At 36.8% G+C, this 72089-nt stretch overlaps 4 protein-coding genes, 2 long non-coding RNA genes and 1 pseudogene across 6 annotated transcripts; 2 read left to right on the forward strand and 5 right to left on the reverse strand.

Moving 5' to 3' along the window:
• Positions 1 to 8044: 8044 nt before the first annotated feature.
• On the forward strand, positions 8045 to 9653 carry LOC140665094 (uncharacterized; annotated as a pseudogene).
• Positions 9654 to 10632: 979 nt separating this feature from the next.
• On the reverse strand, positions 10633 to 12291 carry LOC140664999 (uncharacterized). The gene is made up of 3 exons (XR_012046523.1): positions 11940 to 12291; positions 11615 to 11745; positions 10633 to 11237 (listed from the first exon to the last, which is right to left on the reverse strand). It is a non-coding gene; the product is annotated as an uncharacterized lncRNA (long non-coding RNA).
• A 13549-nt stretch (positions 12292 to 25840) lies between these two features.
• LOC140664998 (uncharacterized) lies at positions 25841 to 33659 on the reverse strand. The gene is made up of 15 exons (XR_012046522.1): positions 33408 to 33659; positions 33092 to 33216; positions 32453 to 32714; positions 31137 to 31311; positions 30940 to 31040; positions 30618 to 30798; positions 30071 to 30522; positions 29670 to 29755; positions 29385 to 29590; positions 28218 to 28291; positions 28088 to 28139; positions 27060 to 27781; positions 26565 to 26784; positions 26081 to 26477; positions 25841 to 25969 (listed from the first exon to the last, which is right to left on the reverse strand). It is a non-coding gene; the product is annotated as an uncharacterized lncRNA (long non-coding RNA).
• A 6261-nt stretch (positions 33660 to 39920) lies between these two features.
• On the forward strand, positions 39921 to 50469 carry LOC140664652 (uncharacterized). Its single transcript, XM_072889962.1, has 4 exons — positions 39921 to 40059; positions 40332 to 40667; positions 40917 to 41200; positions 49108 to 50469. The coding sequence occupies exons 1-4, from the start codon at positions 39921 to 39923 to the stop codon at positions 50215 to 50217; spliced, it is 1869 nt and encodes a 622-aa protein (XP_072746063.1). The 3' UTR covers positions 50218 to 50469.
• A 1634-nt stretch (positions 50470 to 52103) lies between these two features.
• Positions 52104 to 54890, reverse strand: LOC140664876 (uncharacterized). The gene has a single exon (XM_072890462.1). The coding sequence runs from the start codon at positions 54753 to 54755 to the stop codon at positions 52248 to 52250; it is 2508 nt and encodes an 835-aa protein (XP_072746563.1). The 5' UTR covers positions 54756 to 54890; the 3' UTR covers positions 52104 to 52247.
• LOC140664653 (uncharacterized) lies at positions 54871 to 56552 on the reverse strand. The gene has a single exon (XM_072889963.1). It carries the CDS (start codon positions 56011 to 56013, stop codon positions 54871 to 54873), a length of 1143 nt encoding a protein of 380 aa, XP_072746064.1. The 5' UTR covers positions 56014 to 56552.
• Positions 56553 to 71089: 14537 nt separating this feature from the next.
• LOC140664656 (uncharacterized) lies at positions 71090 to 71488 on the reverse strand. Its single transcript, XM_072889966.1, has one exon. It carries the CDS (start codon positions 71486 to 71488, stop codon positions 71090 to 71092), a length of 399 nt encoding a protein of 132 aa, XP_072746067.1.
• Positions 71489 to 72089: the final 601 nt, after the last annotated feature.

Genomic DNA, 72089 nt, shown 5'->3' on the forward strand with positions numbered 1-72089 from the left:
CCATAACACGTATCGTTAAATCAATAATGTTTCGCACGACGATCGGTAGATAAATGATTTGCGCGGGCGTTTCCGATATCTTATATCCCGGTGGTACGCTCGGAGAAAATTCATGTATCGTATGTACGCGCTTACTATTGCTATATGCACCAGCGGTCACACTGCATTCTATACGAATAATGTTTACGTTAATAATATTTATCGGCACATCTGATTCGTACCATTTCCGCGGCTGCAATACGATTCGAGAATCCCAACAACGATCCTATGTTGTTGGGCTTATTAAAATTTATTCTGTATATGCATTTAATTTCACTTTTCAACGTATTATGATTAGCGCGAATCACTATTGGATATTTCTCATCATTGTTATTAACAATGTTGTGGGAATCGTATTGTAAAATTGCATGCGTTAGATATTCATTTATACCATGCAATTCGTACGATCCTTCGGGAATCGTAATTTCCTTGTCGTCGTTGTCAAAGTAAAATTTATTATTCGGAATTCACGTTTGGTATCGTATGATAAGTTTCAAAATCCGTTAAACCAAGTTCATAATCATCATCGTTCAAATCTATGGCTGGAAAGTAGCTTACGGTAAGAACGCTACTCTTACCAGTCAACGTAAGTGTCAGTGACATGTCGAATACTGAGTCACGACAGTAGAGTGTTAGGCTTTAAATTTAATCGTTTGAAGAAATTGTAGACACAATTGTCCGCAAATACTCTGATTATAATTTTGATAAGACGCATGATTGTATTCAATTTTTGTCACATTCTGTCCAAAATATTGCACCAATTCCTCGGGCGGTCGAAGATTTCCAAAACTGTCAAAATACACAACATTATCTCCCCTCTTTGCGTATGCTACCCAATGAGTACCAGGACCCTCAACGTCGTCCAAATTGACAATGCAGCTCTCGTTTCGTCGCACGCCGCTTATCGGTAAATTATTGCGCATGAAAACGCCTCTAAAGAACGGTATGCGCATACGTCTTGCAAGTTGTTTCAATTGTACGTTAGTTGTTACACCTGCAGGCATTTTTAACGTTTTTTTAACGTTTTTTTTTCTTAGCAGCCATTGAGAACCCCTGTCCGCGCTTGTATGGAGCGAGATAAAGTCCACGACCTCCCATAGCACGATTGTGACGTTGCATTTCTTCGAATTGGCGTTGCGCAGCCTTGCTACCGTTTACAGCCTTTGCGATTCCCGCTGCTCCACCAGCCAAAGAACCGACTACTCCCAACAATGGTAAAATCGATAAAATACCACCACACTTCGCTACTGGAAGTATTCGTTTTTTCAACATCTTTTTCTTTTTCGGTGATTTTTTCATCTTCATTCCCATACCAAATTTCGTTTTTGCCTTCATAGCCGTCCAAACAGCCGTAGCAGCCGCTCTTTCACCAAGAGTCGAATCCCTCGCGGTAATACGTTCCCGCGCCTTCACAGCTACGATCCGCAACGTGTCGTTCGCCGAGGTCGTTGCTTCGCGAGTAAGCTATATCGTGGTCGCGACACGCAGCGTCCGAGCGATACTCGAAATTTATTAATTAACATTTCAATATCATAACGAAATGTTTTGACAGAATAACTAGTATCGTCAACATGTTGTTTAATTTATAATAAGACTTTATGTCAATTATTGCCTCGCGAAGCTCTTCGATAATTGACATGATTTCATTGCCGTGAGCATTGTTACCTGCTACGATCTACCAATTCGTTGGGATCGTTCCAATGCACATATTCAATTTTATTCTCACTCAGTGTCATAGTGCGTGGTAGGTTTATACCTTTCCCAATTTTTCTTTTGATAGAAAGTAATGAAGCGATTATATACAATATTTATATTTGTATCCTTTGTTACCTAATACTGGATTACGCACATTACTATCACGTCTATGCGCGTTTATTGCCAGTAATATACTTTTATATTTATGCATATCGTTCTCTGTATATACAGCATCGTCGAGAATTCTCTTAAAAATTAATTCGTAGAGACCCGGCGTCCCCGCACATTTCACTCCATTGATGATTATATTATCATTCTTATCCACTTCGAAATGTTTATCGCCGAGCATCATTCCTTCGTCGGAAAATTTAACACCGTATACGTAATCCATCTCGTTATTTACATCTTGGCCCAAAATTGCTCCGATATATCTTTGTCCGAGCGAACCAAGATGTTCTCACAACATATTCAGACCCTTGAATGTTTGTAATTGACGTTGAACCGACGTCATAACCGCTTCGGGTGTGGTGTCACACTGGACAACATCTTTACGAGGGACAATACTTTTGCGAGGAGACGAGCGGTGTCTAGTGACAATAATCAGGTGTCTGGTTACGCTAAAAAGAAGCTCAGCGCGTTGAATCGTGAATTTTTAAAGTTTTTGGGATTTGTCGTACAAAATAATTGAAAGAATGATTGACATTTTGAACATTGGAAGCGAACTGATCTTTAACGACCGTATAGTAAAGATTGAAACTCATACGTACAATCCATACGCAAATACAACACTTGGATATAGCGATGAGATACGGATACCTATACAGCATCAGGATTTGTACACGTTACCGTGCGAAAGCTTCCTTTACGTATACAATATGATTAATGATCACACGAATATATTTTAATAATAACGACAACGTACTCACTTCACTAAATTATTATATGTTACAGGAACCACTGGAGGACACACTGCCACGCGGGTGTATACGAGAATGTGGATCTACAATATTATTAGGATTATAACATTAGTTAATAGAACTTTTCTTTGACTATAATTTCACGCGCGGAGAGGTTTCGGACTTAAACGATATTAGATAGGCGGCATTAATAATAATCTGATTGTCTGGAGAAGAAAAGATATAACGCTTATATTGTTGATAGAGATAAATTTACTGCGAATGAAAATTAAGATAAAATGTATTTGAAAGTGATAGATAGAATTCGATATGTATTGTGAGCGCCGTGAAAATCGAAAAAGAGAAAGAAAATATAATAGTGACAGTGGAAACAATTAATCATGAATAAAATTATACGACGGTAAATGCAAGAACTGGAAACTAATTAATAATATTTGCGATGTGCTAGTCTCGAAGTCTCTCTGAGTTAATGATTTTGTGTGAATAATACCGAGTAATGAACTAAAAACACTGATTCGAAGATAAAATATTAATTATACTATGTGAAAATTTGTAAGAACGTACGTATGATCGAATGCTATAAAGATAACCGATTATTAAATCGTATGAATAACTGTCTGTACGTAAAGTGAATTTAATGAATACTGAATACTGAATGCATACTGAATGTCTCGAGAACCAAACTGTAAGAACTGTCGGTCTGACTGATCTGAATGAACTGAATGAGCGAAAACTGATTTGAATACTGACTGAAACGAATATCTGAATGAGCGAAAACTGATTTTACTGTCAGGGTGAAAGCCGAATACTGAATTAACTGCTGTAACTGTTGATCTGTCTAAATCGAATATTGATTGAATACTGACTAAACTGCGAGAACTGAATTCTGAGCGCATGGTGCTCCCGTTTATATACCCGTGGTCGCTGAGGGTTCCCAACCTTCTGAATTGTAGTGCGCGCAACATGGTCCGATCCTGGTCACGCTTGTTTGTCACGGGTATCACGCGCCAAGCAATAGTAAGCGGTCACGGTGTTTGTCTGAAATTTTCACGTGATCCGACGGTTCCTGATTGTTCTGGAAGCTTCGGTACTAGCGTTATAATATAATATTTATATCGTTAATTTCTAGATATATCGCAATTATTACTAGCGTAACGATAACTTATCTGATTAATTACTTATCGCCGCATTGTATTATAGCATTGAACTTAAATAATTGTAGAGATATGAGAGCATTTCGCTAATTAACTTAATAATTAACAATTATTTATAATGTCGCATAATGTTATTTGTGGATTAACGAGGTCTAAATTAGTTTACAGACATTAAACTCGCAATTATATAACTATATGTATGTATATCATTATAACTAGTAGTAAAAGTTTATATATATATAATAATGGTATAAATGTACATGTAATATGCCGTAATATATTTAGAATGAATGGATGAGGAGTGTGTAAGTGTGTATAAACGCATAAATTTGTGACAAGTTTATATTGTGAGAGATTGAGTGTGTAATTTAAATAATGTGTATGAATTAGCTATAAGATCCGGAACTATTGTGTTACCGTGTGTGAATGATATGTTGATTATGCATATGTTAATATATGAGTATGCCTGTAATAAGTTTATAATAGGTTTATTGAGAATCGTTTGTGCGTACTATTGCGTCACCGTGTATATAAATTATTTATAGGATGTGTATATTTGCGTGTTACTGGGTGAATAACATGTCTATAATATTCAGATACTGATTAAATATTGTATAGATGATAAGTTTATAACGCGCGTATTTTTGTATCACCGGGTATATTAGGCGACTATTGTTATATAATTTAATGGTGTGTTTATTATGGAGCGTGTATCTATGTAATTATTTCTGGGTATTCATTATGCGTTTATACTTGATTTATGTAATGTATGATGTGTGTATTATTGTACCACCGTGTATATAGGTATGATCATTTTGTTAATTATATATATATATATATATATATATATGCATATGTATATTGTAATTATTATTCATATCGAATAAAATGAAGGAGTTTTAAGAATATTATCGTGTTCAAGTTATTTCGGACAACTTGTATAAGTAAGAGTTAATTAATTAATTGTATATATTTGTGTGTGACTGTCTAACTTTCGTTATCTTCCAGAGCTTTGTTCTTTTTAAATTCTGTATGGGATTTTTATATTGTTTTCACTATAATATATATATATATATCGTGAGTGGTCCATTTTAATTATTATTGGTTTTAATTGATCACATAAATGTTGTCTGAGTCTTGAGGAGTTCTTGTCAGATCATTATAATTTGCCTTTAAAATATGTATGGATCATGATTTTTGCAGCGAGTCGCATATATATATATATATATATATATATATATATATATATGCGTGTGTGTATGCACCTAGTTATATTCATGATTGATACGTGAAATAATTATAAATGGTAGCTGACCGGATTTTTATTGGCAACCAAATTGGATTCATGGTAAGGAATTATTATGCAGATGATGGGTTTGATCGAGTCTTTTATTATTGTTAAAATTTGAATTTACTGAAATCACTGCGCTGCGGTGGAGTTCGAGTGAAATTGACAAGTTATTATATTTGGGTGACAGAATAATTAGATATATACGTTATTGTGGTATTAATTCGGCTTTGGGATATAAAACTGTATTTAATAGTGAAGGCATAATTATATATTAGAGGTGCGGATTAAAATAAATGAATTATTAAAGTTGAAAATATGAGGTGTCCCTGGAGTAGAATAGGTCTATAACAATGTGCGCTTAACTTTTTATTGCGGGGCTGTAGCCTTATAAGTTGCTACTTTTTTTGGTTCTTTATGAGTCGAGGCGCCAGGAAATAATTAATTAAGGTCACTAGGCGGTTTTTTATGTGATGTTTAAACCATTAAAAATTGGGTGCTTCTTGATGTTGCGACAACTTTTGATATATTGAGAAAAGTGACTTAGACTGTGCATAGGAAGTTGCAATTGCGCATACGAGTTACTTGGCTTGCTCAGATTTAATAATTAATGAAAGTTCATATATAGGGTGTCCCAAAAGTACCGATCGGAGTTTATCATATGAAGCTTATGGAATTTAACCAAATGAATCGGTCGGTTGTTAAACACTATTTTATACGAATGTTTCGATAATATGACAATGTTAGTTTATATACCGGGTGTTAACTTATTAAGGTGAACATATGTCGGGAGTTGTATTTCCGCTTATTCGCAGTTATGATCTTTTTCTTTGCGTAATTTTAGCTTGTTATATAGATTTTCTTTATATTTTTGTTATACCGGGTGGTGGTTAATTCTCGATGCGTGTGTCTATGGTGATGTGTACGTGTATGTTTGTGTTTAGTAAGAGTGATGACGGCGAGGTGGAGTGAACATTGACTTATATTATCGCTATTACTTAATTAATGCTATTCTATTGACGCGTACTTAATATTATGTTTCCTTTTTATTTTTCAGGTACTGCAACTAGAGTGACAAAACTAAATGGGTAATTATACTGAAATTAAGCTGTTCGACCGATTTAGTAGGCCGTTTCTCTTCCTTTTTTCAGGTGCTGAGGATGCGGACCAAGAGGTGATATACCGGGTGGCCGGAAAATAGGTAAGAATTTTCGTTGCACAACTAATTAATTATTTTCTTTTATTTTTAAGTAGGTGATAGGGGAGAACCAGTGATGGGGATGAAAGAAGAAAAAGAAACAAAAAAAATGTTCTAGCCGGAAACATAATAAAAAGGTATTTATCGGCTTAATCTATTTTTGCTAATAAGTATATGTATATATATATATATATATATATATATATATATATATGTAAGAAGAAAAAAAAAAATTTTTATAGGCGCTTAACGCTTACTATGTCTACTTAACAGATGGCATATGGCGTCAACGGACGGCGACTGGTGTCAAGCGGAGGCGCTGGACGTGACAGTATAAAGACACAAGGACGACTTTTCACGACTTCGGACTAACGTTTCGGAGAGATGTAACTGTTAAACTGATGGTAAGTGGTAAGCGACTGTTCACTTCGGATGTTATAATACGACTTAACGGTTCGAAGGGTTGTTAGCGACTTGTTGTTTCGGAGGTGTTAAAGCGACTTATTATTTCGGAGGTGTTAAAGCGACTTATTATTTCGGAGGTGTTAAAGCGACTGACTTCGTCCGCAAACTCGACTGAGGCTCCGCGGTCCGTCCCTACTCTGGAGTCACCTCCCTCTAGGCGTCCGGTGGATCCAAGACTTCCCGGGTTGGCTACTTCGTCCGATGGAGATGGATTCTTGATCTTGGTGAGGGAACTCTCCGCCTTCGAAGACGTCAGAAGCGGCGAGCATATTTTATAATATTTTAGCGGTATGTTTATTTTATGAAAAATTTAAATTTTTTGCGGGACGTCACAAGCAATAGTAATTCACAAAATGTGTAAACCTTATAGATATAAGCCGCCTTATATTCTGACGCATTGTCCTAGAATTTTCTCTTATCATTGTTATAATATTCAGTATATCAAAGTTGAAGATAATCGATATTGCGTCACTTGCTTCAGATTAATTCAACAAAATTTTCAAGCGTACGGACTTATACAATTCCACGGCATGTATAGTGGTATATTTCAAGAAGAAAGATGTTATATTTGCGGAAATGATATAATTACCTATACTTCTGTAAAAGAATGTTCCACTTGCTTCATGCATTATTTAGCAATATGTTGCGTACTCAGAGAAAGAGAATTAGATCCAAATAATGTAGAAGAGTTGTTGTATGATTGCGATAATACAGAAGTAAAGATACTATTAATATATGAACCAACAAATGAGATGGAAATCTAAAATAAAATAAAATATAAAATAAAATAAAAATATATATATATATATTATATTCATACACATATACATGTATAAATAATAAATTTTATCTGCTTACTTACAGAAATGATGTATCATTTAGTATTATTATTCACTGCGCAAACCTCCCTCGCTTTTCTCGGTTTTGATTGCGGAAGGCGACATTTAAATATCACATCGGCTTCGTTGTTGGATGTGGGAGAATGCAATCCTCCGCATAAAACATCAAACTCTACGGATACTTATATTCAACTCCTTCAATTATCTGACTATAATCATGCGTATATAATACAATGTAAGGTTGAAATTTCAAGAACTATATATTATTGTGGCATGCATTCACATGTTTCCATCGTGCATAACGGACGTGCTGACTATATACATGAAACCGGACACTCACAGTGCAAACGAATGTTTCGTGATGGTACTCTTTCGCTAGGAGCAAGAGTCTTAATCGACGGCATCCGAATCAACCAAACCGCCTCATACAGCATCACCATGGCTGGAAGCGTAAGCAACGATGGGAAATGCAAAGGCACGCAGTATTCCGACCATTATGGAACATGGGACGACGTTGTCGTGCAAGCTGTCGCCAGAATATCTTTGAAATAAGCCTATGTCGCCGTGAAACTAAATACTGGAAAATAATGCTAAAATCAGGAACCATTTGTACGCTCAGTGAAGGATTTTGCATCGATTCAGAGGATGGATATACCTATTGGGAACCGATGCTTACCTCTTCATGTAATTTTCATCAATACGATGTTCTATATGAAGGACCTGCTATCAAAACCACGGACGATACCAGCGAAGGAAAATCACCTATTGTATACAGCCTGACAACACAAGACATAACTTTTGCTCTGACAAGAACGCGAGAGCAGCCACTGTGCGGATACACACTTCTTCGTACAGAGCATCCCAAACTCTTTATACTGGAAACTAAAAAGGGAGACGCTTTCACCGAAAGAGGAACAATCCCAATTGATAATCTTGATATTTTTGCATATATGAACTCGAAGTTCGTATATGTAGAGAAACATATACGACATCAAATGACATCTCTTTACCAAAATGTCATTCAACAGAAACGCGAGCTGGAAAAAGATGTAATAACTAACACCTTATCATTTGCCATCTTACTGCCTGACGAATTCGCCTATCGATTATTGAAAGGACCAGGATACATGGCTGTCACTGCAGGCGAAGCAATTCATGTAATAAAATGTATTCCCGTTGACGCTATAATCCGGAGAACAAAAAAATGTTATGCCGAACTCCCTGTAACAGTAAGGAACGCTTCACTATTTCTAACGCCAAAATCAAGGATACTCACCAAATTCGGAACTCAAAAAGAAAGTAGCTTTGAACTACCAACACTCTACCGCATAGATGATACATGGATCCAGCTCACCCCAGATCCACAAGTCATACAATTACCTCCACAACGATTACATCCGATGACCTCTTTGAGTTGGAAATACTTCACCCTGGGTCCATTAGCCATTAGTGGAATATATATTGAAAAGGATATAGAAAATTTACGAGATCATATTATGTTTCCTGCAGAGAAACCAGCACTTCTAAATAGCCCGTGGGATGACAGGACAAGCTGTCGTACCCAGAGAAGTCTCTATATACAGTCTGCTAGATGAGGAATCACTCCAGAAAATAGCTTCGAATACTGTCTCAAGAATTTGGGGCGGATTTGTAACCTTCGGATCAGTAACGGCCGGAATTCTTGGAGTATTCCTAATTATACAACTAATTAAACTGACTATTGACACAGCAATCCATGGATACGCCCTTCACACTGTGTACGGATGCAGTCTACACCTGCTAGGCGCCGTATGGAGCTCTCTCACACACCTCTTACTTCACCTAGCACGGAACCCGTGAATCAACGAGAAACAGAGCCAGAAGAAGATCAATCTCCTCTGGAGCCAATGAATCCTCCACCAGTAACACCGACAGCACCCAAAATCGAGTCAACTATCGTTAATGCAACAGCGGTAAATACAACCACCCCTATTCCCATTGTTTACACTGACCTTCGAGAGTGATTGAACGATATCGAACAAATCCCTTCGATAACATCGGGAATTCGTTCTTAAATAAGGGGGGGATGTGACGTCCCGCAAAAAATTTTAATTTTTCATAAAATAAACATACCGCTAGAAATATTATAAAATATGCGATGAGATATACGTATATCTTTCAAATTCAGCTTAATAAAATATTTAATCGAGCACAGTATTATATAGCTATTAAATTAGATACTGCTTGCTTACATAGAAGTATTAACAAAATAATACTGACCCTTATTAGTAAAGAAATCATAAAATTGCAATCATTAGACTACTATATATTGATTTTCTAAATAGAAGTTAAAATTTTCTCTACTAAAATATATAGAAATATATATTACTGTAATATCAGAATCGTTGAAATTCAATAAATAAATTACGCGATCGTAACAGAAATACTTGCAAATTAATTATATTAGTATAGCAAAATTAAATCATACTAACAATCGCTTTATCAATTATAAATCTTACATTTTCATAATTATAATAAAAAGGAAAATAATAAGAAAAAAAAGAAATATTATTTAGTAGAGCATATTTCAAAAGATATACGCACACTAGCATTCAGAGATATATATGTGTACGTAAATTTATATAAGTAATATATTTTCTAAGTTAATTTTATGTATCAACATGTAAATCTACATGGAAGACTTTCTCTTAGTGTAATTGATGAAAAAGTAATAATCTAAAAGCATAACGTATGACAAGTATTACTATATACATATATGTCTATATATATATATATATATATATATATATATATGTAAAAGAGAGTTAGCCTCCTATGCTAAAGTAAAACCATAAAGAATCACGATAGAAAAGAATTATAAATTAATTGCATTAATTAAATCTTCCATATAGATACTATTATAAAAGTAGACATATCAATAAGAAATATGTGATACAACAAGAGAGAAAATTAAAAGAAATATAAAAGCATAAATTAAGAAGTGGAAAAAAAGAAATATTAAGATATAATAATTTTAGGAATGAATATTAACTCTTGCTATAGTTAAATTAATAAGTCTCTCTTGCTGTAAAAAGAATTATAATATAAGAGTGCGAAATTATTTTATAATACAAAGAGCCTTTCATTCGCGTGATGACGCAATGAGCGGCGGCGAGAAAGACTCCGATGAAACCGAATATTATTCTTATCTATTGACGCAAAGACTTAGTGAGACTAAATATTATGCCAACACAGATCCCGAGGAAACCGAATATTATTCTTATCTATCGACACAGAGACTCAGTGAAACCGAATATTATATCTATCTCTCGACGCATCGACTCGACGAAGCTAAATATTATAGCAACGTACTTTTAATATTCACCGCTGAATATCAACTTAAGATTAAGAAGAGCTCGCCGCTTCTGACGTCTTCGAAGGCGGAGAATTCCCTCACCAGGATCCAAAAATCCATCTCCATCCGGACGAAGTAGCCAACCCGGGAAATCTTGGGTCCACCGGATATCTGGAGGGAGGCGACCCTGCAGTGGGGACGGACCGAAGGAAGTCAGTCGATCTTGCGGACGAAGACAGTCGAAATTCAGCAGCCGTATTAAATCATCGCAATAAGAAAGTCGTCTCCGAGTCTTTATTCACTGCGTCCTAAAATCAATTTTAACTTAGTTCGTCAGCTACTTTGTATCGTCAAGGTAGATCTTTAATAATACTTTATTTTCTCGTCTTCGCGACTCGTCTTATATTATAATTTAGAGCTACGACTCACTCTACTTTATAATTTAGAATTACTACTTTATTGTTAATTAATTTCCAATTTCTGGTACAGTGCGGTTGTACCTTTTACTTTTAAATTGTAATCAATCATTACTATACTCGCAATTTCTGTAAAATTTTCAAGCTTTTCAAATACATAGTTGCTTATTTCACGATATTCACAAGTTTATTATTTCAAAATAGTGATCCTTCATCCTCAACCAGTATTTACTATAAGTAATTTAATATTGATTAAATATTTAACGTACGTCTGGATCTTGAGCGTTAACGAGACCCGTGCCTGGGATAGAGCAGAGTGACGTGCCCCTCGTGTTAGTTCGAGCAGAGCTGAGACTTAGTCGATGAGCTGCTTGAATGTCGCTTGATCCAGATTGTCAGCCTATAATGAATAATAATTTCTCAAATTAGAATAAAATTTTGATTATAATTTATAGTAAATGCCTGGTTCCCGTCGCGCCGGTAAACGACATAGACAATTACGTGCCGCTTTACGACGACAGAGACAGATTTTGAATAGTGATAACGGCCTCAGCCAAGTAGGAAAAGACATAAAAGACAATCCAGTTAGCGTACCAGACAATCGAAGAATTGTCGTAGAACTCTTCGACCAACTTCCTACATCTGACTCGGTCGGAGTTCCCATCTCGCGACGAACTTTCGAATTTATTGGCTGGCCCGGACCGTTGGTTGAAATCGAGCTGTGTCCTGCCTCAACCCCTGCTAGTGACATCTCTGAGGGAGATCCACGACGACCAGTGTACGAGAAGAAAGCCCAGGAAAATCAGCAAAGCTAGAAGCATTAATAAAGGTAAGTCATAATTTCAAACACACACGCACACATCACATTATATACATCCTTATTATTGACTTATCATATTCAAAATTGAATATCACTCAAATAATATAACCAACTGCTTTCACTATATTAAAGTATTATCAATATCATTTCATAATATTATTTTCGAATATAAAACACGTAAAATTTTGTTAAATATATATATAAAAAAAATATAATAAATAAAACATAATAATAGTAATATTTTTACAAATACATTTATATTACTGCTCATATAATAAACTGTTCCAACCTTAGCTCCTATATATATATAACCCATAAAACAAAATAAATATATATATATATTTTATAAAATTTTTTTATTAACGATAATAATAATTTCATATAAGACCTTTAAGATAAGTAAAATATTATTCAAATTTTTAAGACAAACGTATAAGTACTTATGAAACAATAAATTTTATTCTCATACTACCCATTTCCCTTTTCCATCGGAGACGGTGATTTTGAAATAAATAATATCGCCGGCCTCCAATGAACCATATTCCAGTGTGAATTCATTTATTTTGGATGACATCTTCCTACTTAATATCAAATCTGCAAAGACATATATTTTATTTAGTACATATATACTTAATCATAAGGATAATAATAATATTAATAATAATAATTGCTTTGTTATAAAATAAGAAATCAATTCAAAGTATTCATGTATCATAAAATCTCCCATACAAATGAAATAATTGATTCCCTTATATTCGTTACTATATAGATATAATTTGTCCAAACTCATAAATTAATTTGCGTCAATTTAATTAACAATTCATATTAAATCAATTTTGTCTTCCCCCAGAACAATAAATTAACATAGTGATCATAAATATTCATTATCTTTTCATATTCATGCTCGATCTAGTAATATTCTTTCTTTTTCCCCCTAGACTCAATTGCGAACATACCTATACATAAATTTTATATATTTATTATAAAATTTATCATTTTCTTATTAGTTGAAAATCTTACTAAATAAAATATCAATTTTACCAATCAAGAAAAAAAACACATAATAAATTCCTACTAATAACAATTAATATAGTTAACCTGTTCTCATATAATTCATTAATACAGGTTACAATAATTACTTAAACAACAAAATTTATATTCCATATGAAACTAATAATCACATACCTTACCTCCTTATCCAAAGATCCATAAATAACCGCCGATTTCTTTGTTAAAATAATAAATATTTCTGACACGTCTTAGGCCATATGTTCCTCCAAAAGCCATAAACTACATAACTTCCTAGAGTTACTACTCTTATACCACTTTGCATTAAAGGATCAAATTTGGTCCACCAATTGATTACGACCTGAGGAACTAGGATATAAAAATTAAAACTCTATGTACACCCATTAACACATATATATATTAACACATATATATATTAACCTTTTGAAAACGACCTTTTAGATTTAAATTTATAAAAAAAAAATATTTTTTCAAACAACAATTTATCTTTTTCATATAAAATTTAGTCAAGTCATTATAATTAGACTCCTGTACAATTACAAATATTATTTTCCAACATAAGTTAATTAACAAATTACTTGTAAAATTGAATAACATAAGATCTATCGGGGATACGATATTAGAAATTTCTCTCATTTATCCTATTCTATCTATAAATTAATAATTTCCAACAAAATTTTTCCTTATAATCAATTAACAATAGTATTTAATAATAACAATAAAAAACATAAAAATTTATAGCAAAATAAATAAATAATTAACAAAAATTTCTAATTTGCCCAAAACTTCGAGGATATGCTTTTTAGCCTATTTTACACATTTTAGCCGCCATTTTTAAATTTTTTATTTTTTGACTTAAGGATTCCAAATACCCTTACTACTATTAAACTAAGATTTATACAAAATTTTAACTAAATTGAGACAACTTTAGAATTTTACTATTCAATAGATCACAGTTTTTGCACCTGCAAAAATATAATTTGAAACGTCTATTTTATGCAACATTTCCTGACGACCTTATAGGCAAATTTTCGTAAGCTTACCCCTAATAGGTTCCGAAATACTTCCATTTGTTTATAAGATGTCAGCCATCTTGTTTTTACTGGTCCATCTTAGGAAGGCCGGACCAATTCCATTGTAATAGACTCGAACTGATGATAATCTGCCCCCAATCTCGATTCTCCAAATCACTCCCTATAATAGTTAATTAAATAAATTAATAATAAGAATTTTCAAATTTCTTATTAACAGGTTAAGATAATACCTAATACCCACTACTAAATAATAGAGATGATACTTTACTTTAAAGCCACCCTATATAGATCTCTTATATACCGGGTGTCAAAAAATCATTACTCGTTAAATTTTAAAATTCAAATATCTATAATATTCTCAACACCTGCATGCAAAAGACATAAATCTTATCCCTATCTCTTTTAATTAGCTCCAAATAAATTAAGAATAAATGAGACCTTAAACAACTGACACTGAAATTCAACAAGACACTTTTGTGGACCCTGAAGTTATATTAGAGACCTTAATCCAATTTATAGAAAAAAATAAAGAAAATATTATTTACAATTTAGATAACATTATTAAAGAGTTTTTAAATCAAGCTTCAATTATCATAATTCTAGATCAATAAAAAAAACCCCCTGATTTATTAGTTCGTAGAACTTATTGATCCTGCTCTCGGCGGAGCCCTGGGTATAGCTAATTTTGACAGATTACCCAAAAAACTAAATAAAGAGCAACCCTGTTATTGACACCTAGGTAGACGATAACATTGGGTCACAGCACGTAACATAAATTGGTGGCAGCGGTGGGATCGCCAAAAAGGATCAATCGTTGTTTACGAATAAAAGAATTTAAAATCAATTTATTAATAACAATCCTTCATAAAGAATTTGAAATTTCTAAGGAAAGATTTGAAGCAGAGCAAAACGCTGCTGTCGATATAAATAGCCTCAGTTCGATATTAAGCTTATTACGACAAGAAGTATCCTCATTAAAAACTTTACCAAATCAATTAAATAATTTAGAACAAAAGGTATCTGAGATGCGACAACAGGGTGTATCTAACTTACAAGATTATATAAGAAATTTGCCATCTCAGGAGCCTATTAACCCCTTACCTGGCAATATAAATATCTCCTCGACTTCCAAACTTCCAGCTGATAATACCAATCCGCCTCTTCTATCTGCCTCCAGAAATATCCCTTTGAATATGGATCATCCAATTGGCTTCACCCATTCGTATTAAAGACATAATCGATTCCATTTCCAAATATGACAGTCTTAAAGTCCGTATTCCAATTCTGTAAAACGTGCAAACGAGCGTTAAATTTAATTCCTTCGTGGCAAGAAGAATATTTGTTACCATTAATAATAAACAAATTACAAGGACATGCTTACGCGGCAATAGAGGGAATAGAATACCATAATTTAACCGATCTAACTAATCGACTGAAGAAGATTTTTGGTCCTAACAAATCGGTCGATCAATATCGCGAGGAACTTGCCAACGTTTATATGAAACCAAATGAAAATATTTTCGACTATATTGAAAGAGTTAAAGAATTAAGATCCGCGATTATAGACGGTGAAATCACCATTCACGGTAAAATGAGTGAACAGCTTCATTATAATATTGAGACGCGAGCTCTAGAAAGCTTCATTAACGGTCTTCCGCCCGATTTATTGATTTGTGTAAAATTAGAAGGATATTACAGTCTGGAAGATGCAATCGTTGGAGCTATTCAATTAAGCAAAACCTTAAAAACTGAAAATCAACGTAAAAGAATTGCTTTTCCTACACGATCTGTTCCTACCCCTCGTGCAGATCTTACCTATAGTCCTCGTATTCTTCAGAACCTTGCGTAGCCCAACAGCTTCTCCCATTTCCGCCCCAGAGTACACGACACGTGTAATAACGTTGCCCCTTTTGTTAAACCATTAGTTCCTGGACAACCTGGTCCAAATTTTCCCACTGAAAAAATATGTCGTTATTGCAAAACTCCTGGACATTTGATTACAGAATGCCGGAAATTAGCTTATAGATAATCACTCACCGGGGATATGAACTCTTCTAATCAATTTCTTGACAATCAGGGAAACTGTCAGAGCGCTCCGGTACAAGGAGACGTTCGCCGGGACGCTGCTCAACAGGAACGCCCAAACTCATCTCGAGTAGTGCGATTCGTAGATGCCGAAAATCAAAATCTGGGAACACAAAAGTAAATAAACATCGGCTCATAGCAAGCACTTGTGCTCCTACCGTTACTTTATCATCCCCCGATCTAAAGGACACATGCACCTTTATGATAGATTCTGATTTAAATTTAATTAAGAAACAATACGTCAATTCTAATATTTTTCCAGATAAAAGAAATATTCAATCATTGCAAGGAATAGCATCCGAACCCATTAATACTTTAGGTGCAATTTATATATCAGTACTAGGAAGACAAACTGAATTTCACATAGTTTCCGACGACATACTTTTCTCGCAACACGATATTCTTAGTAATCCGTTTTAAAAAAATAGAAATGCAAATGTTGATTTTAAAACAAAACACTTACTACTTGAAAATACTTCGATTCCATTCGATGAAGTGGAATATATTAACATTAAACCAAGAACAGTCCTTTCTTCATTAAAATCACAAATCCTGAAATAAAAACAGGATACCTTCCATTAATAACTTTCATCAAAGAACTATACCTTGGAGACGCGATAGTTTCTAATATTCATGGCAAAGCTTACTTCCCTTTTTTTAATACTAATGATGAAGAGTCTAACATAGAAATACCTTCATTCACCTTCCAGGAATTTGACACCATTGATACTTAAGAGAATCTATATTCTTCTTGTGGTGCCGACGGAACCTGAGGGTTATCCAAGGCCACAGTTTGTTGTGTCTCTGATCCTAATTCTTCCTACTAATCCTCTTCTTCTTCTGAGGAAGACGAAGATGATTTTCCTACGTGGAGACTTTTGCAGTGTTGTTGATTCCCGGGGGCATCAGACGAGCACGAGCCATCCTTCAACTCAAAATCCGTCTCAGTTAGACGAGATCATTTTTGAAACATCGCCAGAGAGTGCGGAACTTACCCTAAAACTCCTAAGGTTAGAACATTTAAATAAAAAAGAAAGGAATAATCTTCAAACACTGATTTATAATAATTTAGACAGATTGCATTTGCCTAATGATAAATTGAGAACTACTCATGTAACCCATCATTCTATTTATACAACGGATGACTTTCCGATCCACACCAAGCAATATCGCTTTCTTCCTATGCATAAAGAAGAAATAGACAAGCAAGTTACTAAATTACTAAGAGATGATATAATAAAATATTCACTTTCACCTTATAATTCACCAGTATGGATCGTCCCTAAGAAACACGATTCTTCTGGAAATAAAAGATGGCGAATGGTCATCGATTATCGCACCCTTAATGAAAAAACAATTGGAGACGCTTATCCCCTTCCCAACATAACTGATATACTTGACCAATTAGGAAGCGCTAAATATTTCTCAGTTCTTGACCTTGCCTCAGGATTCCACCAAATACCAATGGATCCAAATGATGCCCACAAAACCGCATTCTCCACCCCTTACGGACATTATCAATTTAAGAGGATGCCCTTTGGATTAAAAAATGCCTCTGCAACATTTCAAAGATTAATGGACAATGTACTATCTGGATTACAAGGTAACGAGCTTTTTGTTTACATGGATGATATAGTCATTTACGCTTACAGTAAAAGTAAAAGTAGACAGTAAAAGAACACAAATTGAAATTTAACAAATTAATGAAAAGATTACGCGAAGCTAATTTAAAATTACAACCCGACAAATGTGAATTTTTACGACGAGAAGTAGCTTACCTCGGTCATATTATCGGATTTGACGGCGTACGACCAGATCCTACCAAAGTTACCACTGTCCATGATTTTCCTTCTCCCAAGAATCCTAAAAACATAAAACAATTTCTAGGATTGTTGGTTATTATCGACGATTTATTCCAAGCTTTTCAAAAATCGCTAAACCTTTAACTGATTTACTTAAGAAAAATAATTGTTTCAAATTGCAAAAAGATCAAGAATACTCGTTTAATAATCTCAAGGACCAATTATGCAACAAAACGATATTACAATATCCAGATTTTAGTAAACCGTTTAACTTAACAACCGATGCATCCGGATATGTAATCGGCGGAGTATTAAGTCAAGGCCCAATCGGAAAAAATCTTCCAATTGCTAATACATCAAGAGTACTTAATAAAGCAGAGCAAAATTATTCGACTATCGAGAAAGAATGTTTAGCTATGGTATATTGTACGAATAATTTTAGACCTTATTTATATGGCACTAAATTCACCATCGTGACAGATCATAAACCTCTAGTATGGTTACATTCTATCAAAGACTCAACTTCAAAACTTTTAAAGTGGAGAATAAAATTAGCCGAATATGATTATGATATACGTACAAAAAAGGAACGTTAAATAATATTGCTGATGCATTATTAAGGAACCCAACTGTCCAAGTCCTACCCTTTAGAAAAAGCCCCTCTCTTCCACCTGATCCTGACTCTGACTCTGACGAATCTCTATTTTCAATGCCACAACCCCCTGTCCAAACTTCTGTGGAAGTTATCCCCCATACTCTCTCACCTGTAATAACGCATCCCAATATACCTATAAATGAACCAATTCCCGACTCAATGATTATTGAAGATTACAATAGTAATGAGAGCGTTATTAGCAATGAAGATTTAGAAACAAGCAGCGATGAAAGCGAAGCAGAGTTAATGCTAACCGATATTTTGCCATACGTAGAAGTACCCATTCTCTAAAGCTAATGTTTTAATAAGCCGCAACAGATTGTTAAGGCATAAGGATAATTACGTAATCTTTATAACTCTGAACAGTGAACCCCTTGATAACGGTGCAAGAGAGCTACAAGAATCTAATCTCCTACCTATATAAAGATGTAACCTACGAGAGAGCAAAAATAAATACATTACACTCTAAGACCTTAATATTCTTACCATTAAAACTCAATCATCGTACGTTAATAGAGCCAGACAACATTAAAAATTGTATTAAATTATTAATAGACGTTTTAAATGAATTACAATTAGAGTCTATCTCAATTAAGAGAACTAACTTTTTCGATAATATCCCTTGGACTTATGTAGAAAAACAATTAGTAAACATATAAATGACATTAATATTCGCGTAACTATATGCAAAGATCTTATTCAAACATCAAATATAGAAGACAGATCAGCTCTTATCCGCGAATATCACGATTCAGCAATAAGTGGACATAAAGGAATAACTAAAACCTACAATTGATTACGAACCTTCTATTACTGGAATACAATGAAAAAGGATATTCAAATTTTTATTCGGAATTGTCGAACCTGTCAATTAAAAAAATTAACTAGAATAAAAACTAAACAGCCTATGGTAATCACCGACACTCCCAGATCGGCTTTCGATAAAATATCAATGGACATTATAGGTCCATTACCCATATCTGATAACGGAAACGTTTATATTCTCACCATGCAAGATTTACTAACAAAATATTCAGTTGCAATACCATTAAAAGAAGCCACATCATTAAAAATCGCCGACGCCTTTACTAAGAATTTCATATGTGTTTACAGTGTCCCACAAGCCATTTTAACCGATCAAGGATCTAATTTCTTAACGGCCTTAATGAGAAACTTAGCGAAAAAGTTTAGAATCAAACAATATCATACTACCGCATATCATCCTCAGTCTAACGGATCAATAAAAAGGTCTCACCACGTCCTAACAGAATATCTGAAAACACAAATTAACAAAGACTCAAATTGGGATGATCATCTTGCTCTAGCAATGTTTTCATACAATACGAGCATACATGAAAGCACTAAATTCTCCCCTTTTGAATTAATTTTTGGAAGAATAGCACGATTATCTTCATCTAACACTATAGTGGAAGAAAATATAGACCCTACATATACCGAATATTTAACAGATTTGTTTAATCGATTGCGCGAGACGCAAGAAGAAGCGCGGCAAAATTTAATTCAATCCAAAAACAGAAGCAAGCACTACTATGATAAACGTACTAGAATTTAAACAAGGAGATCACGTATTCTTATTGAAAGAACCAGTTAAAGGAAAATTTTCTGATCAATATATTGGACCCTTTGAAGTTGTCACGTCCAGCGCCTCCGCTTGACACCAGTCGCCGTCCGTTGACGCCATATGCCATCTGTTAAGTAGACATAGTAAGCGTTAAGCGCCTATAAAAATTTTTTTTTTTTCTTCTTACATATATATATATATATATATATACATATACTTATTAGCAAAAATAGATTAAGCCGATAAATACCTTTTTATTATGTTTCCGGCTAGAACATTTTTTTTGTTTCTTTTTCTTCTTTCATCCCCATCACTGGTTCTCCCCTATCACCTACTTAAAAATAAAAGAAAATAATTAATTAGTTGTGCAACGAAAATTCTTACCTATTTTCCGGCCACCCGGTATATCACCTCTTGGTCCGCATCCTCAGCACCTGAAAAAAGGAAGAGAAACGGCCTACTAAATCGGTCGAACAGCTTAATTTCAGTATAATTACCCATTTAGTTTTGTCACTCTAGTTGCAGTACCTGAAAAATAAAAAGGAAACATAATATTAAGTACGCGTCAATAGAATAGCATTAATTAAGTAATAGCGATAATATAAGTCAATGTTCACTCCACCTCGCCGTCATCACTCTTACTAAACACAAACATACACGTACACATCACCATAGACACACGCATCGAGAATTAACCACCACCCGGTATAACAAAAATATAAAGAAAATCTATATAACAAGCTAAAATCACGCAAAAAAAAAGATCATAACTGCGAATAAGTGGAAATACAACTCCCGACATATGTTCACCTTAATAAATTGACACCCGGTATATAAACTAACATTGTCATATTATCGAAACATTCGTATAAAATAGAGTTTAACAACCGACCGATTCCTTTGGTTAAATTCCATAAGCTTCATATGATAAACTCCGATCGGTACTTTTGGGACACCCTATATATAAACTTTCATTAATTATTAAATCTGAGCAAGCCGAGTAACTCGTATGCGCAACTGCAACTTCCTAAGCACAGTCTAAGTCACTTTTCTCAATATATCAAAAGTTGTCGCAACATCAAGAAGCACCCAATTTTTAATGGTTTAAACATCACATAAAAAAACTGCCTAGTGACCTTAATTAACTATTTCCTGGCGCCTCGACTCATAAAGAACCAAAAAAAAGTAGCAACTTATAGGGCTACAGCCCCAGCAATAAAAAGTTAAGCGCACATTGTTATAGACCTATTTTACTCCAGGGACACCTCATATTTTCAACTTTAATAATTCATTTATTTTAATCCGCACCTCTAATATATAATTATGCCTTCACTATTAAATGCAGTTTTATGTCCCAAAGCCGAATTAATACCACAATAACGTATATATCTAATTATTCTGTCACCCAAATATAATAACTTGTCAATTTCACTCGAACTCCACCGCAGCGCAGTGATTTCAGTAAATTCAAATTTTAACAATAATAAAAGACTCGATCAAACCCATCATCTGCATAATAATTCCTTACCATGAATCCAATTTGGTTGCCAATAAAAATCCGGTCAGCTACCATTTATAATTATTTCACGTATCAATCATGAATATAACTCGGTGCATACACACACGCATATATATATATATATATATATATATATATATATATATATATATATATATATATGCGACTCGCTGCAAAAATCATGATCCACAGATATTTTAAAGGCAAATTATAATGATCTGACAAGAACTCCTCAAGACTCAGACAACATTTATGTGATCAATTAAAACCAATAATAATTAAAATGGACCACTCACGATATATATATATATATATATATATATATATTATAATGAAAACAATATGAAAATCCCATACAGAATTTAAAAAAAACAAAACTCTGGAAGATAACGAAAGTTAGACAGTCACACACAAATATATACAATTAATTAATTAACTCTTACTTATACAAGGTGTCCGAAATAACTTGAACACGATAATATTCTTAAAACCCCTTCTTCATTTTATTGGATATGAATAATAATTACAATATACATACGCATTTTTTTTATTAACAAAATGATCATACCTATATACACGGTGGTACAATAATACACACATCATACATTACATAAATCAAGTATAAACGCATAATGAACACCCAGAAATAATTACATAGATACCCGCTCCATAATAAACACACCATAAAATTATGTTATGTCCAGGCCCGTAGAGAGGATGGGTAAGAGGAAGGGCGTAACAAGAACTGTTTCGATGTCAAAAGTCTTATCGACGAGTGACTCGGTCGAGCGAGCTGCAGGTTAGCAAACAGGTAAATGACGGGTGTCGTTATTACTCTGTTATGCGAACGCTCTCTCGGTGGTCCCTTTTTGGTAAGAGAATCGAATCTCTTTTACGCGGGACGGGACCTTGTGTGATCTTTCGCGTGGAGGGAGTGAGGGAGTTAAATAAGTTTACCGATCATTAGTATTTTTAGATTAACATTTATTCAAATAATTCTTACCATTTTACATATGATCTTATTAATATCGGCTTTAAAATTATTTCTACGAGTGTGTGTGTGTGTGTGGATCGCGGGTGTTACAAGTACGGAGGTCATCAACCAGAAAAGAGGGGGAAGGAGTGCGATTCTAAAGATTTTATTCTGGTTGGTATTTGTTACAATAGTTTATGAAGAGAAAAAAAAATAATAATAATAAAGATTTACGAAAATGTAATATGTGTTACGGCGCGATTTCGCACACGGTCGTGTTGTCCGATCTATGGTCTCGGTTGGCTCGCGAGAATTGGCAGGTCGGCGCGATTTTAGGCATACTTAGTAAAAGAACAGGGTTGAATAAAGGAGAAAGGAGACGATGAGAGAAAAAAAAAAAACAAAAGAGAAGGAAATTAAACTTACTATTTAGGCAGATTGGTTGCGTTTTAGCTGCTGGTGTAGTTGTGGCTCTAGTTGTGGTCTTACTCGGCAGGTGGTCTTTGTTGAGCACTGACTCTAATAGGTTTTAAGACGTAATCGGAACTCCCGCAGTGTAAAACGAATTGCTTGAGTCAGCGAACGACCGAAAAATCTATGCCGAATGAATCTGATGCTGTACTATCGACTGATTTTAATTTTGTGGTCGTAATGCGTGAGTCTTCCCTTTCTATATTAAATCTTGAGGGCGTGTTAACAATTTGGGCGGGAGTATTTTTGAGATTTTGACATGTAAAAAGCTGTCATTCGGTGAGATCTTTCTCCTCCTTATTTTTGATTATTGCTGATTGGTGGGCTCTGTACGGCCTCTTAGGAAATTTGGAGATTCTTCATTTGGTTATCTCCTGGGATTATCCAGCTGTTTCTATCCATTATTTATTTAGGGATCTCGCTATCGATCCTTTTTGGTCATTTCTTTGAACATCGATTTCAATGTTTAAAACATTTTTTCGTTCCGCGGCCCTTTTATGACTGGTCGGGCAATTATTGCTTTATCTTTATAGGAGGTAAAGACGTGGAGCCGACAGTGCGTAGCGGCGTTATTTATTTCTTTCTTAAGATTATGCAGCTGTGTTTGTCTGTTTCGTTGTTTAGAGAATTTCGTTATTGATCCCTTCCGGTATTTGTTTAGATATCGTTTTTAGTAGGTCTAAACATTATTTGATAATAACGGTTCTTTTCTATTACACGACCCGTTTTTTGTGACCGATCGGACGATTATTGTTCATTTCGTGGGAGGAAAAACGTGGAGCCGACAGGACGTAACAATTATATAACAATAGTCACCTAATATACCCGGTGATACAAATATACGCGCGTTATAAACTTATCATCTACACAATATTTAATCAGTATCTGAATATTATAGACATGTTATCCACCCAGTAACACGCAAATATAAACATCTTATAAATAATTTATATACACGGTGACGCAATAGTACGCACAAACGACGCATTCTCAATAAACCTATTATAAACTTATTACAGGCATACTAATATATTAACATACGCATAATCAACATATCATTCACACGGTAACACAATAGCTCCGGATCTTATAGCTAATTCATACACATTATTTAAATTACACACTCAATCTCTCACAATATAAATTTGTCACAAATTTATGCGTTTATACACACTTACACACTCCTCATCCATTCATTGTAAATATATCACGGCATATTACATGTACATTTATACCATTATTACTTATATATATATAAGCTTTTACTACTAGTTATAATGATATACATACATATAGTTATATAAGAGCGAGTTTAATGTCTGTAAACTAATTTAGACCTCGTAATCCACAAATAACATTATGCGACATTATAAATAATTGTTAATTAATAAAATAATTAGCGAAATGCTCTCATATCTCTACAATTATTTAAGTTCAACGCTATAATACAATGCGGCGATAAGTAATTAATCAGATAAGTTATCGTAACGCTAGTGATAATTGCGATATATCTAGAAATTAAAGATATAAATATTATATTATAACGCTAGTCCCGAAGCTTCTAGAACAGTCAGGAACCGTCAGATCACGTGAAAATTTCGGACAAACACCGTGACCGCTTACTATTGCCCGGCGCGTGATACCCGTGACAAACAAGCGTGATCAGGATCGGACCATGTTGCGCGCGCTACACTTCAGAAGGGTGGGAACCCTCAGCGACCACGGGTATATAAACGGGAGCACCGTGCGCTCAGCATTCAGTTTTCGCCCAGACAGCTCAGACAATTCAGTTTTCGCGGTTTAGTCAGTATTCAATCAATATTCGATTTAGACAGATCAACAGTTACATCAGTTAATTCAGTTTTCGCACAGACAGTTCAGACAATTCAGTTTTCGCTTAGTCAGTATTCGTTCAGATCATTCAGTTTTCGCTCATTCAGATATTCGAGTCAGTATTCAAATCAGTTTTCGCCCATTCAGTTCATTTAGATCAGTCAGATCGACAGTTCTTACAGTTCGGTTCCCGAGACATTCAGTATTCAGTATTCATTAAATTCACTGTACGTACAGATAGTTATTCATACGATTTAATAATCGCTTATCTTTATGACATTCGATCATACGTACGTTCTTACAAATTTTCACACAGTGTAATTAATACTATATCTTCGAATCGGTGTTTTTAGTTCATTACTCGGTATTATTCACACAAAATCATTAATTCAGAGAGACTTCGAGACTAGCATATCGCGAATATTATTAATTAGTTTCCAGTTCTTGCATTTACCGTCGTATAAATTTATTCTTGATTAATTGTTTCCATTGTCACTATTATATTTCCTCTCTCTTTTTCGATTTTCACGGCGCTCACAATACATATCGAATTCTATCTATCACTTTCAAAGACATTTTATCTGAATTTTCATTCGCAGTAAATTTATCTCTATCAACAACATAAGCGTTGTATCATTTCTTCTTCAGACAATCAGATAATATTAATGCTGCCTATCTAATATCGTTTAAGCGTCCATAACCTGTCCGCGCGTGAAATTATAGTCAAAGAAAAGTTCTATTAACTAATGTTATAATCTTAATAATATTATAGATCCACATTCTCGTATACACTCGCGTGGCAGTGTATTCCCCAGTGGTTCCTGTAACGTATAATAATTTAGTGAAGTGAGTACGTTGTCGTTATTATTAAGATATATTCGTGTAATCATTAACCATATTGTATACGTGTAATTTACTCGAAATATACATACCTGTGTCAGTTCGCGGCCCCTGTCCATTCCGGGCGTCGGTCATCTTCTCAGTGTCAATTTTTCTCGTTAACCTCTCGCGTCTACACACCTGTAAATATCGAGATAAGCTTTCTAGTCTAATTTTAATACCGAAATTATCGGGCAAATTAGTGCTACTTATCTGACGAGGTCATCCTTCCTTCACGCCTACATCGGGCTCTCTCTTTCATCCTGCGGCGACGCGCGCCTCTCTCAGGGCGTTCGGGCTATCCTGTGTCGGTGCGCGCCTCCTCCAGCGCGTTGTTGTATTCCTTATAGCTTCTTTTTTTATTTTTTTTTCTCTTTTCTTTTTTTTTTGTCCGCTCACCTGTCGCAAGATCCGCGACGTCCGCCTTGACATACCCGGAGCCTCAGATATCTGTAACATATAATTGAAAAGATTAATATTTTATTCAGACGTCTTCATAGGAAGTGACATTAGACAGAGAGCGATAACCATCCTTACCTAAACCGTAGTGCGCCTTCTTCAGGGCGATCTACATCCTTCCTACGTCGCGCGCTTCTCTCAGGGCGAACGACTCTCATCTCAGAGGAGCGCCTCTTTCAGGGCATTCCGACTCCTAGCGTGCAGCTCGCCTCTCTCAGGGCGATCTGCCTCCTCTCAGTCCACGAACCGCGCCTCTCTCAGGGCGTCTCTCACAATTCCTCCGATCGCTCTTCTTGGTCTGAAATATAAAATAAATATTAAATTAAAGTAAATTCATTAAGGCTCACCCTGTCCCCACAACCCGTCAGATAAAGTCAAATTAACTCGTTTAGCAATTTACATTAGCGCGTGTACGAGCCCCTTATCACCTATCATAACCGTCCCCCTTGGTTCTGTGTGTATGTTTTTTTTTCTCTTCTCTTTTCCCTTTTTCATCACTCGCGTTACTATCCCTAATCCCGGTCTATACTCCCCCGTGTATTCAGCCATGGCTTTGATTATAATTTCACTTACCTCCTCAGCTGCGTCATGGGTCGGTCACGTCGATCAGGGCGCGCTCACCAACTGAAGCGCCTCATCCGGTCCTTATATCAAGGCGGCCTTACCTAACGGTCCAAACGGGTGCTCCTCCAGCGGATAGTCGAAACCCAGCGTCCGTCGGGATTCACATACCCTCCACCAGGAAACCATACGGCTGAATCCTCGGCTCCTGACGCGTTCCACAACGCTGTCACTCCACCGGCATCCAGCGGGGCCGTCGCTTCCTCATATAGGCCCTTACCGCCTATCGAATACCGTCCGTGGCCCGTGCCCCCGCCGTTGATAGACTTCGGAATTACGCAACCAAGGATCATTTCCTCTCAGCCTTTCTTCGGGCAAGTACGCATCTTGCCGGCCGCTAAAGTACCTATCAGTTTGCCTCTCGATACTCGCCCGTGATTTACTCGTCTATTCGTCCTGTAAAATACAAGAAAATATAACCGTATATGTATGTTTAGTATAAAATAATGATAAATACATAAAAATTAGTATATGATCTGTATTCATTGTCTACTCACTTCACATCCCCTTCATTACCTATTACGTCCCGACCGCCAGCTTCCGGTGCACCGCTACGCTGATCGTGACAGGTTTACCGCTCGGCCACCGCGATCCGCGTACACCAACCACCGCAACCGCACCTCGCTTACGATCCAGGACGTAACAACTGGTGACAGCGCGGTGAGATTTTACCGCTAAAAATCAGTGCAAAAATAGAAGTAACTCTTCGTTATTGAAAACAAGTACATTTTGTTAAGGAAATCTTTCTTTCTTAAATTATCATCGCGAATTATTCTTTTTTTTTCTTTCTTTAGTCTCGAGGAAAATTACAAATACATGTTACGATTAAAGTCTCTTCAAATCTCAAACATTAAATAAATCGATCATTGTCCATTATCCTTATACCTTAATATTACTTTCAAAATTCTTCGTAAAATATATGTATCCATGTTATAAATATCCAAACTAATTTAACCACTAACCTCTTTGGTGATAATTACCTGTTCATAATTGTCAGAACTGATGATTGTACGCGATTCCGTTTTCGCATACCTGCAACAAAAAGAAATTATATACACACAATCGTTCGCAATCGCGAGTCCTGCTATACCATCGATAATAAGTACTTACCTTTAAATATGGTTCAATCCGACGATCTCTCGGGAAACATAGAACGCGAAAACCATGAGGAAGCTTTTAGAGATCTACGCGAAAAGGAAAGAGAATTAAAAATCCGAACTGAAATGTTGGAAAACATGATGCGCGCGTTCACTAAAAATCTACTCGGTTTGCAGGCCTCGAGCTCAGCGGACGTAACAAATAACGCGCCTCCATCGTTAAACATGTCGAACGCCTCGTATAACGGTATCCAGCCCACGACCTCAGCCGCCGGAATAAACGGTTCTCATTACCCGACGGGATATCCGAAATCATATTTGCGCGACGCTCTCGAACTGGTGCCGAAATACGATGGGTATAACATTCCCGTGCTACAATTCGCTAGGGCATGCAAAAGGGCAAAGGAATCGGTACCGTTGGTAGACGAAGCATTATTTGTCCGTATGCTACGAAATAAATTAACGCACCACGCATATTTAGCCGTAGAGGATGAAATCCACCCGACCGTGGAAAAATTTCTCGACTGCCTCAGGAGAACTTTTGGTCCTGCTAGAAGCTCGAACTATTATCGCGGACAATTAAGCATAGCGTACAAAAAGCCGAACGAGCACATACTTGACTACATCGGGCGTGTTAAAGATCTGAAAACGGCCATAATCGAAGGAGATCAAGTCCAACTCGGTAGACCGTTATCCGAAAATGAGATTGCCGGAATAGAAGGTTTCGCGTTAGAAGCGTTTTACGAAGGACTTCCACGCGAATATAGAATAGAACTTCGCGCTGAAGGATATAGTAGCCTTCCCGACGTCTGCTCTAAAGTGCTCACAATTAATAAACGTCTAGAAAGAGAGGAGATAAGATACAAGAGCACTCGAAACGCGAACGGTAACAATAATCACAATAGTAACGCTGCACCGGCCCCCGCGACGCAGATTCTCCAACGCAATCAGACTGCGGTAGCAAATAGGCCGTCCGGTCCCGGGGACGCATACGAACGAAAAATTTGCGGGTACTGCCAAAAGATTGGACACCTCATACACGAGTGTCGTAAACGACAGTATCGCGAAAAGTACAATAACAATAATAATAATAATAATTTCAATAATAATAATAATTATTCCAATAACTCTCATAATATGCACGCTAATGCAAATTCTAATAGTAATATGAATAATTCACCTCCGCGAAGTACGGTAAACCGAACAGAGGTCTCGGTCAACGGAGCGTCCCGAGGCCCTCTCCAAATCCGCTCCACCCTCTGCATGGAAGGGAAACCAGATCCCTTCACGTCCTCCGAGGAGACGACGGAAACGTATCAGCCGTCGAGCTCGCATCACCGTCTTTCCGAGGACCAACAGTCTTCATGCTCGATACAGGAGCACAGCCTAATATAATAAAGAAAGGTTGCATTAAATCCGATATTCAAATCAACAACAAGGAGACTATCCAATTAACGGGTATCACCGAAAATGTTGTCACCACTCTGGGATCCGCCATAGCATACGTTTCGGAAACCCCAGTAGTTTTCCACGTGGTAGCCGACGAATTCCCTATAATCCCACAGGGCATATTAGGTTCGTCGTTCTTCACCGAACATAACGCGTGCATTAATTACGGTAATAAGGTAATCACGTGGCGCGACTGCGCGTTCCCATTCAAGGACAAGGAGTCCATCGTCATACCCCCACGTATGAAGCTGGGAATCACGGTCCGCATAGCTAATCCGGAAATTAAAACGGGTTACCTCGCCCCGATACGCGCCCGCGACGCGGTCTTCGCCGGAGATGCGCTTGTCACGTGTATCAACGACAAGGCATATCGGCATTACGAACATTAGACGAAGAAATCGAAATTATAATACCTACCGTTACGCTAACAGAAGTTACGAAAATATCGCAGGATTCTCCTGCCAGGGAGCTCCTGAAGCAACCCTCTAGCCCATCCGGCGATAGCCCCGTCAAAATTCAAGCGAGCAGAAGCCTTCCCACCCAAGAAGCACGCACTGCGCCTGCAACGATTCAAGATAATTTTAATACACGCAAACATAAGCAACCAAGCAAATCACACAATAACACAAAAAACAAGATACACGCTGAAAACAACAAACAAACAAACTTATCATTTAACAAACAAAATACGCTACAAAAGCAAAACACATCTACTCTCTCTTCTCCTCTTCTTAATACGCCAACACAAAACGTTGATCCCGATCAGCATCCCTACGGGCAGGAGCACTGCCTTCCTCTTGTCGCATCAAGGTGCGGCGTCGACTTAGGTCGACATCCCAATACCTCTCCCGATTATCCCTCATCCTTTTCTACAAAAAATGCAACACTTCAAGCTACAATCGTTTTTACGCACAAGTCCCTTGATTCTAATACTATTATCACAAATCATTCTCACATTACTTACACAGAAAGGGGATCCTTATCTCCGCCGGCGAACGACGATGCCGCTCTCGCGTTGGTGCGAACCCCTTCCTCTGTTCTCAGCCCAGGCGGTCAATCTTCTATAATTGCTCTTCCGTACTTTCCTCTAAACCCCGCAGAAGCGGATGACTTACCTCCTTTGTGCGTAGTTACAAATAAGCAACCTGAAACAAATAATAATACACCTCATTACACACCCATCAATCAGCGTACAATAAATCATACAAAACACAACGACATACATAAAATGCAAATAGTTAATATGGTAAACGAGAAGATACACTGGAAAAACTTAAGGAACTCACCCGAGATACTCACCCAGCGCGAACACAATTACACGGAAGACACTACACCGGACAGAATTACTCAAATAATACGACTCTTGCGCCTTGATCATCTTAACGACCTGGAAAAAGAGAATATTTTCGAACTAATAAAACGACACAGTGACAGATTCTACATATCAGGGGAATATCTGGACCAAATTTCAGCAATCACTCACAAAATATACACTTCGGACGAGATACCGATACACACCAAACAGTATAGATTCCCGCTAATACATCGAGAAGAAATAAATAAACAGGTCAACGAACTTCTTCAGAAAAATATAGTGACACCGTCCACTTCACCGTACAGTTCCCCCGTCTGGATCGTTCCGAAGAAACCGGACTCAGCTGGAAACAAGAGATGGCGAATGGTCATCGATTACAGAAGGCTCAACGAAAAAACGCTGGGAGACACCTACCCTTGTGACGTCCCGCAAAAAAATTTCAAATTGAATTTTTCAAAATATAAACGTACCGCTAGAAATATGAACACAAGGTATGAGATATACATATATATCTCAAATTCAGCTTAATAAAATATTTAATCGAGCAAAATATTATATAGCTATTAAATTGGATATTGCTTGCCTACATATTGTTATCAAAATAATACTGACCCTTATCAGTAAAGAAAATCATATAATTACAACCATCAGACTACTTTACCATTTGACTCTCTAAATAATAGTTGAAAATTTCTCTATTAAAATATATAGAAATATATGTCACTATAATATCAGAATCGCAAAAATCCAATAAATAAATTATGCAAACGTAACACTACCTCAACCCCTTTTTCTCATAATAAAATGTAAATCTACATGGAAGACTCTTTTCTCAGTGTAACTAATGAGGAACTAATAATTTCGAAGCATAATATGACAAGCATTACTATACACACACATATATATACATATACGTATACCTATATATATATATATATATATATATATATATATATAGGAAAAGAACTAGTCTCCTATGCTAAAGTAAAAGGAGCCAAGAGAAAATTATAAATTCATAAATGATAGTAATAAATTATGATAATTGAATTATAATAATAACCTCTTCCATATAGATGCTATAAAAAAAAATAAAATGTCAATAAGAAATATGTAATACAACAAGAGAGGAAGCTAAAAGAAAGTCAAATATGAAATGTAATTAATAAGCGAAAAGAAAATAATTAATGATGAGACATAATAATTATAAGAATGAATATTAACTTTTATTATAGTTAAATTAATAAGTCTCTCTTGCTGCAAAATGAATTATAATATAAGAGTACGAAATTATTTTATAAGACAAAGAGTCTCTCATTCGCGTATCAAAAAATCAATAATTAGACGACGGCGAGAAAGACTCGATGAAACCGAATATTATTCTTATCTATCGACGCAGAGATTCAACGAAGCTAAATATTATAACAACTCGCTTTTGAAATTTACCGCTAGATACCAACTTATAAACTTTGCAATTTTCATCGAACCTATTAAGATTATGAAGAGCTCGCCGCTTCTGACGTCTTCGAAGGCGGAGAGTCACCAGGACCAAAAAATCCATCTCCATCCGGACGAAGTAGCCAACCCGGGAAATCTTGGGTCCACTGGATGCCTGGAGGGAGGCGACCCCGCAGTGGGGACGGACCGCAGGAAGTCAGTCGATCTTGCGGACGAAGTCAGTCGAAATTCAGCAGTCGTATTAAACCATCGCAATAAGAAAGTCGTCTCCGAGTCTTTATTCACTGCGTCCTAAAATCAATTTTAACTTAGTTCGTCAGCTACTTTGTGTCGTCAAGGTAGATCTTTAAAATACTTTATTTTCTCGTCTTCGCGACTCGTCTTATATCATAATTTAGAGCTGCGACTCACTCTACTTTATAATTTAGAATTACTACTTTATTGTTAAACAATTTCCAATTTGTGGTACAGTGCGGTTGTACCTTTTACTTTTAAAATTGTAATCAATCATTACTATACTAGCAATCTCTGTAAAATTTTCAAGCTTTTAAAATACATAGTTGCTTATTTCACGATATTCACAAGTTAATTATTTCAAAATAGTGATCCTTCACCCTCAATCAGTATTTACTATAAGTAATTTAATATTGATTAAATATTTAACGTACGTCTGGATCTTGAGCGTTAACGAGACCCGGGATAGAGCAGAGTGACGTGCCCCTCGTGTTAGTTCGAGCAGAGCTGAGACTTAGTCGATGAGCTGCTTGAATGTCGCTTGATTCAGATTGTCAGCCTATAATGAATAATAATTTCTTAAATTAGAATAAAATTTTGATTATAATTTATAGTAAATGCCTGGTTCCCGTCGCGCCGGTAAATGACATAGACAATTACGTGCCGCTTTACGACAGAGACAGATTTTGAATAGTGATAACGGCCTCGACCAAGTAGAAAAAGACACAAAAGACAATCCAGTTAGCGTACCAGACAATCAAAGAATTGTCGTAGAACTTTTCGACCAACTTCCTACATCTGACTCATTCGAAGTTCCCATCTCGCGAAGAACCTTCGAATTTATTGACTGGCCCGGACCGTTGGTTGAAATCGAGCTGTGTCCTGCCTCAACCCCTGCTAGTGACATCCCTGAGAGAGATCCACGACGACCCGTGTACGAGAAGAAAGCCCAGGAAAATCAGCAAAGTTAGAAGCATTAACAAAGGTAAGTCATAATTTCAAACACACACACACACACACACACCACATATTATATACATCCTTATTATTAAATTATCATATTCAAAATTGAATATCACTTAAATAAAATAGTATATATACATACTGAATTATAATCAACTGCTCTCATTATATTAAAGTATTTTCTTTATCATTTCATAATATTATTTTCGAACATAGAGCACGTAAAATTTTGTTATACATATACATATATAATATAATAAATAAACATAATAATAGTAATATCTTCACAACAAATACATTTATATTATTGCTCATGTAATAAACTGTTCCACCCTTAGCTCCTACATATATATATATATATATATATATATATATATATATTATAATTCAATAAAAAAAAGAGAGAAAAAAATAATAATTAATAAAATATATATATATTATAAAAAATTATTAACGATAATAATAATTTCATATAAGACCTTTAAGATAAATAAAATATTATTCAAATTTTTAAGACATACGTATAAGTGCTTATGAAACGATAAAGTTTATTCTTATCAATAAAATTAATATTAAATTACTAATTATTGATTTTTCTAATTATAATAAGGAAATAAACAAATAGAATATAATAAAAAGAAAGATTCATGATACTTATCTTAATAAATAACGATATGAATAAATAAGGAGCATCCATTTTATACTATCCATTTCCCTTTTCCATCGGAGACGGTGATTTTTTTTTTAAATAAATAATATCGTCAGCCTCCAATGAACCATATTCCAGTGTGAATTTATTTATTTTGTATGATACCTTCCCACTTGATATCAAATCTGCAAAAACATATATTTTATTTAGTACATATATACTTAATCATAAGAATAATAATAATATTAATAATAATAATTGCTTTACTATAGAATAAGAAATTAATTCAAAGTATTCATGAACCATAAAATCTCTCATACAAATAAAATAATTGATTCCTTTATATTCGTTACTATATAGATATAATTTGTCCAAAACTCATAAATAAATTTCCATCAATTTAATTAACAATTTATATTAAATTAATTTTGTCTCCCCCCCCCCCCAGAACAATAAATAACATAGTGATCACAAATATTCATTGTCCTTTCATATTCATGCTCGATCTAGTAATATTCTTTTCTTTTTTCCCTAGACTCAATTGCGAACATACCTTTACATACATAAATTTTATATAAAAATTTATCATTTTCTTATTAGTCGTAGATCTTACTAAATAAAATATCAATTTTTACCAAATAAAAAAAAAAAGGGGAAGAAACATCATAATAAATACCTACTAATAACGATGAATATAGTTAACCTGTTCTCATGTAATTCATTAGTACAGACAACAATAATTGCTTAAACACCAAAATTTATATTCCATATGAAACTATTAATCACATACCTTACCTTCTTATCCGAAGATCCTTAAATAACCGCCGATTTCTTTGTCAAAATAATAAATACTTCCAACAACACCTTAAGTCATATGTTCCTCCATAAGCCATAGACTATATAACTTTATAGATTTACCACTCTTACACCATTTTAAATTGAAGGATCAAATTTAGTCCACCAATTAAACTCGACCTGAAGAACCAGGAAATAAATATTAAAATTCTATGTATACCCATTAACACATATATACACTCACATTTACATATATATATATATATATATATATATATATATATATATATATATATATTTATCAAAACGACCTTTTAGATTTTAATTTATAAAATATATATATACAATCAATTTTAACCTTATTATTACTTCCCAACAAAGTAAATACTCCATAACAGAAATCCCATTATCACAAGACCTTTCATAACAATAAAATAAGAAAGAAAACTGACAGAAAACTTGGTGTCGTGAAAGGCACCCTTGGACATACATATATATATATATGTCCAGCGACATTCACAGAGACGCATAATAAAAAACCTCTCACCCCCCTAAAAACATAGAAAATAAAGGTGCCAGAACCCCATATTTGAACACTCCTAACAACAACCCCTGAACCAAATTTTCATCCCCTTTTACTCAATTTATAATAAAACCGAGTCAATTTGTTTATAAATAAATAATCAAGTGACATACTAAGATAATAATTTTAATATATATTTTCATATTAGAGTAATTATATATATTAAAACCCTTCATACACATATACTTATAAACATGCCGTTTGTTAACTAACAATAATTTATAAACAATATCATATTTTTCTCATCGAAATTTTAGTCAATTCATTATAATTAGACTCCTTTATAATTACAAAAAATTATTTTTCTTACATAAGTTAATTTACAAATTACTTGTAAAATCAAATAATAACGAATCTATTGGAGATACGAAATTAGAATTTTTCTCAGTTATTCTATCCTACTTGTAAATTAATAATCTCTAACAAATTTTTCTCCTCATGATTAATTAACAATAACGTTATATAATAACAATAAAAACCACAAAATTTTATTACAAAATAAATAAATAATTAACAAAGGTTCTAATTTGCTTGAAACTTTAAGGATACACTTTTTAGCCAACTTTACACATTTTTGCCGCCATTTTGATTTTTTTTATTTCCGGACCTAATGATCCCAAATACCCTTAAAATTTCTTATTACTACTAAACTAAGATTTATGCAAAACTTTGACTAAATTAAGACAACTTTAGAATTTTGCTATTCAATAGATCACAAATTTGCACCTGAAAGGTACAAATTTAACTAGTTTATTTTATGCAGTATTTCCTGTAGATCTTATAACCAAAATTTCGTAAACTCACCCCTAATCGGTTACAAAATATTTCTATATGTTTATAAGACGTCAGCCATCTTGTTCTTACTGGTCCATCCTGGGAAGACCGGACCAATTCCATTATAAAGGACTTGAACTGACGATAATCTGTCCTTAATCTCGACTCTCCAAATCACTCCCTATAATAATTAATTAAATGAATTAATTATAAGAGTTATAAAGCTTCTTAAGTAATAAGTTAGGATAATACTTAATAGTCATTACTGAATAATAGAGACAAAATCCTACTTTAAAACCACCCTATATACACATCTTATATACCAAGCCTCAATTGTAGTGGTTCCCGATCAGTAAAGAAAATCTCCTGATTATCAAAAGGGTCAAGACTTAGCTCTCGGCGACTCCCTGGGTATAGCCGGTTTAAACAGGTTGCCCTAAAAAACTAAATAGAGAGCAACTCTGGTATTGACACCAAGGTGGACGATAACAGTGGATCGCGAGACGTGACAGCGAACAAAAATTGGTGGCAGCGGTGGGATGACTATATTGGATTTCTGAAAGAATAAACCATTCTAGTAAGAAATTCTTGCCTAAAAAACTTGATCTATAACGATAATTTTGAATCATGAATATTCGATCTCAATCTTCCAGAACTGCCTCTGAACATAGTGATAGTGATACTACTATCATTACTCCTTTACAAAAACAACAAGCTGAAATTGAGGTTATGATGCAACAATTACGGAATAAAAAAAAACTCGTACGGGAACAACAAACTGTTTTAAATATGCAACAAAAAGAATTTGAATCTTTGAGAGAAAAATTTGACGCGGAACAAAACGCTGCTGTTGACATAAACAGTCTCACTTCAATATTAAGCTCATTAAGACAAGAAGTTTCCTCTTTAAAAACCTTACCAAATCAATTAAACAATCTAGAACAAAAGGTATTCGAAATGCGACAACAAGGCTTGTCTAATCTACATGTACAAGATTACATAAGAAGTTTGCCTCAACAAGATAATAATAATACTTTACCTGATAATGCAATCCCGAAACCTCCAGTTAACAATGGCAATCTTCCTCCTCCATCCGTTTCGAAAAATGCCCCTCTGAATATGGATCATATCCAATTAGCCTCTCCCATTTGTATTAAAGACATCATTGACTCCATTCCCAAATACGATGGCCATAAGATGTCCGTATTTCAGTTCTGTAAAACATGCGAACGAGCATTAAATTTGATCCCTTCCTGGCAAGAGGAATTTTTATTACCACTAATAGTAAACAAACTACAAGGACATGCGTACGCAGCAATAGAAGGAATAGAATATCATAATTTGACGGATCTAACTAATCGACTAAAAAGAGTATTCGGTCCTAATAAATCGGTTGACCAATATCGCGGAAAACTCGCTAACGTTTACATGAAACCAAATGAAAATATTTTTGATTATATAGAGAGAGTTAAAAAATTAAGATCCGCCATTATAGATGGAGAACTAACGATTCACGGTAATTTGAGCGAACAACTTCGCTATAATATTGAAACAAGAGCTTTAGAAAATTTTATTAACGGTCTTCCGCCGGAATTATTGATTCGTGTCAAGCTAGAAGGATATTATTGCCTTGAAGATGCAATCGTTGGAGCCATTCAACTAAGTAAGACTTTAGAAACCTAAAATCATCGCAAAAGAGCTGCATTTCCCACACGACCCACATTAATTCCTCGCGCAGACCCTACTTATACGTCCCGCATCCTCCAGAATCCATCACGCAGCCCAACGGCTACTCCCATTACTACACCCAGAGTATATGATACGCGTAATAATAATGCCCCTTTTATTAAACCTTTAATTCCTGGACAACCTGGTCCGAATTACCCTACTGAAAAAATATGTCGTTATTGTAAATCCCTCGGACACTTAATTACTGAATGCCGAAAATTAGCATATAAGAAATCACTTACAGAAGGGACGAGTTCTTCTAGTCAACCCCTTGATAACTAGGGAAACGGTTAGAGCGCTCCGGTCCAAGGAGGCGTTCGCCGGGACGCTGCTCAACAGGAACGTCCACTCCCCTCTCGAGTCGTACGATTCGCAGAGCTGGACAGTCAAAATCTGGAAACACAAAAGTAAATAAGCATCGTTTTGCAGGAAGCACCTGCGCTCCTACCGTCACCTTGTCATCTCTCGACTTAAAAGAAATATGCACTTTTATGATAGACTCAGGCTCTGATCTGAATTTAATTAAAAAACAATATATTAATTCTCACATTTCTTCGGATAAGGAAAATATCCAATCATTGCAAGGAATAGCATCTGAACCCATATAAACATTAGGTGCTATTCATATTTCATTACTGGGAAAACAGACAGAATTTCACGTAGTCCCCAATGATATACTTTTCTCACAACATGGAATTCTTGGCAACCCATTTTTAAAAGATAGGAATACAAATATTGATTTTAAAACAAAACACTTACTTCTAGAAAATACATCCATTCCGTTTGATAAGACGGAACATGTCAATATCAAACCAAGGTTAGTTACTCCCTTCTTTATTAAAATCACGAATCCTGAAATAAAAACAGGATATCTTCCATTAATAACCTTCATAAAAGGAATATACCTCGGAGACGCATTAGTCTCTAATATTCATGGCAAGGCTTACTTGCCTCTTTTTAACATTACTAATGAAGAGTATGAAATAAAAATACCTTCATTTCCACTGCAAGAATTCGATACCATCGACATCCAAAAGAATCAATACTCTCCTTGTTAAGCCGACGGAACCTTAGGGTCATCCGAGGCCTCTGGTCATTGTATCACTGATCTTGATTCCACTTGTCAACCCACTTCTTCTTCTGAGGAAGATGAAGTTAATTTTCCTACGTCTCACGGAAGTTTTTGCGGTGTTATCGATTCCCGAGGGCATCAGACAAGCGCGAACTGTCCTTTAAACCAAAATCCGTCTCAGTTAGAAGAAATATTTTTTGAAACGCCGCCAGAACGTGCGGAACTTACCCTACAACTCCTAAGATTGGAACATTTAAATGAGGAAGAAAAGACTAATCTTAAAACATTAGTCTCCAATAATCTAGACAGATTCCACTTGCCCGACGATAAACTAGGAACCACACACGTGACTCACCACTCCATTTACACTACAGACGACTTTCCAATCCATACCAAACAATACCGGTTTCCTCCCATGCACAAAGAAGAAATAGATAAACAAGTTACTAAATTACTGAGAGACGACATAATAGAATGTTCATTCTCACCTTATAATTCACCAGTATGGATAGTTCCTAAGAAACCCGACTCATCTGGAAATAAAAAATGGAGAATGGTTATTGATTACCGCACTCTATAAATGAAAAAACAATAGGAGACGCTTACCCTCTTCCTAATATAACCGACATACTTGATCAACTAGGAAGCGCTAAATATTTTTCCGTTCTTGACCTCGCTTCAGGATTCCACCAGATACCCATGAATCCAAATGACGCTCCTAAAACAGCATTCTCCACCTCTTACGGCCATTATCAATTTAAACGAATGCCTTTTGGACTGAAAAATGCCCCTGCAACATTTCAAAGATTAATGGATAATGTCCTATCTGGGTTACAAGGTAATGAACTTTTCGTTTACATGGACGATATAGTTATTTATGCACGATCTTTAAAAGAACATGAAGTGAAATTTAACAAAATAATGAAAAGATTACGCGAAACTAATTTAAAATTACAACCCGATAAATGAGAATTTTTGCGACGAGAAGTAGCCTACCTTGTGGTCATATTATCGGAGCCGACGGCGTACGACCTGACTCTACAAAGGTCACAGCTCCATAATTTTCCTTCCCCCAAAAATCCTAAAACATAAAACAATTTCTCGGATTAGTTGGATACTATCGGCGATTTATCCCAAATTTCTCAAAAATTGCTAAACCTTTAACTGATTTGCTTAAGAAAAACAACTGTTTCAAATGGCAAAAAGATCAAGAATACACTTTTAATAATCTCAAAGAACAATTATGTACCAAGCCAATATTACAATATCCCGATTTTAGCAAACCCTTTAATTTAACTACCGATGCATCCGGATATGCAATCGGCGGAGTATTAAGTCAGGGACCAATCGGAAAAGATCTTCCCATCGCATATACATCAAGAGTACTTAATAAAGCAGAACAAAATTATTCAACTATCGAAAAGGAATGTTTAGCAATGGTATACTGTACAAACCATTTTAGACCTTATTTATACGGTACTAAATTTATTATCGTGACAGACCATAAACCACTAGTATGGTTACATTCTATTAAAGATCCTTCTTCGAGACTTTTAAAATGGAGAATTAAATTAGCTGAATATGATTACAATATACAATATAAAAAAGGAACACTAAATAATAATGCTGATGCATTATCTAGAAACCCAACCGTTAAAATCTTACCTTTTAAGAAAACTCATCTTCTTCCTCCAGACCCTGATTCCGATTCTGATGAATCTTTATTCTCAGCCCGTCAACCCCTGATTCAAACCAATGTAGAAATTAACCCCCATAATCCTTTACCTGTGACCGAAGAGGAAATAAACGAAGATACCTCCTTGTTAACACACGTAGATACACCTGTAACGGAACCCCTAACTATTGAAGAATATAATAGTGACGAAAACGAAAGCATAATTAGTAATGAAGACCTGGAAACAAGTAGCAAAGAAAGTGACGATGAATTAATATCCGCTGACAATGTACCCTACGTGGAAGTACCTACCAACCATAAAGTCAAAGCCCGAATAAGCCGAGATAGATTGCTAAAACATAATGATAATTATATAATTTTAAAATAACATTGAAAGGTGAACCTCTCGATAACGGAGCAAAAGAACTACAGGAAGCCAACCTTTTACCCGTATATAAGGATATAACTTATGAAAGGGCAAAAATAAATACAATACGCTCAAAAACTCTAATATCGTTACCCCTAAAACTTAACCACCGCACTTTAATAGAACCAGATAATATAAAAAACTGTATCAAATTATTGCTGGATGTCGTACAAGAATTGCAATTAGAATCCATTTCAATTAAGAAAACTAATTTTTTTGACAATGTCCCATGGGCTTATGTAGAATCACAATTAATTAAACATATGAATGACACAAATATTTGCATAACTATATGTAAAGATATTATTCAAACGCCAAATATAGAAGAAAGATCTTCCCTTATCCGTGAACATCATGACTCAGCAATTGGCGGCCACAAAGGAATAACTAAAACCTATAACAGATTAAAATCTTATTATTATTGGAATACGATGAAAAAAGACATTCAAAATTTTATTCGAAATTGTCGGACTTGTCAATTAAAAAAATTAACAAGAATAAAAACAAAACAACCAATGATAATAACCGACACTCCCGGATCAGCTTTCGACAAAATATCAATGGACATTGTAGGTCCATTATCCATATCCGATAATGGAAAAATTTACATACTCACGATACAAGATTTACTAACAAAATATTCAGTCGCGGTGCCCTTAAAAGAAGCCTCGTCATTAACCATAGCCGACGCCTTTACGAAAAATTTTATTTGTATTTATGGAGCTTCCCAAGCCATTCTAACCGATCAAGGATCCAATTTCCTAACCGCCTTGATGAAGAACTTAGCAAACAAATTCAGAATTAAACAATATCGCACAACTGCTTATCACCCCCAGTCTAATGGATCGATAGAAAGATCTCATCACGTTTTAACGGAATATTTAAAAACACAAATTAATAAAGACTCGAACTAGGATGATCATATCGCTTTAGCCATATTTTCATATAATACAAGTAGTAGATAATATAAGAGAGATCTAATCCAGGGATATGAGGGGGGTGAGGTAAGCGGGGGGGACGAGGCGAGGTACCTCGCCCCCCCCCCGCACTGACGGGGGGGGGGGAGTCCCCCTCAATCGCGGGGGGAAGGGGCAAATGTCCCCCTAGACTGAGGGGGAAGGGGGAGGTACCAAATGCCCCACCCCCCAGATTAAGGGGGGAGGGTGGTACCAAACATCCCCTGATTGAGAGGGGGATGGGGGAGGGGGCGGGGGGGCATACATATGGTTCCGCACGTGGAGGGAGTGTCCTCTCCGAAAGACTGCGGAGGTCTGACGGTGAGAGAGAGGAATGTCAACTGTTATAGATAAAATAATCACCCCACTCTGTTTATTCATAATGTATATTTGCAATAATAGACGTTCGCAAGGCGGTAGAGGGAGACGGTGCGATAGCGTTCGCAAGGCGGTAGAGGGAGACGGTGCGATAGCGTTCGCAACGTGGTAGAGGGAGACGGTGCGATAGCGTTCGCAACGTGGTAGAGGGAGACGGTGCGATAGACGTCCGCAACGCGGTAGAGGGAGACGGTGCGATAGACGTCCGCAACGTGGTAGAGGGAGACGGTGCGATAGACGTTCGCAACGCGTTAGAGGGATACGGTGCGATAGGCGTTCTATATAGCGTAGGACAAGGAGAGTATGACGTGGTGTGAGAAGGAAAGCGCTGTATGTGTATGACAAGGGAGTGCATGATGATAGGAAAAGGAGGGTATGATGGTAAGAAAAGGAGAGCATGATGGTAGGAAAAGGAGATATGAGTGCGAGAGAAAAGAATAGAGATGAAGAAGGATAGCGAGAGAAAGAATAGAGAGGAAGGAGGATAGCGGAGGCGCGATAAGACGGAGTCTAACGCGTACGCGAGAAAAAAGATAATTTTAGCATGTTAAGTTTTTTTTTTTATAATGTTAAATGTTATTACGCCAAAGCGTGAGATAAAATTTTTGGCTAAATGATAACATAAACAGACCGTTGACGGTACGGATGTTTGCGCTAAAGAATAACGTGCCGCACAGTGGGTGGGCATTATCATGTATATTTGACTATAAATGTAAATAATAAATATAATCAGGCGTTCTATAGTACGATGTGGTGTATGTGTATGACAAGGAGAGCACGATGGTAGGAAAAGGAGATATGGGTGCGAGAGAAAAGAATAGCGTGCATGGTGAGAGAAAGAATAGAGAGGAAGGAGAGCGCGCATGGTGAGAAAAGGACAGCGCTATAGACGTAGGACAAGGAGAGTATGATGTGTAAGGAAAGGAGAGAGCATGATGGTAAGGAAAGAAGGTGACAAGTAAAAGAAATATATAAATGTATAAAAATTCCAAATTTATTTAAAATTAAAAAAATTTAATTACAGAATAAAGAAAATAATACTTGAACTATAGTTTTTTAATGTAAATATGGGTTGATTGAACCTTCATGATGATGATGATTCGACCACCAATTGAATATTTTAAATACATTTTGTAAAGCGCAATTTCGTACATGTCTATCGCAACGCAGAGTAGCATCTAATTTATCTAAAGCAGGAACGTCGTCATAGTCGTTATCCAATGTCTCGATAATAAGACCGATTCTCGCATCGTCTTCCAGTAAATTTGCCAACCATTCTCGTTTTTCATGTCCTTTGACATACACTCGAGAAGATGTATCTTTCAACGTCACAGCCTCAGTGATTAAACGTTTAGCCATGTAGTATGGAACGTTTCCATCTTCCCATTGCAGATTGTGATGTTTTCCAACCAACCATGCAACCTGAGATCTCTCAGACCTCGTGAGCAAACGGAATGGTGTAAGACTCGTAAAAATATAATGAGAGAGTACAGATCCTTTCGTCAAAATCGCAATTTCTTTCACGATAAATTTTTTATCGATAATAAATCCTTGAAGATCCACAAACGTTGGCACAACCATAATGAAGAGATATTAGCGAGAACTACGACGACGAACGACTGACATTAATCATCGAGTATCGCAAGTTTTTATGTTATATGATCCGGTATGCGATTCTCCAATTTCGTTTACAGAAGAATCGAACGTTGGTTGGTTGGCTGGCTGATAAGACGAGCGTTCCTGCTAGTGTTGATTCATGTAATTTTACGTACTACGTTCGTTAGAGGATTGTATTCGACAACGCGATCATGCAAAATGAGACAATAAGCGGTAGTGTTTGCCGGCACATTTTCTTTACAATCAAATTCTATTCTTACGTCTACGGTAGCATTTTTCACCGATTCGTTTTGTCGAGAACAATCGATGATTACAAACGGACCGTAAAGTAGAAACAGTGAGACGGTGAGGCTCGGTTCGAGGTACTCGTATCCGTAATAGTTTTTGCAGAAACGCGCGTACGTGTCGTATAGAATCGACCATCTGTTTTTATCGAAATCCAGATTCATATCGTCGTACGGATAACATTCCGAGTTCAGATAAAGTTTCACGTTTGTTAATTTGCAGTCGTCGAATTTACTCATATCCTCGAGCATAACATTCTTCCGACCTGTCTGCAGAGCAAAGATAACGTATCGTGGTTTCTCCAGCTGAGTCGCGGTCTTAATGGCCCACGAATGCTTGGTTGTACGCTGCAACAGCGGAAACTCGTACAGATCCCACGAGCGAAAACCCATGCTGAGGTAGCGTCCGCTTTCCAGAGCGCGCAGCATAGACAACTTCTTAATTTCACTCAACAGCACATGTGGCATTCGCCATTGTATCTTGAATATGTTGATCACAGGCTCCACCACCGAAGCTCCAACCAGACAATTGTTGTCATTGCGCGATCGTATTAAGATCAACTCGTGACGAGCGTTAATTACTATGCGTCTGTAATCCTCGCAAAATCCCAATAACATGTAGAGCGGTACGCAAAAATTAAAATGTCCATTTACAGTAGTTGGATCACTCCAGCCAGCATTTCTCATAATCACGCTTTTATCGGATGATATTGTTACATAGTTTTTGAGCATACTCGTTATTCCCACGTTTCTGTTGCGATCAATCTCCACGCCATTGAGTTCGTATCGAATCTCGTCAAACATGAATGCTACGCAATTATTTTGCAGTACCACATTAGATCCGTCAGTTGGATTGTTTATCTTCAATTCTCCCTCGATGTATAAGAAACTCTCGTACGGTAATGTATACAGATCCTGTTGTTGTATGGGTATTCTTATCTCGTCACTGTGTCCGAACGTTGTGTTGGCGAATGGGTTGTATGCGTGAGTCTCAATCTTGACGATGCGATCGTCAAAGATCGGTTCGTCCGCGATGTTGAGAATATCAGTCATCGTTCAAATGTTTCGCACCGCGAATCCCAAAGATTGTAAAAACGCAACGTTTGATGCGTTCAATTTCTTTTTCTTAGCGCAAGATGATTGCGTATTAGCAAATCTCGATGTTGTTGTTGTTGTTGTCGTCACGGGCGTCGTAAAAATTGTGTTGTCTCTCACGTCTTTCGATCCGTTCAGCACGAGCATCACACGCTAATTTTGTCGCCGTCGTACATGCACTCTAATGGTGATCTCTTCTCCTCGAAAATCGAGTAATCGTCCTTCCTGATCGACAACGCGTAACGTTAAATCCGTAATGCTCCGTACGATGATCGGTAGGTAAATGATGTGCGCCGGTGTTTCCGATATCTTATATCCTGGTGGTACCCTCGGTGAAAATTCATGTATCGTATGAACGAGTTTACCGTTGTTGTACGCACCCGCGGTGACATTACATTCGACGCGGATAATGTTCACGTTGATAATGTTAATCGGCACGTCCGACTCGTACCATTTTCGCGGCTGCAGTATACGGTTCGAGAATCCTAGCAGCGATCCAATGTTGTTAGGCTTGCTAAAATTTATTCTGTAGGCGCATTTGATCTCGCTCCGCATCGTATTGTAATTAGCGCGGAGCACTATCGGCCATTCTCCAGCCTCGAAGTCATCGTCGTCAGTTTGTTTTTTATCACCATCACGAACTGCGTGTTGCGAACGTTTTCGTGAAATTGTTTTTTTCAAAAATTCATGTATCGCTTGCAGCTCGTACGATCCCTCGGGAATCGTAATTTCCGCATCGTCTTTGCCAAAGTAAAATTTATTATTCGAGGAATTCACGTTCGATATCGTGTGATAACTCTCAAAATCCACTAGACCGAGTTCGTATTCACCATCGCTTAAATCTACGGTGGGCGAGTAATTTGCCGCGAGAACGCTGCTCTTCCCAGTCAGCGTGAATGTCATAGACATGTTGACCAAACTGTTTAACGAATACTAAATTAAATAGCGGAATGTATGTCTTTAAATTCGCGTGCATCGACCGCTCGGAAAAACTGCAAGCACAATAGAGCGTATGACAAGGAGAGTACGACGTGGTGTAAGAAGGAAAGCGCTATAGACGTAGGACAAGGAGAGCATAATGGTGGGAAAAGGGCAGCGCTATAGACGTAGCACAAGGAGAGTATGATGTGTAAGGAAAGGAGAGAGAGAGAGAGAGCAAAGGAAAAGGTTGCAGTAAAAGAAATATAAACGTAACTTATTAAGATATTAAAAGTATTCTTGACACATTTCCAATAAACTATACATTTTCGATTAAAAAATATATCAATGTAACATATTATTATTATTATTATTATTATATAATATACAGGAAGAAGGATAGGATTTTATAAAGAAGATACATAGCGATATATATGTTTAATATATATTTTTTATTTAAATTCACATGCATCGACCGTTCGGAGAAACTGCAAGCACAATTGTCCGCAGATGCTTTGATTATAAGTTTGATAGGATGTATGATTATAATCTATTTTTGACACATTTAAATATCGTATCAATTCATTCGGCGGGCGAAGATTGCCAAAACTGTCAAAATATATAGCGCGATTCCCTCTCTTTGCATACGCTACCCAGTGAGTACCCGAGCCTTTAGCGTTATCCAAATTTATGATACCGCTCTCGTTTCGATATACACCACCGATCGGTAATGAGTCACGCATAAAAACGCCTCTAAAATACGGAATGCGCATACGTTTTGCTAGTTGCAGCAGTTGTACGTTGGTAGTTGCACCCTCTGGCATTTTTAGTGTCTCTTTGACGTTTTTTTTTTCTTCTTCTTTCTCATTGAGATTCCTCGTCCGTATTTGTATGGCGCGAGATACAATCCGCGACCTTCCATGGCGCGATTGTGACGTAGCATCTCTTGAAACTGACGTTGCGTAGATTTTCCGTCGTTTACCATCTTCGCTACACCAGCCGCTCCACCAATCAGAGATCCGAGAGCACCCAACACTGGTAGAATCGGTAATACGCCTCCGCGTTTCGCTACCGGAAGTATTCGTTTTTTCGTAATCTTTTTCTTCGTCGACGACTTTTTCATCCCCATACCCATTTTCGTCTTTGCTTTCATGACCGTCCAAACGGCCGTGGCGGCTGCTCTTTCGCCAAAATTCGAATCTTTCGCGGTAATACGTTCTCGCGCCCTCGCAGCTAGTATACTATCCGCTACGTGTCGTTCGTCGAGGTTGTTGCTTCGCGAGTAAGCTAAATCGTGTTCGCGACACGCGACGTCCAATGGGTTGATGCCTCGATCGCCTCTAACCAATCGTTCTTGTAAACGAGTTCCCGGTCCGCAAAACTGATATCCAGGAATATGTAATTCGATAGGGAGTGCGTTTATTGCGCGATTCAACAGACCACAGCCTCTTACGGTTTTCGCTGACATTCGTAACAATCTTTTATCATCGGCGCTGGACCGTCAATGTGCGTTCGTTGCCACGGTCGATTGTAATGTTCGAAACAGCGACGATAGGTCTGAACCTCCGAATCAGCCTTTATATATTCCGGAAGTTTGTCCCACAGACGTTCCACGTAACGACCAAACTGTTTCAATAAAATAATCTTCGGTATATATTGCAACTGTTCTGAGGTAAGGTTGAGAATATCACAGTCATCCGACAGTGAAAGAAACATGTTTGATACTGAGCGGTTTCGATTTGATGCGCATCTATAAATAGGCTCTCCTCACCCTCCTCCTCCTCATAAAGTATCGTTAAGTCTGATTAGACAAGTCATGCGATTCGTGCTACAACCAACGATAATTAAAGTAACAAATTTTGACAATAGACTAATGCCTGAAAAAGAAATACACAAACATGGAAAAATGTTACCGAATACAATACGCGGTCTCATTTGCGGCCCTTCGAATTGCGGTAAAACTAACTTGTTGATAAGCTTGATAGAAAGTCCAAACGGCATACGCTTTGAAAATTTATACATATATTCAAAATCGCTTCAACAACCAAAATATCAATATTTGGAAAATTTACTATCATCGATAGATGAAATTGGTTACTTTACGTTCTCTAATAACAGCGATGTCATTTCATCGAGAGAGGCGCTTCCGAATTCGGTTTTTATCTTCGATGACGTGGCATGCGACAAGCAAGATACGATAAGAGAGTACTTCTCAATGGGTCGACACTCAAGCGTCGATTGTTTCTATCTCTGTCAAACGTATGCCAAGATACCCAAGCATCTTATACGCGACAATGCTAATCTGTTGATTTTATTTAAACAAGACGGTACAAACTTGCGACATGTGTACAACGATCATGTAAATACTGACATGTCGTACGATGATTTTAGCGCGTTATGCCAAAAATGTTGGCAGCACAAGCATGGATTTCTAGTAATTGACAAAGACAGTTCAATGAACAATGGACGTTACAGAAGAGGTTTTAATGAATTTGCGGTACCGTAAAATGATCAGTTGCTATCGAAACATTGACAGAGCAACGTCTACATAAAAAAAAACATGAGTGATCGTGAAAAGATTGCGCGAAAAATTGTACAGACGAGCGAGTCAATTCGCAAAAAATATCGCGCGTTAAAAACTGGTAAAATTGAGGAAGATGTAGCGTTGGAGAAACAGTTTAAACCGATTAGCGAGCCTCTAAAACAGCTTGTTCAAAATACCATCGATGTAGAATCTGACGTATCGAAAATCGAGCCGTTCGATATACTCGAAAAAGACCATGTGGAAAAGAAAATTATTAAAGTTAAAAAACGACCAAGAATCTCATATAATGATTTGAGCTCAAAGCAAAAACGATTAAACGTCTCATTAAATGATTTGCCGATAACTTCTACACCTAATCAAAGACGAACGATACCGGACACATCTACTCAGATAGAAATTGCGCAACCGCGTCAATTATCGTACGAGCAACCACCCGTCGACGAAATTTTTGAAACCACACCCGATTCGTTGGTTACAACGGTACAACGTGAATTGCAAACGTCCGCAGGTGTAAACATATTTCGAGAGCATTTAGGTCCACTCGGACAAAAATATATATTAACTGTTATGAATCAAGATAAAGATAAAGCTATGGATTATGTGTACGGCATTAAGTTTTCTAACGATGGAATAATGCTCGGTGATAAACATTTTGACGTAGACAAAAATGATAATATAATTATCAATGAAGTAAAATATACGGGAACGCCTGGTCTCTATGAATTAATTTTCAAAAAAATCCCCGACGATGAAATATACACCGAAGATGATTTGCTTAAATATAAAAGTATATTATTAGCGACGAATGCGCATAAACGTGGGAACAAAGCACATAATCCAGTATTAGGGACTAAAGGATATAAGTATAAAAATGTAATTGCGCCGTTATTGTCTAGCAGAAAAGCTGGAAAGGGTATACTACCGCGCGCTATGACTCTAAACGACAATAAGATCGACTACGTGCATTGGAACGATCCAAACGAGTTGGTAGATCGTCTGCGATTACTGGATGCTTCGCGTCGAGCCGGTAACAATGCTCACGACAATGAAATCATGTCGATTATCGAAGAACTTCGCGAAGATGGTCTTATTATAAATTGAATGATGTATCGACAAAACTAATCAGTCGATCAGCGTCGCGTGACACTTTACGAAGCGTCGGAAAAAAATGCCTATCAACAAATTTGGCTTATTCGATTCAAGAAATGATGCAACCGGTACAAACGGCTCTTGGGATAGATTGGTAAAAAGTTATGTGCACGAAAACGCTCTGTGTCGCGTCGTTACAGACTTCGATGCGAGGTCGCGTAAGATTCGTCGTGTAGCGCAACCTGAGGCTGACACCGATGCCGTCAACAAATTGTACGTGCAGTCTTGCGTTAAAAGATTAATGAATCGACAGAAACAATCAGACGAGAAGCTTACTTCGCTTGAGAAGGACGTGCGAGCATTACAGATTGCGCTAAACAATCTTCAACGCGCGGCTAACGCTAACTCAGAGACGGCTATCAACCCGAATGAGCATCAGTGAACGGGTTAGGAGCGGCTATCAAACGGCTATCGAACAGCTACGAAGGATTATCGAACGGCTGCGAACAATTATCGAACCGCTACGAAGAATTACCGAACTGCTATCTAACTACAATGAGTGGCAGTGGTAGTGAACGACCTAGCAGCAGCAGCAGCAGCAGCAACAACAACAACAACAACAACAACAACAACAGCCTCGAACGAGGCTATCAACATCTCAAACAGGGCTGTGAACGAGGCTACGAACACGTTCTTCACGGCTACACTCAAGGTTACAAACAACTCAAGAACTCCTACGATCGTTCGAAAGACGTCTGTGAACGAGGCTACGAACGGGTCAAAAGCGGCTACGAACGAGTCAAAAACGACTGTGAAAAAGGCTGCGAACGGATCAAGAACGATTTTCGAATGGGTGAAGGACGGCGGTGAACAACGCAAGAACGGATTAAGAACGGATCAGAAAACGTGAAAAAATAAAAAAAACATAGAAAAAACGGAACTTAAAGAACGGCTCTTAAAGGACGATAAACGAAAAATGAGTGATAAAAAAGCAAACAACAAACAACCATCGAGAAAAACTGGCAAAGCAAAGAATCAACATAGTTTGGAGAGACGGCAGTTGGTAAACGAGCTGCACGCGCCAGCGAGAAAAAATTTTCCCCGAAGACACGTCATAGTGCGGGGATACGATGATCTGTGGCAAGCCGACATCGTCGAGATGCGTCCGTATGCTCGAGTCAACAAGGGATACAATTACATACTCACTGTTATCGATGTGTTGAGCAAGTATGCGTGGGTCGTACCGCTCAAGAGTAAAGGTGGAAACGAGACGGCCGATGCGATTGCAGAGATAATTCGAGATGATGCGAGATGCCCGAAAAATTTTCAAACCGATCAAGGAAAAGAATTTTACAATGCAAATGTACAAAACCTCATGAAGAAACACGATATTAATCATTATTCGACATATTCCGTCATGAAAGCCTCGATCGTGGAACGCTTCAATCGTACTTTGAAGAATAAAATGTGGAAAATGTTTACGCTCAATGGAAACTACAAGTGGATCGACGAACTATCGAGACTCGTTGAAGAGTACAACACGCAAAAACATCGCACTATCGGTATGAGACCTGTCGATGTTACTCCAGCCGTCGCGGAGAAACTTTTACATACGGTGTACAGCAACGTAAAGATTGCGGCGCCGGCGAAATTTAAAATAGGCGATTCGGTGCGCGTGAGTAAATTCAAGACTTTATTCGAAAAAGGCTACACACCAAATTGGACCACCGAAGTGTTTGAAATTGTTAAGATACAGAAAACTAATCCCGTGACATATATATTAAAAGATTCGCGCGGAAATCCCGTTGCCGGTGGATTTTACGAATACGAACTGCAACGCGTTGCTAATCCCGATATATATCTTGTGGAAAAGATATTGAAGAAGAGAGGGGATGAAGTTTTTGTGAAATGGTTGGGATTCGATAGTTCACGGAATTCTTGGATACATAAAAATAATGTATTGTAAAAATATAACAAATATTATATAAAGTTTACATATATAAATATATATAATATTCAAATATATACACTTTTTTTCTTTTTTACAACGGTATTCTGTAATGCCCCCATGGTAGCGTATCGATACTTTTAGGTATTATATACCGTTTATCATCGTGTGGACTTAGAGCAATTTTTTTCTGCCGCATGGTATATACTTTATGCATTTTTGATCTTATACTCGATTGCTGTCGCGTCATTTCAATTCCTTCGTTCAAACACTGCATGTAATCGTCAAATGTTATCGTTTTCGCGACGACGCTATTCTTGACACCTTTTACCTTTTTCGTATCCTTTTTACCATCTATTTTTAGCGCATACATTTTTGCTCTAAGCCCGACAAATTCTGTCATTATCATACCGTTGTTTTCATCCTTCATCAGACCCGGTACCTTTTTATTCACGAGCGGTATACCGTACGCATTGTCTATCGCATAGTCGCTCGTGTCGAACTTGCCGATGTCGCGCTTCATATTCTCGTACACGTCTTCGCACTCAATGTGATATATGAGACTATCCGTGTCGGTGTACATGACTTTACATTTTTCTTTATACGTTGGAATCATGTAATCGTGATGAAAATCGTACAAACACATCTTGGATACATCAAGTATACACATACCTACATAGATTGGTTTGTAAAAATTCACCTCGAGTCTACGCAATTCCACAGCGATTAAATTTTCCGAAAAAACGCTCCTGCTATGAAAATTTGGTTTCGCGATCATTGCCTCTGCGCCGTACCTATCGTCCCATTTTGTTATAAGTTTTACATCTACGCGATTGCGCACATTTTCCATCGTTTTGCCGAAAACTGCATTATTCATTAATTTGTATAAATTCTTTTCAAAATCATTTTTCGCCATTGTTCTAAATTGTGTGTTTAATTCAATATATGTACGTAACCATGGAGATTGCGCGAATTGTAATATGCGATGAATTTTTGTAACGCGAAGACCGTGTCGCGTACATTGCTGCAGATTGCGGTAGTGTATTACGTATCGTTTCTTATCGTATAAGGTCGCGAGCAACTTGTTCTCTCTCTTGTCGGGTGGTTTGTCACGCGTCGGACAAAACGGTAAGTCAGTATGCGCGTCGTGAAGATGTTGCGGGTACTCGAGATCGACTTCGAGGATATAGCCTGTAGGCGAATCGGCCGCGATCGATGATAGATCAAAATTGCATATATTGTCGACCCATTGAAAACTAGCGTAAGGCAAAGGTTGACACATTGCCCATCCGTATAAATTATTTATATCGAAATACATTAGATACGATGACGGTTTCAATGGGTCGTATGACTGCATGTACTTGTTATTAGCATGCGCGTATCTGTTGGAACATTGACTCAAACCACCGCGTATACCTCGTTCTATAAACATTACCATATCGATGTCAGTGAGCAATTCAAACTTAATATTTGTATGCTTCAACATGGCATCCCACGTGTATCCGGGCAGAGTATAATAATGCGCAGGGTCGAGCCCGTAACTCTTGATACAATTGTCACGAAAATTTTCAAAAACATCGCCTAATAACAAGACATCGATTTTTAAATATAGATCGCTATATTCGCCTAGCGTTCTAATGGAGAATCGGTTCCAAACAGTCTCGGCGTGCGCGTAATCGCTCTCGGATACTGTGTCATCGGTCAAGGAACTGTAAAATAATTCGCGCGGAGGTAAACATGTATCGTGCAATTTATCTACACAATCGATATATTCGTACGGAAAGACACCTTTTCGCGTTAACAGATCAAAGTCTTCTACCCGCAAATTTTGATATTCAGATTGTAAAATTTTTAATTTATCTTTACTGAGAAAAGATGCTAATTTGTTGAGACTTGTTGTGAGAAATTTAAAAGAATCGATGAAACGTAATTTAATGTGATTTCGCGAATTGTCTTCCGTAAGTTTAACATCTTTCGTAAATGAAACGTATTTTTCTTTAGTTATCGGAAGTAGATCGATTCTTCCTTCGAACGCTGTAGCTATTTCCTCGATTATAAAATGTGAATCGTAACCGGATAAATTGTGGAAAATAATTGGAATATAAAAGGATTCCTTATAATTTAGATTGCAATTTGAATGCGCGGGACCTCTGTACCGCCTAGTGAGGTGGCAATGATCGTGTACGCGCGTATCGTCTTCCACTAATGGTTTCTCACATATGTGACATTGAGTAGCGCTGTTAAACTTTTCCAATTCTTCACGCGTCAAATTTATCATGGGAAGATTTGTAGATAAAATTGTTTTCACGCTCGTTGCTAAATTTTTTAATTCTTCAGCAAACCATGCGACGCAATTGGCTTCGCGACGAGAATGATACGCGGACAACGAATTATCGTACGAGCAATGTACATAATAAGCGATACTAAACACTTGATGATGCTGGTATACATTTTTTTCTGCTTCTTCTTCTTTGTCCGTCTTTCTCAAAACACATTCCAGGTCGGCATACACGACGAAAGGAACCTGCTCCTTCCTGTTATAGTTGTTAAAAGCGAGCCACTTATCTTTATCGCTCGGTAATCGAATAGCGCAGTCATTCATCTTCCCGCAGTCTACAGTATGTGACTGTAGTTTCTCATTCGAATAAAAATAATGTAGACATCTATAAAAAAGAAATAATAATTATATATATATATATATATATATATATTAACATTTATAAAAAAATAGAAATAATAATTATATATTTATTTTGAAAAAAAATCAATAATATTAAATATACATACCGATCGCAGATATATTTTTGTCCATTGTGTTTATTGAGTTGCGAACTCACGAGTCGCGATAAATTCTTGATCCACGCGAAATGTCCGATATCTTGCGCATCTTGAATGTAGAGCAAATTGGCGTGCTTGTCCCTCTTTTGCTCCGAAATACGAATAGGAACAATATTTTCGTTTTCGATGGTGTACACATTGATTGAAATATTGTTGTTAATTTCAAACTTTTTAATTTGATTAAGAGTCACTGGAAACTCAATGTCTCGAAGATTTAGCACATCCGTGTAACGCGGGTACGATAATTCTCGTTCAACCCTTCTTTCAGCGGGATACATAGCAGCAGTCACTGCCCATGCGAAACATGCATTGTCTTTGGATCGCACGTTAACTACCGCTCGCTTCATCATTATCTTTCGCGGTAATATAATATGACATCCCGCACGCATAGGATTATATTTATTTATATTTACAGTCAAATTAAGTATACGCGATAATGCCCACCCACTATCACGTTCTTGAAATTCTTCGAGAGATGCTAAAGTGGGCTCGATAACACGTTGCTCGTACCATTCGCGTAAATCAGATGTACGAAATAGTTCACAGTTTTTTGTACTTACACTTTTATCGTCGTGCTTTTCACCCGTCACAAACTTACCGTTAAACATAGTATTCACTTTCACACTGCAGTGTGTTTCGATAGCGTCTCGCACATGTTCAAGCACGATATCACTCGCGTCTTCGAGAAACTGGCGAGGTTCGATATAATTGCTATTGATTATCGCACCAGTCGATATACGGTTCTCGAACGCTGTATCAATTTCTCGCCAAAATAGTGCAGCTTGATGCGCGCTGTGTCCGGCACCCGCGTGTACGAAACGTTTGCGCAAAGCATTTTTCAGTCCTTCGAGTCGCGCGATCTTTGCGATCAACAATTGTCGATATCCGATCGATATTCGCGGTCGTTTAATTCGACTCTGCTCTTCCAACGACTTGATATAATCATCGCATCGCACCTCCCATGCAAAGTACTCCTCCACCGAATTTATCAAGGTGGATTGATGCGTTAAAACCTGCTCCATTTTTTTACATATAAGGTACACTCGTGCAAGCTTCGACAATAATGGCGAGATGTGACTCTCTGTTCTGATTTATATCTAATCGTTATATTCTTTTCACGTTGCGAAAACATTATTCTTTCGTATAAACATCCGTCATTTCTATATTATCACGTCTCTTTATCTCACGCATATTTCGTGGTAATGGAATATAATATGACATCCTCTACGCATAGGATTATATTTATTATTTATAATCAAATTAAATATACATGATAATGCCCACCCACTATGCGACACGTTATTCTTTAGCGCAAACATTCGTACTGTCGGCGCGTTATTCTTTAGCGCAAACATCCGTACCGTCGACGGTCTGTTTATGTTATCATTTAGCCAAAAATTTTATCTCACGCTTTGGCGTATACATTTGTAACCGAATATTTCAATCGTCGTATACATTTGATTAGATTTCAATCATACGGCGGCCACACACGGCGCTCGAGAAAGCACGTGGAGACGCGATTTTTAATAATTTCTAGCAGCCTTACATTGGCGCTTGCAAAATTACGTCACAAATACTCCCCTCCTCATGACGTTTTGCGATATTACAAATTGATCGCAGTACTTTCAATAGTTTAGTATCGCATCAGTTGTCCGTGCATAAGGTTGTGCTAAAAAAAAAATGTGCTCCACAAAAGAAACCAGCAAGATGAATTTTTACATTCCGATTGAGAACGGTGAAATTCAATCAAAGAACATGTAAGTTTCAATTATTTTCTAAATATTATTTCCTAAAAATTATTTTCTAAATATTATTTTTTAATATATTTTAATATTTTATATAGCGTTTCATCTCGTCGTGCGGTTTGCATACTTGGAAAAAGGTATATCTTAACCCCGACATCTTACAAATATTTGGAGATTGGAATAAGCGTTGGAGCTATGTCGTATGTCGAATTGATACTTGGTGACAACCGAGGTAATCGATTAGTATTGCCTATCGTACTCTGGCACTCATTGATGCAGAAACGTGCAGACATTGAACGACATGTACAATCGTCTGAAAGTCAACCATTATGGATCTGTGATCTATCTATCCAAATGATCGCATTAAACGGATCGAGAATTATTAAATTAACATTATCTAATAAGTCTTTGTATATGCAACCTCAAACATTATTACATTTATTCGATTTTGAAGATTGCATCGATCATATGCATTCATGGTTGTGTCAAAATACACATTTCGTGAATGAAAAATTTAAACAATTTTGTAACGTCTTGCAACGAAACAATATTACTGATGTAAATGATGCTGTGAAAGCAATTCGCGAGAGTGACGCGTTCGATAGCGGATCACTCGTAGATTGCGAATTGTTGGCGTGTGCTATAAATGATATACTTTATGATACTTGTAACAAATAAAAAATAAAAAATTATTATTAACATTAATGTTTCTCTTCACACTATTTTATTCTACGCCTCCTCCTCCTCCTCCTCGCGCTCTCTTAGTCTCAGTCAAACAAAGACGTTTACCTCTCATAGGATCATATGCATAGTCTATTTAAAAAGAGATACTCTATTTAGAGAGAGATGAGATATGGGATCTCGTGTATATATTTGAGATAAATGCGCGTGGTGCGTGGTTAGTTTTTTCCTATACGCTCTAAGAAGAACTCTAATGCGTTGCGAACGCTATCGCACCGTATCCCTCTAACGCGTTGCGAACGCTATCGCACCGTCTCCCTCTAACGCGTTGCGAACGCTATCGCACCGTCTCCCTCTACCGCGTTGCGAACGTCTATCGCACCGTCTCCCTCTACCACGTTGCGGACGTCTATCACACCGTCTCCCTCTACCGCGTTGCGAACGTCTATCGCACCGTCTCCCTCTACCACGTTGCGGACGTCTATCGCACCGTCTCCCTCTACCACGTTGCGAACGCTATCGCACCGTCTCCCTCTACCGCCTTGCGAACGCTATCGCACCGTCTCCCTCTACCGCCTTGCGAACGTCTATTATTGCAAATATACATTATGAATAAACAGAGTGGGGTGATTATTTTATCTATAACAGTTGACATTCCTCTCTCTCACCGTCAGACCTCCGCAGTCTTTCGGAGAGGACACTCCCTCCACGTGCGGAACCATATGTATGCCCCCCCTCCCCCTCCCCCATCCCCCTCTCAATCAGGGGATGTTTGGTACCACCCTCCCCCCTTAATCTGGGGGGTGGGGCATTTGGTACCTCCCCCTTCCCCCTCAGTCTAGGGGGACATTTGCCCCTTCCCCCCGCGATTGAGGGGGACTCCCCCCCCCCCGTCAGTGCGGGGGGGGCGAGGTACCTCGCCTCGTCCCCCCCGCTTACCTCACCCCCCTCATATCCCTGGATTAGATCTCTCTTATATTATCTACTACAAGTATACACGAAAGCACAAAATTTTTCCCTTTTGAACTAATTTTCGGAAAAATAGCGCGATTACCTTCGTCTAATACTATTATAGAGGAAAATATAGACCCTACATACACTGAATATTTAATAAACCTATTCAATCGATTGCGTGACACGCAAGAAGAAGCACAACAAAACTTAATACAATCTAAAACCAAAAGCAAATATTATTATGACAAACCCATGTGCGAGAATTTAAACCAGGAGATTATGTATTTTTATTAAAAGTACCAAATAAAGGTAAATTTTCAGACCAATATATTGGACCTTTTGAAATACTTGAAATACTACCAAAAAACAATATTAAAATTTCATTTAAAAATACTACAAAGATTGTCCACGCGGACAAATTGAAAATCGCTCATATAGAGCCAGAATGAAATACATTAAGTCTAAATTTTTGGTTTCAGATGTGTTGGCATCGCCAACGACCAACAATAAACCCCATATACAAATCGTCACCTGCTTTCTCACAAGTACAACAGCGATTAGACATTACATGGTGCGTTAGAGCTATCGGATTTTCCCATATCAAACGTGGAAATCTAATTTGTACAGAATGCTATCACTTTTTATCTTCTGAATATTATAGATGGTTTTATAAATATTTTAAATGCCATTATCTTATAATCACGAGCTATTATGAGCCAATAATATGCAAAATATGTAAAGTACCTTTAGTCACATTAAGGTCATTAAGAGAATGCTCTCTATGACATGATACATATTTTTCTTACTTAACAAATTTAGAAGAAGATGAGGAACAAACTGATACAGAAGAATCTGTGTTAGTTCGTATACATGAATACTTTGAATAAATAAAAACCGGTCAATTTCCCTTTCTGCACTACCCTTTTTCTCTTTATAGAATGAACTCGCAAGGCCAATCTACAGGGCTACAATTCAGCACAACATTACAGCCTAATACCGACCTATTCTCATTACTATCAATCACACGATGCACTAAATCCCTTGGGTACCGACACATAGCCTCAGAATTCGCATACTGTACCCAATGTTATAGCCTTTTCCAACCGCAATATCAAAGTCAATACGAATGGATAGTGTCACACCACATGATTACTGGTGAACGGTTTCGCGAAATCATTTGTGCACGTTGCAACGCCAATATCACAATAACCAGACTTATGTACCAATGCGATGAGTGCCTTCTGAAATATTTAGAATTTTTGTTAAACTGCGATGAGAGACACATCGACCTTAATACCATCCTTAATCCACTCATATTACACGTGAGCGGTTCTCGATACTATTAGTACCCTAATAAAAGAATATAAGATGTGTCACTCGTCACAGAACTCCCCAACCCCTTCACAATCACACTCCTCATCTCGTCCTGCAGAAGCGCTTCAGAGACTATATATAGTACAATGTATTAAAACACGCTTTTATAAAAAAATAGATAATATGCATGTCATTTTATGCCCTAGATGCTACGATACATTGCTTTTGGAATCCGTAAAGCCTTACTACGAAGAATTCAAGAAACACCATTGTGTAGGCGGCACAAGATTTAATAGAAGTAAATGCTATATTTGTGAAAATTACCTAGAAACAATTCGACCTATAGTTCATTGCAATCCATGTGCCAATCGATATCTTGAATTCATCATCGAAATAGAACAACACCATAATATTTATGATTATGAAAACCCCGTAATACTAATAATAAATGATGATTAAAAATAAAACATAAAAATAAATTAATACATAAAGTATATATACTATACAATAAGAGTAATAATTATAATATTACAATCATAAATTATAACATAATAAGCTTTATCATCCTATTAATAGAACGTACTTAGACATATACATATACTTTAATATAAATATATATACATGTATTTTTCTTTCAGTGAATGAATCCACTCTTGGAAGAAATCGCTGACTTGGTCATTCAACTCTTGTCAATTGTCACGTGCAGTGACTCACTGTTATCATCTACCTAGGTGTCAATAACAGGGTTGCTCTCTATTTAGGTTTTTTGGGTAATCTGTCTAAATCGGCTATACCCAGGGCTCCGCCGAGAGCAGGATCAATGTGTTTTAAGAACTAATAAATCAGGGGATTTTTTTTACTGATCTGGGATTATGATAATAGAAGCTTGGTTTAAAAATTCTTTAATAATGTTATCTAAATTGTAAATAATATTTTCTTTATTTTCCTCTATAAATTGGATTAAGGTCTCCAATATAACTTCAGGGTCAACAAAGGTATCTTGTTGAATTTCGGTATCAGTAGTTTGAGGTCTCATTTAGTCTTAATTTATTTAGAGCTAATTAAAAAGATAGGGATAAGGTTTATATGTCTTTAGCATGTAAATGTAGGGAATATTATAGATATTTGAATTTTAAACTTTAATGAGTAATGATTTTTTTTGACACCCGGTATACAAGAGATGTATATAGGGTGGCTTTAAAGTAAGATATCGTGTCTATTATTCAGTAGTGGGTATTAGGTATTATCTTAACTTGTTAATAAGAAATTTGATAATTATTATTATTAATTATTTAATTAACTGTTATAGGGAGTGATTTGGAGAATCGAGGTTGGGGACAGATTATCGTCAGTTCGAGTCTATTACAATGGAATTGGTCCGGTCTTCCTAGGATGGATCCGTAAAAATAAGATGGCTGACGTCTTATAAACAAATAGAAGTATTTCGGAACCTATTAGGGGTAAGTTTACGAAATTTTTGTTATAAGGTCATCAGAAGATACTGCATAAAATAGACGTTTTAAATTATATTTTTGCAGGTGCAAAAACTGCGATCTATTGAATAGTAGAATTCTAAAGTTGTCTCAATTTAGTTGAAATTTTGTATAAATCTTAGTTTAATAGTAGTAAGGGTATTTGGAATCTTTAAGTCAAAAAATAAAAAATTTAAAAATGGCGGCTAAAATGTGGAAAATAGGCTAAAAAGCATATCCGCTGGACATATATATATATATATATATGTCCAAGGGTGCTTTTGACGACACCAAGTTTTCTGTCAGTTTTCTTCCTTATTTTACTGTTATGAAAGGTCTTGTGATAATGGGATTTCTGTTATGGAGTATTTACTTTGTTGGGAAGTAATGATAAGGTTAAAATTGATTATATATATATATTTTATAAATTAAAATCTAAAAGGTCGTTTTGATAAATATATATATATATATATATATGTAAATGTGAGTGCATATATGTGTTAATGGGTATACATAGAATTTTAATATTTATTTTCTGGTTCTTCAGATCGAGTTTAATTGGTGGACTAAATTTGATCTTTCAATTTAAAATGGTGTAAGAGTGGTAAATCTATAAAGTTATATAGTCTATGGCTTATGGAGGAACATATGACTTAAGGTGTTGTCGGAAGTATTTATTATTTTAACAAAGAAATCGGCGGTAATTTATGGATCTTCAAATAAGGAGGTAAGGTATATGATTAATGGTTTTAAATGAAATATAAATTTTATTATTTAAACAATTATTGTAGCCTGTATTGAGGAATTATATGAGGGTAGGTTAACTATACTAATTGTTATTTATAAATTTATTATGGTATTTTACAATTGATAGAATCGATATTTTATTTAGTAAGGCTTACAACTAATAAGAAAATGATAAATTCTATTATAAATATATAAAATTTATGTATTTATAGGTATGTTCGTAATTGAGTCTAATGAAAGAAAAAAAATAATTACTAAATAGTACATAAAGTCGAGAGTATAATAAATATTTATATATATTATCTTTATTGGTTATTCTTGAAGGGGATAAAATTATCTCAATATAATTTATTAATTACTTTGATATGAATTAATATATAATTTTGGACAAGTTATACTCATATAGTAATGAGTATGAGGAAGAATTGATTATTTTTAATTATGTAGGAGATTTTGTGACTCATGAATACTTTGAATGGATTTTCTTATTTAATAATAAAATAACAATAATGTGCTAAATAATAATAATGTGCTAAATAAAATATGTTTTTTTTTTATTTCGAGGGAAGATGGCGTATAAATAAATGAATTCACACTGGAATATGGTTAATTAAAGGCCGGTTTTATTTAAAAAGTCACCGTCTCTGATGGAGAAGGAAAGTGATAGTATAAGAAGGATGCTCCTTATTTCTCATGACATCATTTATTAAGATAAGTATCGCGAATCTTTATTTCATTTATATATATATTTCTATTTATTTATTCTCTTATTATAATTACAAAAATTAATAATTAATAATTTAATATTAATCTATAAATAAGGATAAAATTTATTGTTTTCATAAATACTTATACGTATGCTTGGCAAAATTCTTATTAATACTTTATTTGTCTTAAAAGCCTTATTATGAAGATTTATTGTTATAGTTAATTATTTGGTGAAATATATATGTATATATATACGTTGCCCCCCCCCCTTTTTTTCGTGAGTTATGTCTAGGAGCTAAGGGTGGAACAGCTTATTATATGAACAGTAATATATATATATATGTGTACTTACAATTGTATTACTATTACTATGTTTTTATTTATTATATTATATTATGTATATATATATATATATATATATATATATAATGAAATTTTTACGTATTCTATATTTGAAATAATATTATTAAATGGTAGAGAAAATGCTTTAATATAGTGAAAGTAATTGCAAAAAAATAAGAAAAAAAAAAAAAAAAAAAATATAAAATTTCTAAAATTTTTTTATAATAATTTTAATGATATAAGGATAAAGTAGTAGTATGATTACTAATGTGCAATTAAAATAATGTTGAATTAAAATAATATTAAGCGATAAAAAAATATGTATATATATATATATATTTATATATATATGTGTGACTTACTTTAATAATATTTTATTGTTGTGAATTTTCCTGTGTCTTCTCGCGTGCTGTTCTTCGTGGATCAGCTTCGGGGATGTCTGCGACAGAGATCTCAGGAAGAAATAGTTCAATCTGCGCCAGTGGTCCAGGCCATCCAATGAACTCGAAGGTTCTTCGAGTGCTGGCAATGTCAACTGGCTCTAAGGCCTGCGGCCACTCAAAGAGTTCAACAACGATCCTTTGATTATTTGGTATATCTATAGTAAGTTCTTCACTATTTCCAGTTATTTGATTAAAAGCATTAATTTGTTTTTGAAGTTGCCGTTGTTGACGTAAAGCGGCGCGTAACTGTTTGTACCTTTTACCGGCGCGGCGAGTACCAGGCATCTACTATAAATTATCGTAAATTATTTTTTATTTTGCTAAATTAACATTTGTTATATATCATATCATTATGTATAACATTTGTTATATAATAATCTGGATTAAACGACGCCCAGACAGCTCATCGACTAAGTCTCAGCTCTGCCTGAACTGTAACGAGGGGCACGTCACTTTGCTCTTTCCCAGGCTCGGGACTCGCTATCGCTTTATCCAGATGGAATAAATGATAAAATTCTAATGGCTTTGATATTTAGTTAATATTGTAGTAATAATTTGTATAATATCTAATTGTTTATAGTAAATGTTGGCTCGGGAATGTAGGAACACTGGATCTAACAATTCACTTAAAGTAATGCAAGAATAAGTTGGTATATTTCAAATATCAAAATAATTTTACAAAGTTGCAAGTATATAAGTTGCTATAATAATGTTATTAATTAAAACGAGAGGTACATCCGCACTGTACTGAGATTAAAGGTATCAATGGTAATATAGTATTAAATCTAAGTTAATTTAAAATGAGTCGCGGAGTAGAAAAATCTTAAAATATTAAAAGACTCTACCTTGACGACACAAAGTAGTAGTCAGAAAAGCTAAGTTGAATTATATTTTAGGACGCAGCGAACAAAGACTCAGAGATTCTACAACTTAGGACGACTTCTTCACGACTCTTGAATTACGACTGCTCAGCAGTCCATACGCTCAACTGACTCCTGAGGTTCATCCCCACTCTCAATCTCTCCTTCCATTAGTTATCAGAAGGACTCAAGTTCCTTCTGGTTGGTTGATCTTGTTCGTATGGAGATGGGCTTTGGTTTGGAGAGGGAAGTCTCCTCCTCTGGAGTTATTGGAACCGAGTGAGTTCTTCGATATCAATTTCGATAAGATGATACGAACTTTATAATCAAGTATCCGTTGTTATATTTCGAGGAAGCTCTCGCGATTATACTCAAGCGATTTTTTTATAATCACTTGCTTTAACTGAAATGGTAATCAAGTATCGGTTTTTTAGATTAAGAAGAAGCTTCTTCGCTGATCGTCAGGATGTTTAGGCTACTTGATTTATATGTGATTTCATGAGTCTTTGTGTCGCTGTTATCGCGTGCGTCATATTAATTATCGATTTTTTTCATACAACGCTAAGACTTATTCGTATTGCAGCGAGAGAGATTTAATGACTATTATTGTTATATATAATTTATTTCTCAACATAATATTACTTATAAGAATTTTGAATACTTTCTCTCTCGTTGCATCACATTTGTCTTATTGATTAATTTTACATGTTTGAAAATATTTATATGGGAGACTATATTCTTATTTCTAGTATATTTTATTGAATTTATTTTGACATATGGTACTTTTGTTTTTCTAATATTGATTTTATTCAGCTGCGAAAGTTATCTCTTGAGCAAATATTTAATTTTAATTTTGATAATACCCTTTTGACACCCAGTATATAAGATATATATATATAAGGTGATTTTTAATTTTAGTTCCAACAACCATTGCTTTGTAAAATAAAAAAAAATAAATCTTCCATATAAATTTACATTTTTAGTGGACGCAGATTAATATCGGCAGTATTTATATATTTTGTACATATATATATATGTTATATATATGTATACGGATAGATGTATTTTATTCGAGTATCGTCAGTGCTCTTGTGTCTTTATATGTATTTAACTATTAGTTGTCCTTTTGAGAATAGGTGATTTTTACATCTAGTTTGATAAGTTTGGTCTAATTTTTGTAAGAAGTTAATTTGTTTAAAATTTATATATTTATCAATATGAATATATATAAATATATATATATTTAGAATATTAATATATATAACCGTAAGAGACTTTGACTTTAATTTTTAATTAATACTTAATATAATATAATTGAATAATTATGATCGTATGATTAATTTTTATATTCATTAAGGACAATATTACTTAATTATGATTTTGTATAAGCAAGCAATTGGTAATATGCCGAATTGTATATATATATATATATATATATATATATATATATATATATATATATATATATATATAGCGTACATTTTATAATTGAACAGTATATTTGTGTTTTTGAAAGTTTTATTTTTGGCGAGACGTCACACTATGCGGTAGAGTGTTGGTAGTTTAAAGCTACATTCTTTCTGAGTTCCGAATTTGGTGAGTATCCTTGATTTTGGCGTTAGAAATAATGAAGCGTTTCTTACTGTTACAGGGAGCTCGGCATAACATTCTTTTGTTCTCCAAATTATGGCGTTAACGGGAATACATTTTATTACATGAATTGCTTCTCCTGCAGTGACAGCCATGTATCCTGGTTCTTTCATTAGTCGATAGGCGAATTCGTCAGGCTGTAATGTGGCAAATGATAAGGTGTTAGTTATTACATCTTTTTCCAGCTCGCATTTCTGTTGAATGATATTGTGGTAAAGAGATGTCATTTAATGTCGTATGTGTTTTTCTACATATACAAACTTCGAGTTCATATATGCAAAAATATCAAGATTATCAATTGGGATTGTTCCTCTTTCGGCGAAGACGTCTCCCTTTTTAGTTTCCAGTATAAAGAGTTTGGGATGCTCTGTACGAAGAAGCGTGTATCCGTACAATGGCTGTTCTCGCGTTCTTGTCAGGGCGAAAGTTATGTCTTGTGTTGTCAGGCTGTATACGATAGGTGATTTTCCTTCGCTGGTATCGTCCGTAGTTTTGATAGCAGGTCCTTCATATAGAACGTCGTATTGGTGAAAATTACATGAAGAGGTAGGCATCGGTTTCCAATAGGTATATCCATCCTCTGAATCGATGCAAAATCCTTCACTGAGCGTACAAATTGTTCCTGATTTTAGCATTATTTTTCCAGTATTTAGTTTCACGGGGACATAGGTTGATTTCAAAGATATTCTGGCGACAGCTTGCACGACGTCGTCCCATGTTCCATAGTGGTCGGAATACTGGGTGCCTTTGCATTTTCCATCGTTGTTTACGCTTCCAGCCATGGTGATGCTGTAGTAGGCGGTTTGGTTGACTCGGATGCCGTCGATTAAAACTCTTGCTTTTAGCGAAAGAGTACCATCACGAAACATTCGTTTGCACTGTGAGTGTCCGGTTTCATGTATATAATCAGCACGTCCGTTATGCACGATCGAAACGTGTGAGTGCATGCCACAGTAATATATAGTTCTTGAAATTTCAACCTTACATTGTATTATATACGCATGATTATAGTCAGATAATTGAAGGAGTTGAATATAAGTATCCGTAGAGTTTGATGTTTTATGTGGAAGATTGCATTCTCCCACATCCAACAACGAAACCGATGTGATATTTAAATGTCGCCCTCCGCAATCAAAACCGAGAAGGGCGAGGGAAGTTTGCGCAGTGAATAATAATACTAAATGATACATCATTTCTGTAAGTAAGCAGATAACACTTATTATTTATACATGTATACGTGCGTGAGTATAATATATTTTTACTTTATTTTATGTTATTTTCATCTCATTTGTTGGTTCATAAATCAATAGTATCTTTACTTTTGTATTATCGCAATCATATAATAATTCTTCTATATTATTTGGATCTAATTCTCTTTTTCTGAGTACGCAACATATCGCTAAATAATGCATGAAGCAAGTAGAACATTCTTTTACGGAAGTATAAGTAATTATATCATTTCCGCAAATATAACAATTTTCTTCTTGAAAAATACCATTGTATATACCATGGAATTGTATAAGTCCGTACGCTTGAAAATTTTGTTGAATTAATCTGAAGCAAGTGACGCAATATCGATTATCTTCCACTTTAATATACTGAATATTATAACAATGATAAGAGAAAATTCCAAGGCAATGCGTCAGAATATATGGTGGCTTATATCTATAAGGCTTAGGTCTACACATTTTACGAATTAATATTGCTACGTAGAAATATATATATATTTATTTTATATGTATTCAAAAGTTATTACTATTATTATTAAACTTGGACCAGGCTCAGGTCGTCAAGGAATGGATTTTTCTGAAAAGATGATACTTGTATATATATATTTCTTTAATATAAGCACTTATTCATAACTCTATTGTCTATTGTTTTATATCTATTTCTTTCTTATATATGTATGTATGTAAGATTTTTTCTTTTCGTATTTTCGTATTTTATGTGTTAGGTGTTTTATTGTATTTTCTCTTTTTCTCTTCCCTATATTAGTATTACTATCTTGTGATTATATCTAACTGAATCTTTTATATGTACGTGTATATATGTTTTTCTTTTTCAGTCGTCGATGACTGCTAATATTATAGGGTCCTCATAATAGTTAATTGTGCGGTATAGTTGTTTCATTTCGGTAGTGAATTCGAAATACCAATTGATACAGGGATTACAATGAGCTATAGGTTGAATAGTTCCCATGTGATTTTCGCATGCATAACATTTATTTCTGTAGAATTTTGTGCCATCTACGCACTGATGTCTCTTAGTTTCTTGGTAATATGACTTTACTGCTTCAGGAATTAATTTAGTATAACAAGTGACGCATAAAGTGATATGTACATCATTTATCTTCTGATAGGAATAAGTTTTGAAACAATGTACGGTATATAATCTTTGAAGAGCTTCTACGGAAGGGTGTGAGGATGATGGTTCTGAGAAATTTAGCTGACTGTGCGATGAATGATGCATTTTGTTGTTTGAATTTGATTAATAATATCTAGCTCCGTTTACATGTAATATAAGAGGGTTAGGAAGAGTATTGATTTGTCTTTCATCGCAATACAATAAGAATTCTAAGAACCTCAATAAACATTGATCGCATTGATATACGGGTTTGACTATGGTGATATCTGTATTACACCGCGCGCAAATTATTTCACGGAATTGTTCGCCGGAGATCAAGTGGTATGACACTATCCACTCATATTGATTTTGATATTGTGGTTAGTAAATGTGATAACACTGAGTACAGTAAGCAAATCCTGCTGTGATGTGTCTATACGCAAAGGATTTATAGCACCGCGCAATTGAAAGTATTTGACATGGGTCGAAGCTAAAAGTTTGTTAGGTTGTATTGTTGTGTTGAATTGTATAGCCCAGTAGTATGATTTCTTGAGCTCATTCTATAAAGAGAAAAAGAATAGTGTAAAACAAAAGTCGATAGCTATTTAATAGCTTATTCAAAGTATCCACTTATACGAATTAATGTATTGTCTTCTGTATCAATTTGTTCTTCTTCTTCTAAACAAGTCGCGTATGACAGATGTGCATCGTTGCACAGAGAGCATTGTCTCAATGTTCTTAGCGTAACTAAAGGCTTTTTACATATTTTTCATATTATGGGTTCGTAGCTTTTTGTAATTACAAGATAATGACAATGAAAGAATTTATAGAACCATCTGTAGTATTCAGATAGCAGAGAGGAGTAACAGTTTGCGCAGATTAAATATCCGCGTCTAATGTGGGTATATCCGGTGGCTTTAACGCACCATGTAATGTGTAATCGTGTTGTACTCGTGAGAAGTATTGGGCGAAGTGCTCGGCGAAGCGCCACCCACTGTCCAGACGTAACCCCAGATATTTGAGGGTATTTCCCACCTTTATCTGCACCCCCTCCACCATAACCCGAAGGCTCGGCGGCACACCTCTGGCACCGGGCCAGAACATGATTGCCTCCGTCTTCTGGGGCGCCACCCTCAGGCCCAACTCCCTAATGGCCCGCGTAATACACGCGGTCGCCACCGTGGCTAGGGCCGAGGCCTCCTTTCCATTTTCTCCCCCGGCTAACACGATCGTATCGTCCGCGTAGCAGACGACCGTGCAGCCGGGGGGGATGGCCGTCCTTATAACCCCATCAAAGGCCAGGTTCCACAGGAGTGGCCCAAGGACCGACCCCTGCGGAACTCCGCACCCCACTCGTCTCGTAACCTCTACCGCATTCCTGTTGATGTAATTCAGGGAGCGGTCACTGAGATACGATTGGATGATCCGGCGGAGGTATCCCGGCACGCCAAAGCGGGCTATGGCTTTACGGATACACCTCCAGGGCAGGGTGTTAAAGGCGTTCGATATGTCAAGAGACACACCGATCGCCACTCCGCCCTCCCGCACCGCGACCTCCGCAAAGGCGCGCACCCTCAGTACTGCGTCCACGGTGGAGCTTCCACCGCGGAAGCCGTACTGCCGGTCATCCAAGTTCGGCCTGATGCTTTCAAAATGCTCGACGAGGCGATTGGCGACTATCCTCTCCAGGATTTTGCCAGCCTCGTCGAGCAAACATATGGGCCTGAACGACGAGGGGGTCTCCATATCCTTGCCTTCCTTGTGCAAGAGGACCAAATTGGCCCTCTTCCACTTCTCGGGGAAGACTCCCAATCTGAGGCACTCTGAGTATAGGTGTGCAAGATGTCCACCCATCACCTCGAAGACTCCAGTCCACGCCCTCCTAGGGAGGCCATCGGGTCCGGGGGCCTTGGTGCCACGGAGCCTTCTCCTGCACCTCTCCATTTCTTCCCCCGAGACCTCCAGCTCCTCCGGCCATTCGAGTCCTCCCCCGCAAAGATGGGGGAATGGGTATCCTCCTCCTCAGACGGGGAAAGAGCCCTCCGACCACCCGGTCCAGGGCTTCCGGGGAAAGGGTCTCCGTAGCCGATGGCCCTCTATTGCGGAGCTTCCCGAGAACCATCCAGTATGGACGTCCCCAAGGGTTCTCTTCTAGATGCGAGAGGAGCTCGTCCCACGCCCTAGCTTTTGCCTTTTTGATTTCTAGGCGTAGGGCGTCCCTGGCCACTCTGTGCGCCTGGTAGAGGCCTCTAACTTCCTCTACCGGCCTATCCTTCTTCTTGGCCCGGGCGTATTTCCTCCTTTGGTAGACCAAGGACTGCCCCAATTCCGCGATCTCCCCGGTCCACCAGTACGCCGCTCTACGGCCTTGCGGACCAGCCTTGATCCGGGGCATTGACGCATCACATGCATCAGACATGACGCCCCGGATCAACTCGACTTCCTGCTCTATGTCCCTATTGGCCTCTCCCGATTCTCCTCTCCCCAACCACGTGGCCGAAAGGATCGAGGCCATAAAGGCGTCCTCGTTCATTTTTTTTGTGCTCCAGCGTCTAAGAGAGAATGTCTCTCTCAACCGTCGACGCTGGAGCACCTGCTCGGGTATGACCACGAGGCCGTAGACTATGTACCTATGATCAGACAAGGTCTCGACCTCCGTGGCCACCCTCCACCCTAGCACCTTGTTGAGGGTCGCCGGGGAGGCCCAGGTAAGGTCCACTACCGACTCCCCCTTTTCCCGTATGCAGGTGCTTATTCCTCCCTCGTTAAGCAGTCTTAAATCCAGTGTCGCGGCCCACTTCTCGACCGCGACACCTCGACGGTCCGTCCTCGGGGAACCTCACGACATCGATTTTGCGTTAAAGTCCCCCAAGACTACCACCCGCCCCATTCTAATCCCGCTGATGGCAGCTGAAAGGGAGTCCAACCTCTCAGTAAAGCCTGAGAGGTCCAGGCTAGGCGGCAGGTAGACCCCGACGACCAAAACGGGTCCCCACCTGACCGCCACCCACCCTTTGCCCTTACCCACCAGTATGGCGGGAAGTGAGGCCGGAGCATCCGCCCTCGATGTAACCGCTACGGAGCCCAAATCGTCCCCCACCCACGAATGGTGCTCGGGGATCCGGTACGGCTCCGCAGCAATGCCCAAACCACAACCACGCTCCGCCAGAGTGTGCACAAACAAATCTTGCGCCTGACGGGCGTGGTTGAGATTTGCCTGCAGGACCCAAGCCGCCATTTATTTATTATTTAAATCCTGACTCGGGCCTACCTCCGATCCCTTTAAAGAAGTGGAGCTTTCGGGACCTCTTTCCCATCCTGTACCCTCTCCTTCAGGGGGGTACTCTAGGGGGAGGAGATTTTTATCTTTGTCCTCCCCTTTGTTTCCCTTCTTCGCCTCGGTCTCACCCACTATCCCAGCTACCGCTGCTCCGGCGGGTACCCCCTCCAGGATATTCTCCCCTTCTTTGATGTCGGGAACACACCCCGTTTCCTCATTCCCCTCCATTTCCTCCCCCCCCTCCTTCAGCTGCTTGATGAGGGGTGAGGAGTAAGAATTGTTAAGGTCTTTGGCCTTTTTCTCCAATTCTCTCTCTCTTTTCCTCTTCGGTTGCGACCTAGGGGTTGACGCGCCGCGAGGCGTAGGAGTTCCCACATCCACTGCCCTCTTTGACGCGTCCGGTCTTTCTCCCCCTATAGAGGAGGGTTTCCGGCCAGGGCTTTCCCCTGCAGGCCTGCGTGTTTCCCCACTAGGGGCCCCGGTAGTTCGCCCAGACATGCGGCCCCCCTGCGCTATGGGGCAGGCCGCACTCCCTGCCCTATGTCTTGCCGGCTTTTCC

Source organism: Anoplolepis gracilipes, chromosome 4 (assembly GCF_047496725.1).
Source record: "Anoplolepis gracilipes chromosome 4, ASM4749672v1, whole genome shotgun sequence".
NCBI lineage: Eukaryota > Metazoa > Arthropoda > Insecta > Hymenoptera > Formicidae > Anoplolepis > Anoplolepis gracilipes.

Coding starts and splice junctions, on each gene's coding strand:
- LOC140664656 (XM_072889966.1), bottom strand. CDS start 71,488: ATGGCGGCTTGGGTCCTGCAGGCAAATCTCAACCACGCCCGTCAGGCG.
- LOC140664653 (XM_072889963.1), bottom strand. CDS start 56,013: ATGGAGCAGGTTTTAACGCATCAATCCACCTTGATAAATTCGGTGGAG.
- LOC140664652 (XM_072889962.1), top strand. CDS start 39,921: ATGAATCCAAATGACGCTCCTAAAACAGCATTCTCCACCTCTTACGGC. Junction 40,060..40,331: donor TGTCCTATCTGGGTTACAAG/GTAATGAACTTT, acceptor TTCTCGGATTAG/TTGGATACTATCGGCGATTT. Junction 40,668..40,916: donor ATGTTTAGCAATGGTATACT/GTACAAACCATT, acceptor TTCTTCCTCCAG/ACCCTGATTCCGATTCTGAT.
- LOC140664876 (XM_072890462.1), bottom strand. CDS start 54,755: ATGAATGACTGCGCTATTCGATTACCGAGCGATAAAGATAAGTGGCTC.